The 72,089-nt window shown below is 47.8% G+C and overlaps 2 protein-coding genes across 2 annotated transcripts; one reads left to right on the top strand and one right to left on the bottom strand.

Annotated features, from left to right (window-relative positions):
• Positions 1–54,637: 54,637 nt before the first annotated feature.
• LOC109782380 (uncharacterized) lies at positions 54,638–55,550 on the bottom strand. The gene has a single exon (XM_020341004.4). The coding sequence runs from the start codon at positions 55,268–55,270 to the stop codon at positions 54,803–54,805; it is 468 nt and encodes a 155-aa protein (XP_020196593.1). The 5' UTR covers positions 55,271–55,550; the 3' UTR covers positions 54,638–54,802.
• Positions 55,551–58,098: 2,548 nt separating this feature from the next.
• Positions 58,099–61,716, top strand: LOC141021588 (uncharacterized). The gene is made up of 3 exons (XM_073497431.1): positions 58,099–58,338; positions 59,524–60,826; positions 61,646–61,716. The coding sequence occupies exons 1-3, from the start codon at positions 58,099–58,101 to the stop codon at positions 61,714–61,716; spliced, it is 1,614 nt and encodes a 537-aa protein (XP_073353532.1).
• Positions 61,717–72,089: the final 10,373 nt, after the last annotated feature.

The following is a 72,089-nucleotide window of genomic DNA, read 5'->3' as shown; positions in this document are numbered from 1 at the left end:
GTGGCCGATAATAGTCATACTACTTACCAGCATGTCATACTTTGATTCGTCGGTATTGTTGGATGAAGCGGCCCAGACCGACATTACATGACCGCGTTCATGAGACTGGTTCTACCGCCGTGCTTCGCACACAGGTGGCCAGTGGGTGTCTGTTTCTCCTACTTTAGTTGAATCGAGTGTGACTACGCCCGGTCCTTGTTGAAGGTTAAAACAGCACACTTGACGAAAAATCGTTGTGGTTTTTGATGCGGAGGTAAGAACGGTTATTGCTAAGCCCGTAGCAGCCACGTAAAACTTGCAACAACAAAGTAGAGGACGTCTAACTTGTTTTTGCATGGCATGTTGTGATGTGATATGGTTAAGACATGATGATATATAAATTGTTGTATGAGATGATCATGTTTTGTAAAAGTTATTGACAACTGGCAGGAGCCTTATGGTTTTCGCTTTATTGTATGAAATGCAATCGCCATGTAATTGCTTTACTTTATCATTAAGCGGTAGCGATAGTCGTAGAAGCAATAGTTGGCGAGACGACAACGATGCTACGATGGAGATCAAGGTGTCAAGCCGGTGACGATGGTGATCATGATGGTGCTTTGGAGATGGAGATCAAAGGCACAAGATGATGATGGCCATATCATATCACTTATATATTGATTGCACGTGATGATTATCCTTTATGCATCTTATTCTGCTTAGGACGGAGGTAGCTGAAGGAAATATGCCCTAGAGGCAATAATAAAGTTATTATTTATTTCCTTATTTCATGATAAATGTTTATTATTCATGCTAGAATTGTATTAGCCGTAAACTTAGTACATGTGTGGATACATAGACAAACAGGGTGTCACTAGTATGCCTCTACTTGACTAGCTCGTTGAATCACAGATGGTTAAGTTTCCTAGCCATAGACATGAGTTGTCATTTGATTAACGGGATCACATCATGAGAGAATGATGTGATTGACTTGACCCATTCCGTTAGCTTAGCACTTGATCGTTTAATTTATTGCTATTGCTTTCTTCATGACTTAAACATGTTCCTATGACTATGAGATTATGCAACTCCCGAATATCGGAGGAACACTTTGTGTGCTACCAAACGTCACAACGTAACTGGGTGATTATAAAGGTGCTCTACAGGTGTCTCCGATGGTACTTGTTGAGTTGGCATAGATCAAGATTAGGATTTGTCACTCCGATTGTCGGAGAGGTATCTCTGGCCCTCTCGGTAATGATCATCACTATAAGCCTTGCAAGCAATGTGACTAATGAGTTAGTTGCGGGATGATGCATTACGGAACGAGTAAAGAGACTTGTCGGTAACGAGATTGAACTAGGTATTGAGATACCGACGATCGAATCTCAGGCAAGTAACATACCGATGACAAAGGGAACAACGTATGTTGTTATGCGGTTTGACCGATAAAGATCTTCGTAGAATATGTGGGAGCCAATATGAGCATATAGGTTCCGCTATTGGTTATTGACCGGAGATGAGTCTCGGTCATGTTTACATAGTTCTCGAACCCGTAGGGTCCGCACGCTTAACATTTGGTGACGATCGGTATTATGAGTTTATGTGTTTTAATGTACCGAAGGTAGTTCGGAGTCCCGGATGAGATCGGGGACATGACGAGGAGTCTCGAAATGGTCGAGACGTAAAGATCGATATATTGGACGACTATATTCGGACATCGGAAAGGTTCCGAGTGATTCGGGTATTTATCGGAGTACCGGAGAGTTACGGGAATTCGCCGGGGAGTATATGGGCCTTATTTGGCTTTAGGGGAGAGAGAGAGAGGGGCTGCCTAGGGCAGGCTGCGCGCCCCCCAAGGCCTAGTCCGAATTGGACTAGGGGGAGGGGCGGCGCCCCCTCCTTCCTTCTCTTCTTTCTTCCCCTTCCTTCTCTCCTACTCCTACTATTTGGAAAGGGGCGAATCCTACTCCCGGTGGGAGTAGGAATCCCTAGGGCGCGCCATAGTAGAGGGCCGGCCCTCCCCCTCCTCCACTCCTTTATATACGGGGGAGGGGGGCACCCCATAGAAACACAAGTTGATCATTGATCTTTTAGCCGTGTGCGGTGCCCCCCTCCACCATAATCCACCTCGGTCATATCGTAGCGGTGCTTAGGCGAAGCCCTACGTCGGTAGCATCATCATCACCGTCATCACGCTGTCGTGCTGACGGAACTCTCCCTCGAAGCTCTGCTGGATCGTGAGTTCATGGGACGTCCTCGAGCTGAACGTGTGCTGAACTCGGAGGTGTCGTGTGTTCGCTACTTGGATCGGTCGGATCGTGAAGACGTACGACTACATCAACCACGTTGTCATAACGCTTCCGCTTACGGTCTACGAGGGTACGTGGATGACACTCTCCCCTCTCGTTGCTATGCATCACCATGATCTTGCGTGTGCGTAGAATTTTTTTTTGAAATTACTACGTTCCCCAACAGTGGCATCCGAGCCAGGTTTATGCGTAGATGTTATATGCACGAGTAGAACACAAGTGAGTTGTGGGCGATAATAGTCATACTGCTTACCAACATGTCAATATTTGATTCGGCGGTATTGTTGGATGAAGCGGCCCGGACCGTCATTACGCGTACACTTACGCGAGACTGGTTCTACCGACGTGCTTCACACACAGGTGGCTGGCGGGTGTCAGTTTCTCCAACTTTAGTAGAATCGAGTGTGGCTACGCCCGGTCCTTGTTGAAGGTTAAAACAACACATACTTGACGAAAAATCGTTGTGGTTTTGATGCGTAGGTAAGAACGGTTCTTGCTCAGCCCGTAGTAGCTGACGATGATATGTACCTAGGGTAGGGTCATAGGCGTGTCCTAGAGACCCTCCCCAAGGACACTTACTTAAATTCAGAAGCATTCAAGGGATAACGTCGTCCACTCGACTAGAAGCGTTCCACTCGGAAGACACAAGTTCAGTCGACCAAGGAGTACTCACTCGACTGTAACAAGAATCACTCAACAGCTAGAAGATCTAAAGTCAGTCTGTATAGCAATGGTCAGGCGTTTACTCTGTAGACTTAATGGTCATTAATGTATCTTTATTGCTGGCGTTACCAGTAACACCCTATCTTTATGTACCTTAAACCCTGTGTAACTGAGGGTGGGAGGGGTCTGGCGAACTCTATATAAGCCACCCCCCTCCTCAGGGACAAGGGTTCGACCCCCTGTAACTCCACACACATAATCCAATTGACCGAGCTCCCGAGCACCGAGACGTAGTGCTATTACTTCCTCCGAGAAGGGCCTGAACTCGTAAATCTTGTGTGTACAACTTCACCATAGCTAGGATCTTGCCACCTCATACCTACCCCCCATTCTACTGTCAGTCTTAGAAGCACGATAGTTGGTGCCCACCGTGGGGCAGGTGTCTTAGCAACTTTCTGGCGAGGTTGCGATTTTTCCGATTCCTATCATCATGGTTTCCGGCGGTGGATTGGCTGAGGGCCGCGAGATCCGTCTCGGCGCACTCGTCTTCATCACCAACGACTCCGCTTGGCTCCAGGAGGCTCCACTCGACACCGAGGCGCTCCCCGTCCGCGGGGCGATGCACTTTCGTGCGTGCGTGCGCGGCGTCCTTCTGCAGCAACCGTCGACCAAGTATCAGTCGACTCCCGTGGTGTCCTCGCTCCCCGCTGTTCGTCGCTGCAAGCGATCCGATCGCTCACGGCTCCAGCGGTGGGTGAAACACGTGGTGGCACGCCAGTCGGCCACCCCCAAGTCGTGGCAATCAAGCCCGACGAATCACTCTATGGCATGTTCGATCTGTCGACTGGCTCCGTCGAGACCCTATCCGAGTGCGACAGCAGCGATCCCGCGGCTGAAGTCCTGATGGTCGACTCTCCGCGCAGCCCCCCTGGCATGTGCCGCAATGGCGGTGGCGATGGCGGTGGCGATCCGTCGCGCGTTCACGAAGAGTACCATCCTGAGACCCTTTCTTCGCAGCAGAGGGAAGAACTTCATGGCCGCAACATGGAGGCGCTCCACACTCCCATCGTTGGTGAGACTTCCGAGGCTCGGGCCTTGGAGGAGGCGCGCCTATCCACTTTGGCTGAGCGCACTCAGTTGGAGAATCTTCAGCATGCACTCGACGAGCGGGCTCATCGGCGGATCCCAGAGTCCAGTCAACGCGCCCGGCAGTTGTTCCCACCATAGCCTCAGGTATACCGCACTCCAATTCAGAATCTTACAGCTGTGACCCATATAGCAGAGTCCATTCAGCCTTCCCAGTCGGAGGCTAGAAGGATTTTGATGCAGATCCGGGCTCTACTCCGGGCAGCCGGAGAACAGAACACAGTAGTGTCTCAGTCGCGAGACGGAATCCATAGCAGATCTGTGATGGCGGATACAATAGTGCCCATCGCTGTGAACACAGTAGTGCCCACAGCCCAAGATCGCCTCTGAGGCGTGAGGGACGTGGGCATCGTCAAGAGCAGTACTTGGGTCAGAATCATGAGCAGTATGATAATCGAGTTGACCGCAATAACCGCCGTCGAGTGCCTACTCCCCCTCCGAGGGGCGGGTCATATATGTCCCGTCATCATGATGACAGGCGCCCGTACAGTGGTGAGCGGAGATTACCAGTCGATCCAAGAGAGCCTGGGTTTGATGCAAGATCAATTTTGGTACAAGGTCTGCTCGATAGGAACCGGGCACACAGAGATCACCCGAGTGGGAGCAGAGTACACGTTTCAGGCCCTGAGTGCTTTAGCAGAGCCATCAGAGCTGCTGAGATCCCTCCCAACTTCAGGTTGGTGACTGGGGTTAGCAAGTTTACCAGTGAATCGAAGCCTGACACTTGGCTCGAAGATTACCGAGTGGCTGTACAGATCGGCGGTGGAAATGATGAAGTAGCTATGAAGCATCTCCTCTGATGTTGGAAGGTTCGGCCAGAGCATGGCTGAATCAGTTGGCCCCAGGCAGTATTTTCAGCTGGGAGAACTAGCCCGAGTGTTTGTCAGGACCTTTAAAGGCACTTGCAAACGACCAGCAGGGTTGACAGAATTGCAACATTGTGTGCAGAAGCCGAATGAAACCTTGAGGGATTACATTCAGAGGTGGACCACTTTGCATCATACAGTGGAAAATGTATCTCAACGTCAAGCAGTTTGCGCCTTCAAGGAGGGCGTCAGGTATCGAGAGCTTAACCTGAAATTCGGTCGGACAGGAGACATCTCTCTGACTTGAATGATGGAGATAGCCACTCGGTTTGCCAATGGAGAAGAAGAGGATCGACTCCGCAGTGGGAAGGGCAAGCCAGTCGCCCAAGACACCGGAGGAGGTCGGAAGCAGAAGCGCAAGGCCGAGCCAGCAGCTCCTGGTGAAGCTTTGGTCGTGGGACAAGGAAAGTCCAAGGGGAAGCCCAAAGGGCCCTGGATCCCCAAGAAAGTAAAAGATCAAGCAGGAAATGATGTGATGGATTTGCCATGCCACATTCACACCAAGAAAGATGAAGAGGGTAATCTGATTTATCTGAAACACACCACTCGACAGTGTTGGCTCCTGATCCAACAATTCCGAGAGAAACAACCTAGTGAGAAGGAGAAGGAGTCGGATCAGGATGAGGACAAGGAAGAAGATGATGATGGTTTCCCCAACGTTAATTCCACTCTGGTGATTTTTGCTGGCATTGAAAGCAAGAGTCGACTGAAAGTCATCAATAGAGAAGTCAACATGGTTGCTCCGGCAACGCCAACATATCTAAAGTGGTCCAAGGTTCCCATCACATTCGACCAGTCTGACCATCCCCCGCGTGTTGCCACCCCAGGGAGGCAAGCGTTGGTGGTCGACCCAGTCGTTGGAGGCACCCGACTGACTAAAGTCCTGATGGATGGAGGCGGTGGTCTGATTATTCTGTATGTTGAGACCCTCCGAGGGATGGGCATTCCGATGTCCAAGCTCAGCGAAAGCAACATGCGATTCCATGGAGGCATCCCTGGGAAGAAAGCCGATTCACTCGGCCAGATTACACTCGACGTGGTTTTCGGTGATTCGACCAATTACCGTAAGGAAAAGTTGACATTTGAAGTTGTGGATTTTCATAGCGCCTATCATGCTATTCTGGGCAGGACCGCGTATGCTCGTTTCATAGCTCGACCATGTTACGTGTAGCTCAAGTTGAAGATGCCTGGCCCAAGGGGTGTGATCACAGTCACTGGCAATCGGCAGCGAGCTAAAGAGTGCTTCCAGAAGGGCTCAAAGATCGTCGATGAACAAATGGCAGCAGTTGAAATGGCAGAATACCAGAAGAATGCGGATCCGAGTGATTTGTTGAGAGCAAAGAAGCCTGCTTCAGATTCAGCATTTCAGTCGTCTGGTGAGACAAAGTCAGTTCATATTCACCCGACCGACCCCAATGCTGCTCCGACTCTTATCTCGTCAACACTCGACGGCAAATAGGAAGAAGCGCTCATCTAGTTCCTCCATGAGAACTGGGACATCTTCGCATGGAAACCTTCTGCATGCCGGGTGTGCCCAGGGAACTGGCTGAGCAACGTTTGCGAGTCGACCCAAAGGTAAAACTAGTCAAAGAGCATATTCGACGGTCCGCCGTACAGAAGAGAAAAGCAATTTGCGAGGAAGTGGCTCGACTCTTGGCAGCTGAGTTCATCCGAGAGATTTACCACTCCGAGTGGCTCGCCAATGTCGTCATGGTTCCTAAGAAAGATGATTCACTCCGCATGTTTATTGACTTCAAGCACATCAATCGGGCCTGCCCGAAGGATCACTTCCCTCTCCCTCACATCGATCAGATAGTCGACTCGACTGCGGGATGTGAGCGGTTGTCTTTTCTGGATGCATATTCCGGGTACCATCAGATCCGACTGTATGGACCCGATGAGATAAAAACAACTTTCATCACCCAATTCGGGTGCTTTTGTTATGTTACCATGCCCTTTGGTCTCAAGAATGCTGGCGCCACATTTATGCGTATGATACAGAAGTGCCTGCTCACTCAAATCAATCGGAATGTGGAAGCATACATGGATGACATCATGGTTAAGTCACGCAAAGGTTCCAACCTGCTGACTGACCTTGCTGAAACCTTTGCCCATCTGAGGAGATATGATATCAAGCTTAATCCATCAAAGTGTACATTTGGAGTTCCTGGTGGCAAGTTACTCGGATTCCTCGTTTCCGAACGTGGGATCGATGCAAACCTAGAGAAAGTTGGTGCAATCCTCCGAATGAAACGCTCCGTGCGTGTACACGATGTTCAGAAGCTTACTGGTTGTTTGGCCGCTTTGAGTCGATTCATCTCTCGTCTCGGTGAAAAGGCACTGCCTCTTTACCGACTGATGAAGAAATCTGACAAGTTCGAGTGGACTCCTGAAGCTGACACAACGTTTGCAGAGCTCAAAACCCTGCTTTCCACCTAGCCGGTGCTTGCTGCTCCAATCAGCAAAGAGCCTCTACTGCTTTATATTGCAGCCACTGGACAAGTTGTCAGTACAGTACTCACGGTCGAGCGGGAAGAAGAAGGCAAGGTCTACAAGGTTCAGCGCCCTATTTACTATATTTCTGAAGTTTTAACCCCATCCAAGCAGAGATATCCGCATTATCAGAAGCTTGTCTATGGGATTTACTTCACCACGGAGAAGGTTGCACATTACTTCTCGGATCATTCAATTATAGTCGTCAGCGACGCTCCATTGTCAGAGATATTGAATAACAGAGATGCAACTGGTCGAGTGGCTAAATGGGCGATTGAACTTCTTCCGCTGGATATCAAGTTTGAGGCAAAGAAAGCAATTAAATCCCAGGCAATAGCAGATTTTCTCGGCGAGTGGATTGAACAACAGCTGCCGACTCAGGTTCAGTCGGAACATTGGACAATGTTCTTCGACGGGTCCAAGATGTTGAATGGTTCAGGTGCTGGGGTAGTCCTGGTATCTCCGCGAAGCGATAAGCTCAGTTATGTTCTCCAGATTCACTTTGATTCCTCCAACAACGAAGCTGAATATGAAGCACTTTTATACGGGTTGCGTATGGCCATCTCACTCGGCGTCTGGCGCCTAATGGTCTACGGCGACTCAGATTTGGTGGTCAATCAGGTGATAAAGGAATGGGACGTCAGAAGTTCAGCTATGACCGGTTATTGCAATGCAGTGAGAAAACTGGAAAAGAAGTTTGAGGGGTTAGAGCTCCATCATATACCCCGACTGAAAAATCAAGCAGCCGATGACTTGGCAAAGATAGGTTCCAAGAGGGAGCCCATTCCCAGCAATGTGTTTCTGGAACATATTCACACACCTTCAACTCAAGAAGATCCCTTCACTGAAGAGCCCCCACAACCTAAGAGTGCCACTGATCCGACTAAAGTTGAAATCCCAGCCGTGGTCGACTTGGTCATGGAGGTTTTGGTCGTCATTCCCGACTGGACAGTGCCATACATTGCATATATTCTCAAGAAAGAACTCCCAGAGGATGAAGAAGAGGCTCGTCAGATCGTCCATCGATCCAAAGCCTTTACTGTGATGGGTGCACAGCTTTACAGAGAGAGTGTCACTGGAGTCAGTCAGAAATGCATCACACCAGAAGAAGGCCGAATGATTCTCAATGATATCCACTCAGGGACCTGTGGTCACCATGCGTCCTCTCGGACCATCGTGGCCAAAGCATACCGAGCTGGGTTTTACTGGCCACATGCTAATGAAATGGCAAAAGAAATCGTCGACAAGTGTGAGGGTTGCCAGTTCTACTCCAACATGTCCCATAAAACTTCTTCAGTTTTGAAGACCATTCCACTCATCTAGCCATTTGCTGTTTGGGGATTAGATATGGTCGGGCCCCTGAGGACTGGTAGAAGTGGCTTCACCCATGTGCTCGTAGCAGTCGACAAGTTCACCAAATGGATTGAGGCTAAACCCATCAAGAACCTCGAAGCAAGTACTGTTGTCAGCTTCATCAGAGAGTTAACGTTCAGATATGGAGTCCCACACAGCATTATCACAGATAATGGGTCAAACTTCGATTCAGATGAGTTCAAAGCTTTCTGCGCCTCCCAAGGCACTCGAGTCGACTATGCTTCAGTCGCCCACCCACAGTCGAATGGGCAAGCAGAAAGAGCAAACGGTTTTATCCTCAAAGGGCTGAAACTCCGATTGATGCGTGATCTCAAGCATGCTGCGGGCGCTTGGGTTGATGAACTACCATCAGTACTTTGGGGATTGAGAACAACTCCAAATCGGTCGACTTGTCGAACTCCGTTCTTCCTTGTCTACGGGGTTGAGGCTGTGCTTCCGAGTGACTTGCTTCACAATGCACCCCGAGTGGAACTTTTCTCAGAAGCTGAAGCAGAGCAAGCCCGGCAAGATGCTGTTGATCTTCTGGAAGAGGAAAGAGAGATGGCCTTAATAAGGTCGACCATTTATCAGCAAGACCTCCGTCGATTCCATGCTAGAAACGTGAGAGGTCGAGCATTCCAAGAGGGAGACCTGGTTCTCCGAGTGGATCAGCAACAGCCGCACAAGCTTGCTCCCACATGGGAAGGTCCCTTCATCATCACCAAGGTGCTCCACAACGGAGCATATCACCTCTACAACGTTGAGCACAATAAGGACGAGCCACATGCTTGGAATGCAGAGTTGCTCCGTCGTTTTTATACTTAAGCACTCAGTCTGTTGAGATGTAATAAGAAATGCCTTTTAGTTTGTTTATCAAAGACAGAGTTTCACAGTCCTCTAAATGATTGTCGTTGCTTATACATGTGTTTTAAATCCCCTAGTGGGTGGCTTAGCCGCGAATCCGTTTCGCCTAAGTATGAAAAAATCCTACTGAGTGAAGAGCAAGTCTCTCACTCGGAGGCTTAGCCGCGAATCCGTTTCGCCTAAGTGTGAAAAAATCCTACCGAGTGAAGAGCAAGTCTCTCACTCGGGGGCTTAGCTGCAGTCCTGTACTCGCCTAACTTTAAAGAAATCCCACCGAGTGAAGAGCAACCCTCTCCCTCGGGGGCTTAGCTGCAGTTTCGTACTCGCCTAAGTTCGAAAAAATCCCACCGAGTGAAGAGCAACCCTCTCACTCGGGGGCTTAGATGCAGTCCTGTACTCGCCTCAGTTTGAAAAAATCCTACCGAGTGAAGAGCAACCCTCTCACTCGGGGGCTTAGCTGTAGTTCTGTACTCGCCTAAGTTTGAAAAAATCCCACCGAGTGAAGAGCAACCCTCTCACTCGGGGGCTTAGCCGCAGTTCCGTACTCGCCTAAGTTTGAAAAAATCCCACCGAGTGAAGAGCAACCCTCTCACTCGGGGACTTAGCTGCAGTTCCGTACTCGCCTAAGTTAACACGTGCTCCAAGTGAAAGAACAATTCTCTCACTGGGGGACTTAGCCACACGCTCCATCCTTATCCGCAAGGACGACGAGGTGTAGGTCGACTGCGACCTTCTCCTCAGAGCTGCGCCAGAAATACAACATGCGCTCCATCCTTATCCGCAAGGACGACGAGGTGCAGGTCGACTGCGACCTTCTCCTCAGAGCTGCGCCACAAATACAACGTGCACTCCATCCTTATCCGCAAGGACGACGAGGTGCAGGTCAACTACGACCTTCTCCTCAGAGATGCGTCACAAATACAACGTGCGCTCCATCCTTATCTGCAAGGACGACGAGGTGCAGGTCAACTGCGACCTTCTCCTCAGAGCTGCACCACAAGTATAAAAGATTGTTCCAAGTGAAGAAACAAGTTCCACCCGAAGAATAGAAACAAGCATATTCAAAGATAAACCAAGTTCAGATAAATCCAGCGAAGTTCCGGGCAGCGAATAAAAGTGCTCAGGCGTCAAGCCTGAAGGAGTTTAACAGTTATAGATCACTCGGCATACCGAGGAAAATATAATCGGATCATAAATAGTTTGTTCACTCCGCAGGAGGAGGGCTAGCAGGCTCAACGAACTCGTCCAGGTCGATTCCGTCAGCAATCCGAGTGGCAGCGGCAATGAAAGTCTCCATGAAAGACTGGAAGTCAAGCCTCTTGGTATTGGCAACCTTGATTCCTACCAGCTTCTCTTCTCTAGCCTCTTTGCAGTGGACCCAAACCAAAGATAGAGCAACGTCGGTGCCACACCGAGCAGAAGATTTCTTCCATTCCTGCACTCGACTGGGAATCTCATTAAGTCGAGTCATAAAAGACTCGAGGTCATTCGGAAGCGTCGCCCTTGGCCAGAGTGTCGTGTCGATCCTCGACACCGCAACCTTCAGTCGGGCGAGGTAGTCAACAACGCCAGCAACACGGGATTCCAGTCTGAGTGTGTTCATGGCAGCTTCGTCCTTAACAGGAGGGAGGATGGGGTCCAAGCTTGTTTCAATTCGCCCAGTCTCTTCCTCGAAGTTCTGGCAGAATTCTACATACGCAACAAAACGACGAGTCAACAGCTATGCAACGAATCGACAGCGCCAAGTCAGTTAGATAAAGAAAGGTACCTTCAAGCATGATGAATAGCTTCTTGGCTAGCCCTCCCAGATAATTCTCCAGATCATATCTCTTGCGAGCGATGCCTTCCATTTTTTCGGTCAGATTCTTCTTGTCCTTCTTTAGATGAGTCGCCTCCTTATTGGCTTCATCAAGGGCAGTCTTCAGCTTGGCATTTTCTTCCTCCAGTTTACCGACTGAAGCCAGCTTCTGGTCGGCGAGTGCAGTTTTCTCTTCTGCTGCTTTCTGCGCGGTTGCAAGGTCCAGATCCTTCTTCGCCAGAGCCTGGTTCATTGTTTCTGAAAGAAATGACGCTTGGTTTAGAAGAAGTAAATGACACTCGGTTCAGGGACGAATCAGTCGACAAGTTTTTCATACCAGTGGCTTCATCCTTAGCCTTCTGCAGGTTTGTCTTGGCTAACTTCAGATCAAGATTGAGCTGGATCTGCTTCTTCTCCAAGTCAGCGAAACGGGTCCCGAGTTTACAAGATCTCTGCAAATAATGGATAGTCAGTCGACGAGAACAAAGGTTGATTCTTTCCGAACAATTAATACGACAAATACAGTTCTAAGACTACTGCCGAATCAAAACATTCAACAGTAGTCTCGGGGACTACACCCAATGGGTGCACTCAGCGTGCCCCCACTGGTTCGACTTTTCAATCGACTTGGTCCGTCCAGTCGAGAAAAAAATAGAGAGACAACAGCTGTTCTCAGACCACAGCCAACTACCAGCAGTTGACTACGGTCTCGGGGACTACACCCAGTGGGTGCACTCAGCGTGCCCCCACTGGATCAGATCCCACTCGACATGGTCCGCCCGGAAAGAGTGGAAGGACGATCAAAATAAATTCTGTTCAAAAGACCACTGCCGAGTCACAGCACTGGACAGTGGCCTCGGGGACTACACCCAGTGGGTGCACTCAGTGTGCCCCCACTAGTTCAAAGACACACTCGACGCTACCTAGTCAACTCAAGTGGAAAAACTATTCAGGAAAAAATTGCAACAACACCCACTTGGTGTGCAGATACAAGACAAAGCAGTTCTCAGATAGCATATCCTAACAGAACAATTATCAAGGTGAAGAAACAGTCGAGAAGACATTGACCTGGACGTTGGTATGAAGAGCAGAACTGGCATCATAGGCAGCTTGACTGGCCTCATGCACCACCTTCATTTGCTCCATCATAAGGCCCGCTTGGCAAATGGCTTCTCTAGCTGCAGCAGCTGGGTCCTCCAGGACATGGTGGGTGGCAAATATCGGAGATGGCGAGTCAGTCGCGGCAGCTTGAGGATCCGAGGCATGGAGCTGCAACGCCGAGCCAGAGGCCTGCGCAGCCGACGCTGAAGGACGCCTAGTCGACGTAGGATCAGCGAACGTAACAGAAGCCCGGTGAGGGTCTCCGGATCGCTGGGTCGACTGTTCTGGTACTGATGTCGTTTGCGATTTCTTGCCGGCTGGCGCCTTCCTGCCTGAAGTCCTGCTCCTCCGTTCCAAAGGCTGCTCGTCATCGTCATCAGGGAGATCGATAACGTTCGATGGTGCTGAAAGAAAAACTCGGTCGCAACAGTTCAGTCGACTACAGTTTGATTGACAAAATAAAGACAAGTTAGCATAAATCATACCTGCTTTCAAAGTAGCTGCATCTCCAGTCTCCTCATCCTGGCCCTTGTAAAGGTCCATAGAAGTCGCAGAAGTAGCAGCACTACAAGTTTCAAGATTCACTCGGTCAAACCATGAACTGAGTCGGCAGCAAAGGTCCTTGAGCAAAAGCGAGGACAAGGCACTTACGCAGAAGCGACGGGGACGTCGATCTTGATCTTGGGCAGGGTCTTCCGAGACTTCGATGCTGCAACTTTGGGCTGCTTTGGAGCCTTCTCAGTCGGCATGGCGGAAGAGGTCCGAGTGCGCTTGGAAGTCTGCCCAGTCGGCTTAGCCACCTTGCCACGAATACTCACTGGGTCATGCTGATGCTTGGAACGCCTTTCGTTGCGAGGTGGTGACTCGACTTCTTCGTCACTACTCGAATCCTCACTTTCCTCCTCCTCTTCTCCTCTGTCGGACTGCCAATCCATGCTTTTGCCTCCACTTTCTTCTCCTTCTTGGTACTTCTCTTGCTCTCTGTTCGGCATTGTGTATGTCTCCGTATAGATCTGCGAAGCAAAAGAGGTGAACAAAGGATGGTTGACTCGATAAGCAGCTGCAAATCCGAATGAAGAACGCTGAGAAATAAAGAATAGACCTAGTCTGGTTGGTTGTTGGCGTCGAATGGCAAAACTCTTCGGGACCCCCTGGGGTTATCCTTGTTTCATGTGATTCCTTGCACCCATTGCGCCACCATCTTTTCATCAACGTCCTCTGGATGGATCCGAGTGGAATCTTCAATTCCCGAGTACATCCACATTGAGTGATCACGAGCCTGGAGAGGCTGGATACGCCGACTGAGGAATACCTCGAGCAGATCCATACCAGTCACACCCTCACGGATCCGCTGAACTACTCGCTCCATCAACATGGCCACCTCCACCTTCTCTGCTGGGGTCACCTTCAAGGAAGTGGGTTTTTGGACTCGTTCCAAGGAAAAGGGAGGGAGACTAGTCGGATGACCAGGGGTCGACTTGTCTTTGCAATAAAACCAAGTCGACTGCCACCCTCTAACCGAGTGAGGGAGATTCATCGCGGGAAAACCACTCTTCCCCCTCATCTGGATACCCAAGCCCCCACACATCTGGATCACCTGGGTTCTCTCGTCACTCGGGCTAGCTTTTTTCACAGTCTGCGAGCGGCATGTGAAGATGTGCTTAAACAGACCCCAGTGCGGTCGACAGCCCAGGAAATTCTCACACAGGAAGACAAAGGGAGTGAGGTATGTGATTGTGTTGGGAGAGAAATGGTGGAGTTGAGCCCCGAAGAAGTTCAGAAAAGCACGGAAAAAGGGATGTGGGGGCAAAGAAAAACCGTGGTCGACGTGAGTGGCGAGTAAGACGCACTCACCCTCCTGAGGCTGCGGCTCAGTTTCATCCCCCGGGAGCCTCCAGGAATCATGCTCAATCAGCCCGCTCTCGGCCAGATCTTGCAAGTCATCCAGCTCGATTGTGGACTGGATCAAGTCGCCCTGGACCCAGCCGCGTGGCAAGGCGGATCTCGACGACGACCCGCTCCTGCTGGTCTTCTTCCCCTTCCCCTTCGCCGCCCCCTTCTTTGCACGCTCCAGCGCCGCCATCTTGTCCCTCGCCATCGCAGCAAGAGGTGCACGGGCAGGAGGCGGCGTTGAGAGCAGAAGCGGTAGCAGTGGAGAAGCGGAGGAGGAAGAAGGAGAAATTGGGGCACACTATGCAAAATTCCCCAACCCAACGCCTTATATGGAGTCGTTTCCGAGTGACTGACTGCTGGGCCCGGGCAATCCTGTCAAATCCTACAACTGTCGCTCGCTCGGTACGTGGCGAAAAAAGGTGGCGCGGAGATCGAGGCATCCGCGCTTAGTCCGCTCTGTTTACTGCGGCTCGCTCCGTCCCGCGCGCTTCTCCAAAATTCGAATCCCGCAAGATCCGGAAATGGCAGAGCAGACAATCACGCCGAAGATTTTATACCGTATCAACACTCGAAGTATATCAGCAAAGTGCACTCGACTATTTTAGAATGGATCAAGGCGACTGAAAATGAAGTCAAAGTTGCCACATGGTTCATCAGTCTAAGAAAAACGCTTCCGCAGCGTGTAACTGGATCAGAACCAACTACAACTCCTTTTTCCACTCGAACCCTGAACCATTCGGGGGCTAATGACGATGATATGTACCTAGGGTAGGGTCATAGGCATGTCCTAGACACCCTCCCCAAGGACACTTACTTAAAGTCAGAAGCATTCAAGGGATAACGTCGTCCACTCGACCAGAAGCGTTCCACTCGGAAGACACAAGTTCATTCGACCAAGGAGTACTCACTCGACCGTAACAAGAATCACTCGACAGCTAGAAGATCTAAAGTCACTCTGTATAGCAACGGTCAGGCGTTTACTCTGTAGGCTTAATGGTCATTCATGTATCTTTATTGCTGGCGTTACCAGTAACGCCCTATCTTTATGTACCTTAAACCCTTTGTAACTGAGGGCGGGAGGTGTCTGGCAAACTCTATATAAGCCACCCCCCTCCTCAGGGACAAGGGTTCGACCCCCTGTAACTCCGCGCACATAATCCAATCGACCGAGCTCCCGAGCACCGAGACGTAGGGCTATTACTTCCTCCGAGAAGGGCCTGAACTCGTAAATCTTGTGTGTACAACTTCACCATAGCTAGGATCTTGCCACCTCATACCTACTCCCCATTCTACTATCAGTCTTAGAACCACGACAGCAACCACGTAAAACTTGCAACAACAGAGTAGAGGACGTCTAACTTGTTTTTGCAGGGCATGTTGTGATGTGATATGGTCAAGACGTGATGAGATATAAGTTGTTGTATGAGATGATCATGTTTTGTTGAAGTTATCGTCAACTGGCAGAAGCCTTATGGTTATCTCTTTATTGCATAAGATGCAAGCGCCAAATAATTGCTTTACATTATCGCTATGCGATAGCAATAGTTGCAAGAGCAATAGTTGGCGAGACGATCATGTGACGACATGTTGATAGAGATCAAGATGATGGAGATCATGGTGTCATGCCGGTGACGATAGAGATCATGACGGTACTTTGGAGATGGAGATCAAAGGCGCAAGATGATCATGGCCATATCATGTCACATATTTTGATTGCATGTGATGTTTATCCTTTATGCATCTTATTTTGCTTAGTTCGGTGGTAGCATTATAAGATGATCTCTCACTAAATTTCAAGGTATAAGTGTTCTCCCTGAGTATGCACCGTTGTGACAGTTCGTCGTGCCGAGACACCACGTGATGATCGGGTGTGATAAGCTCTATGTTCACATACAACGGGTGCAAGCCAGTTTTGCACACGCAGGATACTCGGGTTAAACTTGACGAGCCTAGCATATGCAGATATGGTCTCGGAACACTGGAGACCGAAAGGTCGAGCGTGAATCATATAGTAGATATGATCAACATAGTGATGTTCACCATTGAAAACTACTCCATCTCACGTGATGATCGGACATGGTTTAGTTGATTTGGATCACGTGATCACTTAGATGATTAGAGGGATGTCTATCTAAGTGGGAGTTCTTAAGTAACATGATTAATTGAACTTTAATTTATCGTGAACTTAGTCCTGATAGTATTAGCATATCTATGTTGTAGATCAATAGCTCGCGTTTAGCTCCCATGTTTTATTTTTGATATGTTCCTAGAGAAAACTAAGTTGAAAGATGTTAGTAGCAATGACGCGGATTGGATCCGTGATCTGAGGATTATCCTCATTTGCTGCACAGAAAAATTATGTCCTTGATGCACCGCTAGGTGACAGACCGATTGCAGGAGCAGATGCAGACGTTATGAAGGTTTGGCAAGCTCGATATGATGACTACTTGATAGTTTAGTGCACCATGCTTTACGGCTTAGAATCGGGGCTTCAAAGACATTTTGAACGCCACGGAGCATATGAGATGTTCCAAGAGTTGAAATTAGTATTTCAGACTCATGCCCATGTCGAAAGGTATGAGACCTTTGACAAGCACTTTGCCCACAAGATGGAGGAGACAACCAGTGAGCATGTGCTCAGATTGTCTGGGTACAACAATTGCTTGAATCAAGTGGGAGTTAATCTTATTGATAAGATAGTAATTGACAAAGTTCTCTAGTCACTATCACCAAGTTACTAGAACTTCGTGATGAACTATAATATGCAAGGGATGACAAAAGTAATTCCCGAGCTCTTCGCGATGCTGAAATCAGTGAAGGTAGAAATCAAGAAAGAGCATCAAGTGTTGATGGTTAACAAGACCACTAGTTTCAAGAAAAGGGCAAAGGAATAGAAAGGGAACTTCAAGAAGAATGACAAACAAGTTGTCACTCCCGTGAAGAAACCCAAAGCTAGACTCAAGCCTGAAACTGAGTGCTTCTACTGCAAAGGAAATGTTCACTGGAAGTGGAACTTCCCCTAGACACTTGGCGGATAAGAAGGATGGCAAAGTGAACAAAGGTATATTGGATATACATGTTATTGACGTGCACTTTACTAGTGTTTATAGCAACCCCTTGGTATTTGATACTAGTTCAGTTGCTAAGAGTAGTAACTCGAAACGGGAGTTGCAAAATAAATAGAGACTAGTTAAGGGCGAAGTGATGATGTGTGTTGGAAGTGGTTCCAAGATTGATAAAGATCACCATCACACACTCCCTTTACCTTCGGGATTAGTGTTGAACCTAAATGTTATTTGGTGTTTGCGTTGAGCATGAATATGATTGGATCATGTTTATTGCAATGCGGTTATTCATTTAAATCAAAGAATAATTGTTGTTCTATTTACATGAATAAAACCTTCTACGGTCATACACTCAATATAAGCGGTTTATTGAATCTCGATCGTAGTGAACAATGGACCAAGCAACTGACATATTGGAAATAATACATACTGATGTATACAGTCCAATGAGTGTTGAGGCTCGGGGCGGGTATCGTTATTTTCTGACCTTCACAGATGATTTGAGCAGATATGGGTATATCTACTTGATGAAACATAAGTCTAAAACATTTTAAAAGTTCGGAGAATTTCAGAGTGAAGTAGAAAATCATCATAACAAGAAAATAAAGTTTCTACGATCTGATCGCGGAGACGAATATTTGAGTTACGAGTTTGGTCTTCATTTGAAGCAATGTGGAATAGTTTCGCAACTCACGCCACCTGGAACACCACAACATAATGGTGTGTCCGAACATCATAACCGTACTTTATTAGATATGGTGCGATCTATGATGTCTCTTACCGATTTACCACTATCGTTTTGGGGTTATGCATTAGAGACAGCTACATTCACGTTAAATAGGGCACCATCTAAATCCGTTGAGACGACACCGTATGAACTGTGGTTTGGCAAGAAACCTAAGCTGTCGTTTCTTAAAGTTTGGGGTTGCAATGCTTACGTGAAAAAGTTTCAACCTCATAAGCTCGAACCCAAATCGGAGAAGTGCGTCTTCATAGGATACCCAAAAAGAAAATATTGGGTACACCTTCTATCACAGATCCGAAGGCAATACATTTGTTGCTAAGAGTGGATCCTTTCTAGAGAAGGAGTTTCTCTCGAAAGAAGTGAGTGGGAGGAAAGTAGAACTTGATGAGGTAATTGTACCTGCTCCTGAATTGGAAAGTAGTTCATCACAGAAATCTGTTCCTGTGATGTCGGCGTTCTGGGAACGGGGGTTCCCAGACTAGCCTGCCTGCGGCCCACGGCGTGGCTCTGCGAGCGGGCCCGTACGGCCCATCTTCACCAACAAACATTCAAGACCCTCGCGAGGTGCCGAGCATCGCAGGCAGACGACACAAGACCTCCTCAGGAGCGGCCTCGCCAGGCCGGCTCGTGAGGGGCAGAGAGATCAAGGCAAGGAAAACCTTGTGAGGTTCTCGTGACGTGAGCCATGACGACCAAGGCCAGGCGGGCGCCAGCGCGCACAGTGTCCTTGTTTCCTCTTTGGTGCTAAGGGGGCAAGCGCAGGCGAGGATTACCAAGGCATCAAGCAAAGGTTTCCATATCGGTGCAACGAGACCAAGACCAGTAGGACGGCAAGACGGAGGTCACCATGGAGCCCAAGGCGGCGTCACCACCAGAGCCTTTGGCAGGCGAAGACCACCTTTAGTCAGGATAGCTTGTACTAGTTGTCCCCTTTCAAATTGGTCGTTGTGGCATCCCTACCCGCTCAATATTTGGGAAGAGGACCAGGGCCTCTATAAATAGGGCTTGCCACCATAGTAGGGGGCATCTCATCTGATCTCATCTCATCTTGAGCAATCCTCACCCACCCACAAGCTCACCGAGCACGAGAACACCTCTCCTCAGGAGGCTGTTCTTCCCTTGTACTGTTCATCATCAGCCCGTGAGGCAATCCACCACCACCACTTTGGAGTAGGGTATTACACCACAACGGTGGCTCGAACCAGTATAAATCTTGTGTCTCTTGTGTTGCGAATTCATCGAGCTAAGCCTAGAGATCGCGGTGAGGTTCGAGGGCATGATTTGGTAGGGGGAAATCTTTGTGCGCACCCGATTGTTCGAACCTTGAGGGTTTTGCCGGAACCCGAAATCCGACATTTGGCGCGCCAGGTAGGGTTGCGCCGGAGCTTCCCTTCCGTCGATCCGCGTCCCGTCGTCTCCATGGCGGACGCTCGCCGAGCACGCGCTGAGCGCCGGGCCGCCCTCGCCGCCCGCGTTGCTCAGACCGCTCCTATCGGCGGGCCTCCCCATCGTTCACCGTCGCCTGCCGCCAACGCCGCCACCGGCCCGGCGGGGAACGAGCAGCAAGCATCCTCAATGCACCCCTCAGTGTGGCGGGATGGCCGCACCGCCACTCCATCACTGACCCCGGCCGGTTCGTCGTCCCACGCTCGTCGCGCTCCCACGGATGCGCAGGCTGCGCTGCTCATGGCACGCGAGCTCCTGCGCTACCGCCTCGTCGACGACCTCTACGAGGACTGGCTTGACCGCATCGCCGAGCTCGTCAGCATCGCAGGGGGCTCCCCTGTGCCGTCCCCTTCGCTGCCTCGCCCTCCGCCAACTATAGGTGACGTAGCTCATGGGGCGCCTCCACCACCTCTGCCCCAAGACGGTGTCCTGGGGCCAAGACGCGCGGCTCCCCGGCGTGACCCTCCACGTCCGACGCCCGCGCGAGAGGAAAGAAGCTGCCAAGAAGTCCCACGGCCGCGGGAGAATGCTCCTGCACTCCTGGCACCGCTACGACAAGACCGTGCGCCCCTGCGGCGGCAGTGCGCGGGCATCAAGGCCAGGCTCCACATCAGCAAAGGGCCCCGATGGCCACCGCGGGCGGCCGCGCCTTCACTCCTGAGCTGCGTAGCGTCGCATGGCGGGGCAAGTTAAAGCCAGACCTGCCTCCGCGCTACGACGGCACCCCCGACCCCGCGGAGTTCCTGCAGATCTACGAGCTGAGCATCGAGGCGGCCAACGGCGACGAAAAAGTCATGGCGAACTGGTTCCCCATGGCTCTCAAGGATGGCGCCCGCTCGTGCCTCCTGAACCTGCCTCCCGGCTCCATCTCCTCCTAGAACGATATGCGTGACCGCTTCGTCGCCAACTTCCAGGGCACTTGCGACCGTCCCCCGGCCGCGGGTGACCTGCGCCGCGTCAAGCAATAGCCAGGGGAGACCCTCCAGAAGTACATCCAGCGCTTCAACAACGTTCGCCTCAAGATCTCCAAGGTGAGGACGAGGCCATCATCTCGGCGTTTTCTGACGGCGTCCGCGACGTCAAGATGAAGGAGGAGCTCGCCATTCACGAGGAGCTGTGCACGTCTCTGGAGTTATTCAACCTGGCGACCAAGTGCGCAAGAGCTGAGGAAGGACGCCTCTCCCTACTCGTGCTCCCGGCTGCCGACCTGGAGGGGAAGAAAGCGAAGGCCAAGGACGTGAAGTGCAAGGGAGCGGCCGTGCTCGCGGCGGAGCCGGACACCAAGCGCGGCAGGGACCATCCTGAGTCATCCCAAGAGCAGCCGACCGTTCTGCGCATTCCACAACGTGCACAGCCACAACACCAACGATTGTCAAGAGCTCAGGGCCATTCGCGACGGACGCTTCGGTCGGCGCCCCGAGCGCAACGACCGGGGCTGCGGCCAAGGAGGAGGACGTGGCGGAGGACGCTGGGACGACCGTGGCCCCCGCCAGGAGTGGCGCGACCGGCCTCGTGAGGACCGCTGGCAAGATCAGCCTCGCGAGGGCGCCTGAAGGGACCATCCTCATGAGGATCACCCCCAGGGCAACGCTGGCCTTCCTCCGCTGCCGCCACCACCAAGAAGGAACGATGACCACCATCAGGACGAGGGGGCTGGGGGCTTCCAGGAGCCGCGTGCTATCGCCTGCATCTTGGGCGGAGCTCAAGCCCCAGCCTCACAGCGTATCTTCAAGCAGTTTGCTCGCGAGGTGAATGCAGTCCTCCCCAAGCTCGAGGCCACGCGCCCGCTCAGATGGTCCAAGTGCGCTATTACCTTCAGCTCGGTCGACCAGCTCAAGTGCACGGCCACCGCTGGCGTCCTCCCGATGCTCTGTTCACCCGTCATCAGCAACATGCAAGTCACCAAGACTCTCATCGACGGCGGCGCAGGGCTCAACGTCTTGTCCGTCGAGATGTTCGACAACCTTCAAGTGCCCTATGATCAGCTTCAGCCTACCAAGCCTTTCTCAGGAGTGACCGACGGCTCCACCACCCCGATAGGGCAGTTCTGCCTCCCAGTCACCTTCGGGCAGCGCGACAACTACCGTACCTAGCTCATCGACTTCAACGTCGCCCACATCCGTCTGCCATACAACGCCATCCTTGGGTATCCAGCCCTGGCCAGTGACCCACCACGGCTACAACGTCCTCAAGATGCCAGGAAGCGGCGGAATCATCATAGTCCCCTACGAAGAAAGAGATGCGGTGTGCTCCGTCGAGCGCGCCTTCCAAGCCGTAGCAATCGAAGACCCTGACAGCAAGAGCGAGTACCCTCCTGAGGCCACTCCCAAGAAGAAGAAGCAGCTGCCCCGCGCAGGACCTTGGGGGAGCGGCGCCTCAAGCGGAGCCACGTCAGGATCAGCGCCCGCGCCTGGGGCGCCTCCCTCTCTTGCATAGGAAGGCGCGCCCGATGCCCTCCTCGGGCAGGGCTCAGGGGCTCTCTTCTGGAGGGCCTCAGACCTTGCCAACATCACGAGGGAGGCGCGCGGGCACCATTTGGAGGCGTGCTTTGCGGCACGTTTCCGTCAGAAGGACACAGGGCGAGGAGCGCCCAGCGCTCAGGAGTTCATTGCCAAGGCCACTCAGGAACTGCAGGATGCAAGGGCCATGCGCGGCGATCGCCGCCCACCTGGTGCAGCCCCCCATCCAGGCGAGGATGCTGGGATGCGCGTCTCCATCGACGTCCCAGGACTCAACAGGGCCGCGTCTCAGGAGCCCTTCTGGCCTTCGCGTGTGGGACGCTGCAAGGGCCAACCGCACAGCTACGTTCACATGCCATTCGGCCTGCCGAGCGTGGCATCCGCCTACCAGCGCAGCTTGCAGCGCATCCTGGCGGCTCAGGAGGCCACGCACCACACAGTCCTGGCGGAAATGGAGACGGTCCTCAAGGAACCGCCTGGACCCCCAGAGCCTCCTGAGGCTCAGGGCCTCGTCATGCATCTTCAGCTGCCCCAACACCCCTTCTACAACGGAACGGGTGACATTTTCCAAGTTTATTTAGCTGGGAGCGCCCTCAGGGCTGCATCATTCCCAGGCCGCGTGGGTCCGTCCCTGCGGCATGTATCCCATTTTTATGTCCTTAGCCTACCTTGTTGGGGGCGCCCCTCGCGCTGCATCATCCCCAAGCCGCTCGGGCCTAACCTAGTGGCATGTATCTCCCCTGCGTTTACTTAGGCCAATTTGCTTTCCATGCTTAACCCATCTATGACTATCACCTGCTTGATTGTCACCTACCACGGGAGCTGCTCACGCAGGCACGGCGCTTGTGCTCGGGTCCGTCCCTGCAACGTCGACATATCTGAGTGGTCGAGCTCTGGCCGCGGCACGCCCCGCACGCGCCACCTCACCAGGCCCTCAGTGCCTTCATTCTCTTGCGGAGCGACCAGTGGCCGGCCGGCAATTATAATGGCAACCTGCGCCCTACCTCGTGTTGACTTGCAGGAACCTCCCGAGGACCACAGCAAGCGGCGCCGCGAGCTCCCTCTTCTCCCACGTAGTCCGCTTGCGCGTTAAAAGGGGGGTTCCTGAGCATCGTGACTCAGGAGCTCCTACTGGCTCTCCAACCCTCACCTCCTGGCCTTGACCACTACATCGCGACCTGGCATACCAGCGGCGGCTGAGCTTGCTCGAGGGCCGGGACCTGAGGACGTAGAGCACAAAGGAGAACGTGAGGAAGGGGAGGAGACTCGTACGGGCCTGACCTGGCTATGCTACGACCACCGACGCACGAGTCTGGCGCCTCACGAAGGACCAACCATGGACTGTCGAGATAAGTTTCACGCTCGGGACAACTAGTCACTACGGCATAGAGTTCTCATTCAGGTTGCCCTATTATGGCAACGTAGCTTCCCTTTCCTACCTCTCGGTGGTCGCTTGCATGCTAAAGGGGACCTCCTGAGCATCACGTCTCAGGAGCTCTTACTGGACCTCGGGCCGCTCACCTCCTGGCCTTGACCACGACATCGCGACCTGGCATACCAGCGACGGCTGCAGCCCGCCTGGGGACCGGGACCTGTCAGCGTAGAGCACCAAGCCGTCGCGAGGTTGGAAAGGGGAAACCAAGCTGGAACAGGACACGCACTCGCACCACTTCATAATAAGGATAATATCAACAAAAGGTATTGCTAACCCTTCACACGCCCCCGCGGGGTACATCTTGATTCCTCGCAGGGAACAAAAGGAGGGAGCTTCAAGGAGCCCTATCTACACACGCTCCCGCGGCCGACGCCATCATCAACAGTGGGCCACGGGAGGCCGGCGCCAACCCCATCCAGATCAGCGACGGCGGCGACCGGACGCTGCAGCCTTGCTCCAGGCACGGCGAGAGCTCGGGGGCACGTAGTTGTCGTCGCTCGTCTCCGGAGGCTCATAGAGCTCGGGAGAATCGTTGGACTCCCAAGTGTCGCTGCTGCTTCCGGAGGAGCCGCTGGTGACGCGGACAGCAGGCCCAGCCCCTGCTGCGGCGCCGTCCTGACGGGCCCTTCCGGTGCAGCACTCCAGGAGACGGCCTTCCGTGTCGAAGACCTTGAAGGACAGCGTGGAGGCGCCGTCGTACTCGAAGTGGATCGTGAGGGCACCTTCCGCACGGCACACTCGAGCGACCTCGCCCCAGCCTCGGGTCATGAAGATCTTACCCGAGGAGACGGCTTCAACTTCCGCTCCAGTCGCCGGCACGTCGCAGTCGGCGTGCTGCAGCCAAAGCTCGAGGGGCCCCCTCGGTGGCATCTCGGCAGAGAAGAAGGAAGGGAAGCGGATCCAGGTGCGCGGGGGCATCGCCGCCCACAGCACGAGCTCGCGCGAGGAGTCCGCGGCATGGACTCCAGGGGCGACGACGCGCGCCACCGCGGCGCGGCGACCATGGCCACGGCGCACGCGGCGCCACTCGCCGCCTCTTCCCCCTGAGCCCTCGGCTTGGGCATACAGGGGTAACGGATACCCAGGAGGGGGCCGCTTGCATCAAGGCCTTATCACCTCCTGCATCGCCACCACGTTATGGCAGTGGACCGGCCTCTTCTTCAACGGAAGCAGCCCTGGCTCGTCGCGGGGAGTCATTCCCTCCTCCGCGGTGGAAAACCTTTGGATGGGCGCCATTGGTGTCGCTGCTAGTGATAGAGCAAAGGGGGAGAAGCGAGCGGAATGAGAAGAGATGGGCGACGTGGGCTCTGCCCCCTTCCCATTTATAGCAGGAGAAGGCCAACCTGCGCCCCCACGATCATAGGTAATGATGGTTTTTCCTTCCATGCAGCAGAGGCTCGTCAAGTCGGACAGTTGTCGAGGCAGCATGGGGAAGCGGAGACGCCCACGTCCAATCAACCGCCATGCGTCGACCAAGGCCGCAGGCTGTGGGGGGCCCGCGGCGCTCCGCACTTGCCCTTTGGCTTCGCCTCGAAGCCAAGTCCGAGTGCGCCTTGGGCCCGGGGGCTACTATCGACGTTCTGGGAACGGGGGTCCCCAAACTTGCCTACCTGCGGCCCACGGCGTGGCTCTGCGAGCGGGCCGTACGGCCCATCTTCATGAACAAACATTCAAGACCCTCGCGAGGGGCCAAGCCTCGCGAGGCGGACGACACAAGACCTCCTTAGGAGCGGCCTCACCAGGCCGGCTCGCGAGGGGCGGAGAGATCAAGGCAAGGCAAACCTCGTGAGGTTCTCGTGACGTGAGCCATCACGACCAAGGCCAGGCGGGCGCCAGCGCGCATAGTGTCCTTGTTTCCTCTTTGGTGCTAAGGGGGCAAGCGCAGGCGAGGAGTACCGAGGCGTTAAGCAAAGGTTTCCATATCGGTGCAACGAGACCAAGACGAGTAGGACGGCAAGACGGAGGTCACCGTGGAGCCCAAGGCGGCGTCACCACCAGAGCCTTTGGCAGGCGAAGACCACCTTTAGTCAGGATAGCTTGTACTAGTTGTCCCCTTTCAAATTGGCCGTTGTGGCATCCCTTCCCGCTCAATATTTGGGAAGAGGACCAGGGCCTCTATAAATAGGGCTAGCCACCATAGTAGGGGGCATCTCATCTGATCTCGTCTCATCTTGAGCAATCCTCACCCACCCACAAGCTCACCGAGCACAAGAACACCTCTCCTTGGGAGGCTGTTCTTCCCTTGTACTGTTCATCATCAGCCCGTGAGGCAATCCACCACCACCACACTGTAGTAGGGTATTACACCACAACGGTGGCCCGAACCAGTATAAATCTTGTGTCTCTTGTGTTGTGAGTTCATCGAGCTAAGCCTAGAGATCGCGGTGAGGTTCGAGGGTGTGATTTGGTAGGGGGAAATCTTCGTGCGCACCCTAGTGTTCGAACCTTGAGGGTTTTGCCAGAACCCATGATCCGACATGTGACTCCTACATTAATTAGTGAGGAAGCTAATGATGATGATCATGTAACTTCAGATCAAGTTACTACCGAACCTCGTAGGTCAACCAGAGTAAGATCCGCACCAGAGTGGTACGGTAATCCTGTTCTGGAGATCATGTTACTTGACCATGACGAACCTACGAATTATGAGGAAGCGATGATGAGCCCAGATTCCGCGAAATGGCTTGAGGCCACGAAATCTGAGATGGGATCCATGTATGAGAACAAAGTGTGGACTTTGGTTGACTTGCCCGATGATCAGCAAGCCATCGAGATTAAATGGATCTTCAAGAGGAAGACGGACGCTGATAGTAGTGTTACTATCTACAAAGCTCGAATTGTCGAAAAATGTTTTCGACAAGTTCAAAGTGTTGACTACGATGAGATTTTCTCACTTGTATCGACGCTTAAAAGTCTGTCCGAATCATGTTAGCAATTGCCGCATTTTATGAAATTTGGCAAATGGATGTCAAACCTGCATTCCTTAATGGATTTCTTAAAATAGAGTTGTATGTGATGCAACCAGAAGGTTTCGTCAATCCTAAAGGTGCTGACAAAGTTTGCAAAGCTCCAGCGATCCATCTATGGACTGGTGCAAGCATCTCGGAGTTGGGATATACGTTTTGATAGTGTGATCAAAGCATATAGTTTTATACAGACTTGCGGTGAAGCCTGTATTTACGAGGAAGTGAGTGGGAGCACTACAGTCTTTCTAATAAGTATATGTGAATGACATATTGTTGATCGGAAATGATGTAGAATTTTCTGGAAAGCATAAAGGAGTATTTCGAAAGGAGATTTTTTTCCAAAGAAAGACCTCGATGAAGCTGCTTACATATTGAGCATCAAGATCTATAGAGATAGATCAAGACGCTTGATAAGATTTTTCAATGAATACATGCCTTGACAAGATTTTGAAGAAGTTCAAAATGGAACAGTCAAAGAAGGAGTTCTTTCCTGTGTTGCAAAGTGTGAAGTTGAGTAAAGACTCAAAACCCGACCACGGCAAAAAATAGAAAGAGAATGAAAAGTCATTCCCTATGCCTCAGTCATAGGTTCTATGAAGTATGCTATGCTGAGTACCAGACCTATTGTGTACCTCACCATGAGTTTGGCAAGAGGGTACAATAGTGATCCAGGAGTGGATCACTGGACAGCGGTCAAAAGTATCCTTAGTAGAATAAGGATATGTTTCTCGGTTATGGAGGTGACAAAAAGTTCGTCGTAAAGGGTTACGTCGATGCAAGTTTTTGACACCGATCCAGATGACTCTAAGTCTCAATCTGGATACATATTGAAAGTGGGAGCAATTAGCTAGAGTAGCTCCGTGCAGAGCATTGTAGACATAGAAATTTGCAAAATACATACGGATCTGAATGTGGCAGACCCGTTGACTAAACTTCTCTCACAAGCAAAACATGGTCAGACCTTAGTACTCTTTGGGTGTTGATCACATGGCGATGTGAACTAGATTATTGACTCTAGTAAACCCTTTGGGTATTGGTCACATGGCTATGTGAACTATAAAGTGTTAAATCACATGACGATGTGAACTATTGGTGTTAAATCACATGGCGATGTGAACTAGATTATTGACTCTAGTGCAAGTGGGAGACTGAAGGAAATATGCCCTAGAGGCAATAATAAAGTTATTATTTATTTCCTTATTTCATGATAAATGTTTATTATTCATGCTAGAATTGTATTAACCGGAAACTTAGTACATGTGTGGATACATAGACAAACAGAGTGTCACTAGTATGCCTCGACTTGACTAGCTCATTGAATCAAAGATGGTTAAGTTTCCTAGCCATAGACATGAGTTGTCATTTGATTAACGAGATCACATCATTAGAGAATGATGTGATTGACTTGACCCATTCCGTTAGCTTAGCACTTGATCGTTTAGTTTATTGCTATTGCTTTCTTCATGACTTATACATGTTCCTATGACTATGAGATTATGCAACTCCCGAATACCGGAGGAACACTTTGTGTGCTACCAAACGTCACAACGTAACTGGGTGATTATAAAGGTGCTCTACAGGTGTCTCCGATGATACTTGTTGAGTTGGCATAGATCAAGATTATGATTTGTCACTCCGATTGTCGGAGAGGTATCTCTGGGCCCTCTTGTTAATGCACATCACTATAAGCCTTGCAAGCAATGTGACTAATGAGTTAGTTGCGGGATGATGCATTACGGAACGAGTAAAGAGACTTGCCGGTAACGAGATTGAACTAGGTATTGAGATACCGACGATCGAATCTCGGGCAAGTAACATACCGATGACAAAGGGAACAACGTATGTTGTTATGCGGTTTAACCGATAAAGATCTTCGTAGAATATGTGGGAGCCAATATGAGCATCTAGGTTCCGCTATTGGTTATTGACCGGAGATGAGTCTCGGTCATGTCTACATAGTTCTCGAACCCGTAGGGTCCGCACGCTTAACGTTCGGTGACGATCGGTATTATGAGTTTATGTGTTTTGATGTACCGAAGGTAGTTCGGAGTCCCGGATGAGATCGGGGACATGACGAGGAGTCTCGAAATGGTCGAGACGTAAAGATCGATATATTGGACGACTATATTCGGACATCGGAAAGGTTTCGAGTGATTCGGATATTTATCGGAGTACCGGAGAGTTACGGGAATTCGCCGGGGAGTATATGGGCCTTATTGGGATTTAGGGGAGAGAGAGAGAGGGGCTGCCTAGGGCAGGCCGCCCCCCAAGGCCTAGTCTGAATTGGACTAGGGGGAGGGGCGCCGCCCCCTCCTTCCTTCTCTTCTCTCTTCCCCTTCCTTCTCTCGTACTCCTACTACTTGGAAAGGGGGGAATCCTACTCCCGGTGGGAGTAGGACTCCGTTGGGCGCGCCATAGTAAAGGGCCGGCCCTCCCCCTCCTCCACTCCTTTATATACGGGGGAGGGGGGCACCCCATAGACACACAAGTTGATCATTGATCTTTTAGCTGTGTGCGGTGCCCCCCTCCACCATAATCCACCTCGGTCATATCGTAGCGGTGCTTAGGCAAAGCCCTGCGTCGGTAGCATCATCATCACCGTCATCACGCTGTCGTGCTGACGGAACTCTCCCTCGAAGCTCTGCTGGATCGTGAGTTCGTGGGACGTCACCGAGCTGAACGTGTGCTGAACTCGGAGGTGCCGTGTGTTCGGTACTTGGATCGGTCGGATCGTGAAGACGTACGACTACATCAACCGCCTTGTCATAACGCTTCCGCTTATGGTCTACGAGGGTACGTGGGCGACACTCTCCCCTCTCGTTGCTATGCATCACCATGATCTTGTGTGTGCGTAGGATTTTTTTTCTTGAAATTACTACGTTCCCCAACAATAGCATTATAAGATGATCTCTCACTAAATTTCAAGGTATAAGTGTTCTCCCTGAGTATGCACCGTTGCTACAGTTCGTCGTTCCGAGACACCACGTGATGATCGGGTGTGATAAGCTCTACGTTCACATACAACGGGTGCAAGCCAGTTTTGCACACGCTTAATACTCGGGTTAAACTTGACGAGCCTAGCATATGCAGATATGGCCTTGGAACACTGAGACCGAAAGGTCGAGCGTGGATCATGTAGTAGATATGATCAACATAGTGATGTTCACCATTGAAAACTACTCCATCTCACGCGATGATCGGACATGGTTTAGTTGATTTGGATCACGTGATCACTTAGATCATTAGAGGGATGTTTATCTAAGTGGGAGTTCTTAAGTAATATGATTAATTGAACTTTAATTTATCATGAACTTAGTACCTAATAGTATTTTGCATGTCTATGTTGTTGTAGATCAATGGCCCGTGCAACTATTCCTTTGAATTTTAATGCCTTCCTAGAGAAAGCTAAGTTGAAAGATGATGCTAGCAACTACACGGACTGGGTCCGTAACTTGAGGATTATCCTCATTGCTGCACATAAGAATTGCGTCCTGGAAGCACCGCTAGGTGCTAGGCCTGCTGCAGACGCTACTGATGATGTTAAGAACGTCTGGCAGAGCAAAGCTGATGACTACTCGATAGTTCAGTGTGCCATGCTTTACGGCTTACAACCGGGACTTCAACGACCTTTTGAACGTCATGGAGCATATGAGATGTTCCAGGAGTTGAAGTTAATATTTCAAGCAAATGCCCGGATTGAGAGATATGAAGTCTCCAATAAGTTCTACAGCTGCAAAATGCAGGAGAATAGTTCGTTCAGTGAACTTATACTCAGAATGTCTGGGTACCACAACCATTTGACTCAACTGGGAGTTAATCTTCCTGATGATAGTGTCATTGACAGAGTTCTTCAATCACTGCCACCAAGCTACAAAAGCTTCGTGATGAACTATAATATGCAAGGGATGGATAAGACAATTCCCGAGCTCTTCGCGATGCTAAAAGCTGCAGAGGTAGAAATCAAGAAGGAGTATCAAGTGTTGATGGTTAACAAGACCACTGATGATGTTAGCTAGGACTACGTCGATATTTCCCCCAAGAGGAGAGGATGATGTAGCACAACGACGGTAGGTATTTCCCTCAGTTATGAAACGAAGGTATCGAACCAGTAGGAGAACCAAGCAACAAAACGTAAACAACCCCTGCACACAAATAACAGCCACTGGCAACCCGACGTGTTAAAGGGGTTGTCAATCCCTTTCGGGTAACGGCGCCAGAAATGGCTAGTTGACGGGAGAAAATTATAATAGATTGAAATAATAGATCGCAAATAAAATAAAGTGCAGCAAGGTATTTTTGTATTTTTGGTTTAATAGATCTGAATAAAAACGCGAAGGAAAAGTAGATCGCAAGGCAAATATATGAGAAAGAAGACCCGGGGCCGTAGGTTTCACTAGTGGCTTCTCTCGAGAAAAATAGCAAACGGTGGGTAAACAAATTACTGTTGGGCAATTGATAGAAATTCAAAGGGACAATTGCATTTTTACCCCTAGTTGGTTCCTACCCACGGGTTTTGCCCTTACTTTTCGAGCTTGCTCAGTTTTGCCCTTACTTTTTCCGTCATGGTCCCTCGAATGCCCTTTGACCGTTTGACCAAAACTTTGAAAATTCATAACTAATTCATATGAACTCAGAAAAATGCAAATAAGATATCAAAGTGTTCAGATAAACATTACCTTTATGTGCATATCATTTGCACTCAGGACAAAAGCAGCCTTTAAACTACCTGAGGTAATTAATGATATTAACATTATTAAAAATAAAAAGGTATAAACAATATTTTTTTCATGAATAAAAATTACATGCAAATGTAGGTGATGTTTTCTGAACATCCAGATATCTTATTTGCATTTTTCTGAGTTCGTATCATCTTGTTAAGAATGTTCTAACGACTTTGACCATTATTTGGAAACTTTATAACAAGTTGATACGAACTCAGAAAAATGCAAATAAGATATCAGGATATTCAGAAAACATCACCTACATTTGCATGTAATTTTTATTCATGAAAAAATATTGTTTATACCTTTTTATTTTTAATAATGTTAATAACGTTAATTACGTCAGGTAGTTTAAAGGGTGCTTTTGTCCTGAATGCAAATGATGTGCGCATAAAGGTAATGTTTATCTGAACATTTTGATATCTTATTTGCATTTTTCTGAGTTCATATGAATTAGTTATGAATTTTCAAAGTTTTGGTCAAACGGTCAAAGGGCATTCGAGGGACCTCGACGGAAAAAGTAAGGGCAAAACTGAGCAAGCTCGAAAAGTAAGGGCAAAACCCGTGGGTAGGAACCAACTAGGGGTAAAAATGCAATTGTCCCAACTTCAAATAATCATGACGATATCCAGGCAATGATCATTACATAGGCATCACGTCCAAGATTAGTAGACCGACTCCTGCCTGCATCTACTACTATTACTCCACACATTGACCGCTATCCAGCATGCATCTAGTGTATTAAGTTCATGGAAAAACGGAGTAATGCAATAAGAATGATGACATGATGTAGACAAGATCCATTTATCTATTGCGGCAGATACTAGATCTCGTCTTTTTATCCTTAGTAGCAACGATACATACATGTCGGTTCCCTTTCTGTCACTGGGATCAAGCACCGTAAGATCGAACCCACTACCGGGCACCTCTTCCCATTGCAAGATAAATAGATCAAGTTGGCCAAACAAAACCCAAATATCGGAGAAGAAATAAGAGGCTATAAGAGATCATGCATATAAGAGATCAAAGAAACTCAAATAACATTCATGGATATAAAATGATATAACTGATCATATACTCGAAGTTCATCAGATCCCAACAAACACACCGCAAAAAGAGTTACATCATATGGATCTCCAACAGACCATTATATTGAGAATTCAGAGAGAGAGAGAGAGAGCCATCTAGCTACTAACTACTGACCCGAAGGTCTACAAAGAACTACTCACGCATCATCGGAGAGGCACCAATGGAAGTGGTGAACCCCTCCGTGATGGTGTCTAGATTGGATCTGGTGGTTCTGGACTCTGCGGCGGCTGGATGAATATTTCGTCGACGCTTTTAGGGTTTCTGGAATATTGGGGTATTTATAGAGCAAAGAGGCGGTCCGGGGGGTGCCCGAGGTGGGTACAACCCACCAGGGCGCGCCTGGGCCTCCTGGCGCACCCTGGTGGGTTGTCCCCTCCTCGGGACTCGCCCCAGGTGCCACCAGGGCCCATCTTCTTTCTTCTGGCCCATAAAAAATCTCCAAAAAGTTTCGGGGCATTTGGACTCCGTTTGATATTGATTTCCTGCGATGTAAAAAACATGCAGAAAACAGCAACTTGCACTGGGCACTATGTCAATAGGTTGGTACCAAAAAATGATATAAAATGAATATAAAATTATTATAAAACATCCAAGATTGATAATAAAATAGCATGGAACAATAAAAAATTATAGATATGTTGGAGACGTATCAGCATCCCCAAGCTTAACTCCTGCTCGTCCTCGAGTAGGTAAGTGATAAAAACAGGATTTTTGATGTGGAGTGTTGTCTATCAAATCATATCATATTCTTTTCTTTATAGCATGGACATTTGGACTTTTATGTGATTCAAAGCAATAGTCTAGTTTTGACATAATAATTTAGATACTCAAGCATATCAACAAGCAACCATGTCTTTCAAAATATCAATGCTAAAACAAGTTATCCCTAGCCTATCATGCTCAAACATTGATCCATTCATGAAACACACTCGAATATTAGCTACACCCAATACTTGAGTACGGTCATATTGCCTCTTAGTTGGTGCTTTTATAAGAGAAGATGGAGACTCAAATTCAAAAATAAAAATTGCATAAATTAAAGAAAGGCCCTTCGCAGAGGGAAGTAGGGATTTATAGAGGTGCCAGAGCTCAAAGCGAAAAAATTAGAGATAAAAACATTTTTAGAGGTGTATCCATCCCACCATGAAAACAACGTAGAGCTACGAACACTTTCCATGCTAGATATGCCATAGGCGGTTGCCAAACAGAAAATAAAGTTTATTCCTTTTTCGACCATACTTTCACTTTCCATGGCTAACCGTATCCACGGGTGCCTTCCATACCAACACTTTCCAAGGAATTTATTATTTGACAACATAAAGTAAATTCATTTTTGCATTTAGGGACTGGGAATCCCTAAAACCTTTGCCTTACTTTCGAGCAATGACAAGTGAATAAACACTCATCGTGAGAATAACACATCCAGCATGGAAAATATTAGCCACCCGTTACCGTTCCGCGAGCGAAACAAACACACATAAAAGAAGTTTATTTTGAAAATTAGAGATGGCACATGCAAATTTGTTTAGAACGACAAAAGAATACCGCATATAGGTAGATATAGTGGACTTATATGGCAAAACTGGTTTAAAGGATTTTGGATGCACAAGTAGAAATCATACTTAGTGCAAAATGAAGGCTAGCAAAAAGATTGAGAAGCGACCAACCAAGAAACGAATAATTTTGTGAAGAAAGCATTAAGCATAAGTAACACCGAATAATGCACCACAAGTAGGATATAATTCTCATTGCATGATTATTGACTTTCGTGCATGCATAGGGAATCACAAACCTTATCACCAATATTCTTACTAGAGCACAATTACTCATCAACATACCTCACATATCATATCATCATATCTCAAAACTATTACTAAGAATCAAGTTTATTTTGTCCAATGATCTTCATGACATTTTTTTCCTTTATCCTTCTTGGATATCTATCACTTTGGGACTAATTTTCATGTGTTGCTTTTCATAAGCTCAAACAAATATAAGTGAAGATCATGAGCATAACAATTTTCTTTCTCTCAAAATAATTTAAGTGAAGCAAGAGAGAATTTCTTCAAAATGTTACTAACTCTCAAACAAATCTAAGTGAAGCAAGAGAACATTTCTTCAAAAATAACAAGCACACCGTGCTCAAAAAGATATAAGTGAAGCACTAGAGTAAGTCCTAGCTCATAAAAGATTTAAGTGAAGCACAGAGATCAATTCTAACAAGTCATGACATAATTTTGGCTCTCTCAAATAGGTGTGTCCCGCAAGGATTGATGACTTGAAACACAAAATAAAGCAAGCAAAGACACATATCATACAAGACGCTTCAAGCAAAACACATATCATGTGACGAATAAAAATATAGTCTCATGTAAAATACCGATGGTTGTTAGAAGAAAGAGGGGATGCCACTCGGGGGCATCCCCAAGCTTAGTTGGTTGCTCATTCTTGGATAATAGCTTGGGATGCCGGGGCATCCCCAAGCTTAGGCTCTTCTATCCTTCTTTCATCCATCGTAAGATAACTCAAAACTTCAAAACTTCAATCACACAAAACTCAACAAAACCTTTGTGAGATCCGTTAGTAAAAGAAAGCAAACCACTACTATAAGTGTTGTGTAAAACCAACTCGTATTTTATTTTTGTATTATATCTACTGTATTCCAACTTTTCTATGGCAAAAACTCATCAAAGAAAACCATAGTGCCATCATAATAAGCACACAACACAAACAAAACAGAATCTGTCAAAACAGAACAGTCTGTAGTAATCTGATACTTTCGAATACTTCTGTAACTCAAAAAATTCTGAAAAATTAGGACGACCAGGGTAATTTGTATATTGATCTTCTGCAAAAAGAATTGGTATTTTATCACGTTCTGGTGATTTTTAACAACTATTTTTGTGAGCACCAAAGTTTCTGTTTTTTCAGCAAGATCAAACTATCACCCAAGAAGATCCTAAAGGCTTTACTTGGCACAAACACTAATTAAAACACAAAAAACACAATCATACCAGTAGCATAACTGTGTAAACACACAAGAACAGAAAGCAAAAAGCAGAAATAAATTTTATTCATTGGGTTGCCTCCCAACAAGCGTTATAGTTTTACGCCCTTAGCTAGGCATAAGATTTCAATGATGCTCGCATTAAAGATAGTAGTTGAAACACAAAGAGAGCATCATAAATCATGTGACAAACACATTTAAGTCTAACATACTTCCTATGCATAGGCATTTTATAAGCAAACAAATTATTAAGACAAGAAAAACCTAGCATATGCATGCACGGGAGAAGAATAAAACATTGACAGTCTCAACATGAAGAGAGGTAATTTAGTAACATGAAAATTTCTACAACAGTATTTTCCTCTCTCATAATAATTACATGTGGATTCAAATTCAACAATATAGCTATCACATAACATATTCTCTACATGATCCACATGCATGCAAAGTTGACACTCTTCCAAAATAGTGGGATCATCAAATAAAGTCATGACCTCTCCAAGCCCACTTTTATCAAAAATTTCACAAGATTGAACACTCTCCAAATACATGGGATTATTTTTACCTAAAGTTGACACTCTTCCGAACCCACTTTCAATAATATTGCAAACATATTCATCATGAGTCTTAAATAAACAATCAAGATCATAAGGATCATCATCACCCCAATCATGATCATTGCAATAAGTAGCGGACATAACAAAACAAGCATCCCCAAGCTTGGGGTTTTGCATATCACTAACACAATTGACATTAATAGAATTTCTAATAATATCATTGCAATCTTGCTTTTCATTCAAGGATCTATCATGAATCACTTCATAAATTTCTTCATCACAATTTTTAGATTCACAAATCTCAAGCAAAACTTCATAAACATAATCTAGTGCACTCAATTCACTAGCAATTGGTTCATCATAATTGGATCTTTTGAAAATATTAGCAAGTGGATGAGGATCCATAACAATATATTTTTAGCAAGCGAAGATGCAAGAAAATAGAAGGCACATGGCAACACAAGCAAACATGAGATCTGACGAGAAAAAGGCTAGCGAAAAAGAGGGCAAATAAAACGGCGAATTTTTGTGAAGTGGGGGAGAGGAAAACGAGAGGCAAATGGCAAATAATGTAAATTGCAAGGAGATGAGATTTGTGATTAGGAACCTGGTTTATGTTGAAGATCCTCCCCGGCAACGGCGCCAGAAATTCCCTTGATGATGTCAGCTAGGACTACGTCGGTATTTCCCCCAAGAGGAGAGGACGATGTGGCACAGCGACGGTAGGTATTTCCCTCAGTTATGAAACCAAGGTATTGAACCAGTAGGAGAACCAAGCAACAAAACGTAAACAGCCCCTGCACACAAATAACAGCCACTCGCAACCCGACGTGTTAAAGGGGTTGTCAATCCCTTTCGGGTAACGGCGCCAGAAATGGCTAGTTGACGGGAGAAAATTGTAATAAATTGAAATAATAGATCGCAAATAAAATAAAGTGCAGCAAGGTATTTTTGTATTTTTTGGTTTAATAGATCTGAATAAAAACGCAAAGGAAAAGTAGATCGCAAGGCAAATATATGAGAAATAAGACCCGGGGGCCGTAGGTTTCACTAGTGGCTTCTCTCGAGAAAAATAGCAAACGGTGGGTAAACAAATTACTTTTGGGCAATTGATAGAACTTCAAATAATCATGATGATATCCAGGAAATGATCATTACATAGCCATCACATCCAAGATTAGTAGACCGACTCCTGCCTGCATCTACTACTATTACTCCACACATCGACCGCTATCCAGCATGCATCTAGTGTATTAAGTTTATGGAAAAACGGAGTAATGCATTAAGAACGATGACATGATGTAGACAAGATCCATTTATCTATTGCGGCAGATATTAGATCTCGTCTTTTTATCCTTAGTAGCAATGATACATACGTGTCGGTTCCCTTTCTGTCACTAGGATCAAGCACCGTAAGATCGAACCCACTACCGGGCACCTCTTCCCATTGCAAGATAAATAGATCAAGTTGGCCAAACAAAACCCAAATATTGGAGAAGAAATACGAGGCTATAAGATATCATGCATATAAGAGATCAAAGAAACTCAAATAACTTTCATGGATATAAAAAGATATAACTGATCATAAACTAGAAGTTCATTAGATCCCAACAAACACAGCGCAAAAAGAGTTACATCATATGGATCTCCAAGAGACCGTTCTATTGAGAATTCAGCGAGAGAGAGAGAGAGAGCCATCTAGCTACTAACTACGGACCTGAAGGTCTACAAAGAACTACTCACTCATCATCGGAGAGGCACCCCTCTGTGATGGTGTCTAGATTGGATCTCGTGGTTCTAGACTCTGCGGCGGCTGGATGAATATTTCGTCGACACTTTTAGGGTTTCTGGAATATTGGGGTATTTATAGAGCAAAGAGGTGGTCCAGGGGGTGCCCGAGGTGGGCACAACCCACCAGGGTGTGCCTGGGCCTCCTGGCACGCCCTGGTGGGTTGTCCCCTCCTCGGGACTCCCCCCAGGTGCCACCAGGGCCCATCTTCTTCCTTCTGGCCCATAAAAAATCTCTAAAAATTTCGGGGCATTTGGACTCCGTTTGATATTGATTTCTGCGATGTAAAAACATGCAAAAACAGCAACTGGCACTGGGCACTATGTCAATAGGTTAGTACCAAAAAATGATATAAAATTATTATAAAACATCCAAGATTGATAATAAAACAGCATGGAACAATCAAAAAATTATAGATACGTTGGAGACGTATCAACCACTAGTTTCAAGCAAAAGGGCAAACGGAAGAAAGGGAACTTCAAGAAGAACGGCAAGCAAGTTGCTGCTCAGGTGAAGAAGCCAAAGTCTGGACCTAAGCCTGAGACTGAGTGCTTCTACTGCAAAGCGACTGGTCACTGGAAGCGGAACTGCCCCAAGTGTTTGGCGGATAAGAAGAATGGCAAAGTGAAAGGTATATTTGATATACATGTTATTGATGTGTACCTTACTAATCCTCGTAGTAGCGCCTGGGTATTTGATACTGGTTCTGTTGCTCATATTTGCAACTCGAAACAGGGGCTACGGATTAAGCGAAGATTTGCTAAGGACGAGGCGACGATGCCCGTGGGAAATGGTTCCAAAGTCGATGTGATCGCCGTCGGCACACTACCTCTACATCTACCTTCAGGATTAGTTTTAGACCTGAATAATTGTTATTTAGTGCCAGCGTTAAGCATGAACATTATATCTGGATCTTGTTTGATGCGAGACGGTTATTCATTTAAGTCAGAGAATAATGGTTGTTCTCTTTATATGAGTAATATCTTTTATGGTCATGCACCCTTGATGAGTGGTCTATTTTTGTTGAATCTCGATAGTAATGATACACATATTCATAGTATTGAAGCCAAAAGATATAAGTTTAATAATGACAGTGCAACTTATTTGTGGCACTGTCGTTTAGGTCATATTGGTGTAAAGCGCATGAAAAAACTCCATGTTGATGGGCTTTTGGAATCACTTGATTATGAATCACTTGATGCTTGCGAACCATGCCTCATCGGCAAGATGACTAAAACACCATTCTCTGGAACAATGGAGCGAGCAACAGACTTGTTGGAAATAATACATACTGATGTATGCGGTCCAATGAGTGTTGAGGCTCGCGGCGGGTATCGTTATTTTCTGACCTTCACAGATGATTTGAGCAGATATGGGTATATGTACTTGATGAAACATAAGTCTGAAACATTTGAAAAGTTCAAAGAATTTCAGAGTGAAGTAGAAAATCATCGTAACAAGAAAATAAAGTTTCTAAGATCTGATTGTGGAGGAGAATATTTGAGTTACGAGTTTGGTCTTCATTTGAAACAATGCGGAATAGTTCGCAACTCACGCACCCGGAACACCACAGCGTAATGGTGTGTTCGAACGTCATAACCGCACTTTATTAGATATGGTGCGATCTATGATGTCTCTTACTGATTTACCGCTATCGTTTTGGGGTTATGCTTTAGAGACGGCTGCATTCACATTAAACAGGGCACCATCTAAATCCGTTGAGACGACACCATATGAACTGTGGTTTGGCAAGAAACCCAAGTTGTCGTTTCTTAAAGTTTGGGGCTGCGATGCTTATGTGAAAAAGCTTCAACCTGATAAGCTCGAACCCAAATCGGAGAAATGTGTCTTCATAGGATACCCAAAGGAGACTATTGGGTACACCTTCTATCACAGATCCGAAGGCAAGATATTCGTTGCTATGAATGGATCCTTTCAAGAGAAGGAGTTTCTCTCGAAAGAAGTGAGTGGGAGGAAAGTAGAACTTGATGAGGTAATTGTACCTGCTCCCTTATTTGAAAGTACTTCATCACAGAAATCAGTTCCTGTGATTCCTACACCAATCAGTGAGGAAACTAATGATGATGATCATGAAACTTCAGATCAAGTTACTACCGAACCTCATAGGTCAACCGGAGTAAGATCCGCACCGGAGTGGTACGGTAATCCTGTTCTGGAGGTCATGTTACTTGACCATGACGAACCTACGAACTATGAGGAAGCGATGATGAGCCCAGATTCCGCGAAATGGCTTGAGGCCATGAAATCTGAGATGGGATCCATGTATGAGAACAAAGTGTGGACTTTGATTGACTTGCCCGATGATCGGCAATCCATAGAGAATAAATGGATCTTCAAGAAGAAGACTGACGCTGACGGTAATGTTACTCTCTACAAAGCTCGACTTGTTGCGAAAGTTTTTCGACAAGTTCAAGGAGTTGACTACGATGAGACCTTCTCACCCGTAGTGATGCTTAAGTCTGTCCGAATCATCGAGATTAGGATTTGTCACTCCGTGTATCGGAGAGGTATCTCTGGGCCGTCTCGGTAATGATCATCACTATAAGCCTTGCAAGCAATGGTGACTAATGAGTTAGTTGCGGGATGATGCATTACGGAACGAGTAAAGAGACTTGCCGGTAACGAGATTGAACTAGGTATGAGGATACGACGATCGAATCTCGGGCAAGTAACATACCGATGACAACGGGAACAACGTATGTTGTTATGCGGTTTGACCGATAAAGAACTTCGTAGAATATGTAGGAGCCAATATGAGCATCCAGGTTCCGCTATTGGTTATTGACCGGAGATGTGTCTCGGTCATGTCTACATAGTTATCGAACCCGTAGGGTCCGCACGCTTAACGTTCGATGACGATTTGTATTATGACTTATGTGATTTGATGGCCGAAGGTTGTTCGGAGTCCCGGATGAGATCACGGACACGACGAGGGGTCTCAAAATGGTCGAGACATAAAGATTGATATATTGCACCATGTTATTCGGACACCGGAAGCCAAAGGCTTCTCACTTTCTAAAGTAGTAAAAAGTGGATCCCCGCTTCGAGGCAGAAGTGTTCCGAATAGTTTCGGGTAAAAACGGAGTGCCTGAGGGGTTTCCGGAACCCCCCGGGGGAACTAATGGGCCTCTATGGGCCTTAGTGGGAAGAGAGAAAGGGCCAGGAGGGGCTGGCCGCGCGCCCCCCCTTTGGGTCTGAATTGGACTAGGGGAAGGGGGCGGCGCCGCCCTTTCCTTCCCTTCCCCCTCTTCCTTCCTTCTTCCCCCTCTTCCTTAGGTGGAAACCTACTAGGACTTGGAGTCCTAGTAGAGTTCCCCTCTCCTTGGGCGCGCCCCTAGGGCCAGCCGGCCTCCCCCTCCCTCCTTTATATACGTGGGAAGGGGGGCACCCTAGGACACACAAGTTGATCTTTTAGCTGTGTGCGGTGCCCCCCTCCAAAGTTACACACCTCGGTCATATCACTGTAGTGCTTAGGCGAAGCCCTGCGCCGGTAACTTCATCATCACCGTCGCCACGCCGTCGTGCTGACGGAACTCTCGCTCGGCCTCAACTGGATCAAGAGTACGAGGGACGTCATTGAGTTGAACGTGTGCTGAACACGGAGGTGCCGTACGTTCGGTGCTAGGATCAGTCGGATCGTGAAGACGTACGACTACATCAACCGCGTTGATAAACGTTTTCGCTTTCGGTCTACGAGGGTAGGTGGACACACTCTCCCCGCTTGTTCTATGCTTCTCCTAGATAGATCTTGCGTGATCGTAGGAATTTTTTTGAAATACTACGTTCCCTAACAGCGGCGTGGGGCACTAGTTCACGCCCCCACGGCGTCGGCCATCTCCGGAGCCATGCATGACCAGCTCCACTGCTGGCCCACCAGGCCTGGGTGGAACGCGGCCACGGGCTCCTCCTCCATCACCTCCTCCGCCCTCACCATCTCCAGCTCGGGGATGGCAACGTCACCGGCCGCAGAGAGGGCCATCATCTCCTCGAGGCCCTCCCATTGGCGCCCATCGTGCGTGTTCATGGAATCCTCCATGACACGTTGCATGAGCCAGGCCTCCTCCTCTGCTGTCATGCGAGGAAGTGGTAGTGGCGACGGAGATGGTCATGGCGACGGCGTGGGCGTGAGGCCGCGCACCCGCGTACGCCCGCGCACCTGGGGAGCAGGCGCGGCGCGCTCTCGACGTGGCCGCCGCGGCCCCGACGAGGTACCGGCGAAGAAAGAGGCGCGCCACACGTCATGCTCATCCCTTAGCCACGTGTCCTAGAGCCCGGAGTCGGGGGCGTACCTGGGGTCGTAGAAGAGATCGTCCGACAGGAGGCAGCGGCGGCGCTCGATCTCCGCGCGGCGCACACGGCCGCTCGTCGGGGCCGGCGGGATCGGGACACGGTCGGCGGAGAGATGCCAGTTATTGGGGGGTGCTCGTCGCTCCACGGGAGCGGCGTCCTCGTCTCCCAATAACGCTGGCATACATCCGCGCTGATGTACTGCCGGTCGCGCTCACCGCCGGCCGTAGGGCCGATGGTGAATGGGGCAGGCGCGGGGGCCCGACGCAGTGGTGATGCCGGCTCCTCTTTCACGGAGCCGCGGCGGCGGCGGCCCGAGGACGAGCCAGCCTCGCGGTCGTGCTTCCCCTTGCGGTTCCAGAACCGCATGGTTGCGAGGCAGCCGGCCGGCGAGATCGAGGACAGGGAGAGGGAGAGCTAGGGTTTGGGCCGTGTCGGGTTTTGAGGAGGCAGCACGGGCTGGAGTGGGGAGTGTGGACGACGACCGGTCCATGGCTTCGCATTTAAGAAGGACGGCGGCCGTTCGCTGGGCGGATGACAGGTAGGGCCGACTGCGTGTGCGGATTAATGTCGGGCGGTGGGAGGTAGGTGGCCGCCTGCCACGCGGCCCCAAAGCGGACGAGCGGCGCGTCCGTTTGCTGTCCACCGCGACCCATACCAGGCGCATGTTTGCGCTCGAAATGGGTCGGCCCGGACACAAAACGGATTAGATGGGTCCAGGCCGTCGCGCGCTGGGTCGTGTGGTCTGTCTGTTTTGCCCCAAACGGATGCGGGCGGACGGGATGGGGTCGCGCGCTGGAGTTGGCCTTAATCTGGCCTAGTTGCCTCACGCTGTTCATGGCGTGCACAAGTACTGTATTTCGCAGTGCAAAGCCAAGTCCTTTGCTTGCGATTTGTTCTTTTTTAAGTTTATTAAGAGAAACTTCAACGGGCCGATTCAAATGGATGCACACTTTGTTCATTTCATTTTTTATTCATTTGGGTCGGCTGCCTGCTCGTCGTTCGTCTGTGTTGGACCAGTGCACTCAATGGGCTGACTCAATTCTCGTCCGCGCAGGAAAGAATTTTATTTTAAAAAAGGCTCGCGGCCATGCCATCAACCGGTGTTAATGCCAGCGGCGGGCATACATGATAGCCTAAAAAAACACCACACAGTTCATGCTGGCGCACTTACTAGCGGCTGGCACATATGCCGGCACACAAAAAAGGACGGGAGTTCAACCACGTCATCTCGGCCGTGGTCATGCCGGCACACTTGCTAGCATACAAAAAAGATGACGCTCTCCGCCATAGATCAATCATCAAGTTTGAGCATGTTTGCCTGCATCTTCTCGAACCAAGGCCTCTTCCTCGGGGACACCGTGCTCAAGTCCACCTTCATGATCTCCACCCCCTTCAACATGCAAGAGAGCGCCACTTCTTTTGCGGGTCTCATGATGCATGCCGGCGGGGATCTCTTGCGGGCATTTCCTCTGGCCCTAGTGGATGATCCACCGGCCACATGTGTGGTGTTGAGGTCGATGGCCATGGGTGCGGGCGTGGCCGGCGCAACCACGCTCACCTCCGGCGAATAGTCCCCGGGAGAGGTGGAGAAACAGGAGGCTTGCGGGTGGGGATGGAAGTCGGGCGTCTGCGGCATGGCGGACGTGCGCGGCGACTCTGGTCGTGGCGAACGAACGGCCGACGAGCCCGTGCTGGTCTGGGTTGTCAAACCCTAGGTAGCTCGTGGCCGCAACGACGAGAGTGTTGTTCTCCTGCAATGGAGGCCTCCTGTTGTGCGGCGACGGCAAGGGCAGCGGTCGTCGCGGCTTCTAACTTGACGGCCTGCACCTGCCTCCGGCGAGCCCTCTTGGCCGGCTGCACGGCTCGCTGCGCGTCCGTCAGCTCGTTCTTCTTGGTTGGCGCTGCCGTTTGGCGGGCGGCGCGGGGCTTGGCGACGGTGGAGGCGAGGCCGGCGGCGACGTCGAGGATCAGCGCGTCGTTCATGGCAAGCGGACAGGAGTTCTTTTTCGGAAATAGAGGGAAATGGGGTGGTTGTGCCATCGACTGGCCGGCCAGGGGGGGAGGGGGAGGGAGAAGGGCGGGCGTTGCGCGCGTCTGCGACGGCGCAAACTTCACCCAAATTTGGGCCTGAAATTGATCGTGTATTTTTTTTGAACCGGGCTAACCCCCTTTCGATTACTTAGAACGGAAATACAAAGTTTGAAACATAGTCCAAGAACAGGGAGAAGGGAAGAGCGAGTTCAACGCACTGCCAGGAAACCCACCGCACTCGCCCGCCATCGAAACGAGTGCTATGGGGCGAAAACCTGAGCAGCACCGAAATAACGCTAGTCCTATTACAATAACAGGATGGGAAGCCATCTAAGAAATAGGCCTAAACAACACTCAGTTTTTAAAGATACACCCACTACGAAGCCACCCAGCGAACAAGTGCCAAAGGAGACCGACGACAGAGCACCCGCTCCAAATTCTTCACATTCCACCCTTGGATGCATCGCAGGTCCTCATCAACAGCAGGGTCCCGTTGCGTATCATCTCAGCACCCGCTCGAAGTTGCGTGACGTCGTCCCCCGCCTGTAGACCTGCCCAATACAAGAGAAAAGAAACTGCCGTGAAGACAATCTCAAAAGGAGATTTGATCATTTTTTTCTCAAAGGTAGCTTTGTTACGAGCTAGCCAGATGGACCAAGTAACTGCCCCAAGAGCCACGGTGTAAAACGAGTCGAAACCCGGCAGGAAGGAGTGACACCAAACAAAGAACTGCCAGTAGTTACGGGGGCATAAATCTGTCCCAAGAGTTACCCCAATCGATCGCCATACAACCCTAGCCACAGAACAATCAAAAAACAAATGTTGGGAAGTTTCAATTTGGTGGCAAAAGGAACACACAGGATTCCTTGGCCATTTTCGCGGTCGCTCCTGCGGATGCGTCGTCACGTTAGGCCAATTTTTATGCCTGTTTTATATTACAATGTAAATGAATATGCGCGAACTGTTTGGGTCCGCGTTGGAGTTGCTCTAAGTGCTCCCCGATGGTACGTGCTGCTGGAAACCGAAACCGCTCCAAAGAGTAGATTAAAACCACAACCACTAGCTGTCGTCTGCGGCGAGATATCCAACGATCGATCGTCCACGGATGCGAACGAATGCACAGCTGGACCGCAGGCAATGTAGACTGTAGAGTAGTAGTGGAGTCCTTTCCCTTCCGGCAGCAGCAGTTCGTTTTGCTCGCTCGCGCTCAGCCTCGGATGCCCTGTCGCAGCCCCCTCTTTGTCGTGGCCGTGCCGTGCGCTCCGGCCGGCCGGCCAAACCCTAAATCCACTACCCTTCTTTCTACACGTGCATGCAGACGGACACCGGAGCGACAAAGCACCGAGCGCTGCGTGCGCTATAATAAACAAAACAAAAACAAAGCCGCGGTTGATTAATGCTCCCTACGTGTTGCAGCTGCCGCGTACTAGACTACTGTCTACTAGTAGTACCATAACTTCTTAAGCATGTCCGACGACCATCGCGTGTCTCATGCTTATTTTGCCCCTTTCTCCTCGTCCTCACATGGCTAGATCGATCCTGTCTTCTTTGTCGCATCTGTTAACCCCTGGAATTACTCCTCTCGTGTCTTGTTGAGAGTAGAAGAAGGAAGGAAGCTTCAGAGAGCAGGAATGGGTGGTATAATTAATCTGGACTAACGATCGAACTTCCCTTGACATAACCAGATAGTACTAACAACATGCTCTAGCCTCTAGGTTGTCATGTGTGTGTGGTGCTGATCTTGCGGCAAGTAAATCACGATGGCGGTTATTTTACCTTTTGAACGTGCTGGTTGCCAATTTTGGGTCTGACACTGGTTGCATTCATTTTAACCGGCCCAACTTTGCGCTGGCCCCTCACATGCGTCCTATCCATTGGAAAAAGTCCAAAACAAACCTTCAATTTACAGGCGAAAGCTAAATCAAACCCCAAACTCTCAATCCCTGAAATCAGCACACCAAACTTTCTAATCCCGGTCTATTTTAAACCTTGACAGGACATAGCCGGGATTTGCTGAATTGGGCCGACCTAGTAGCGCAGTTGCTCGCGCGCGCGCGCACTAATCTGGTTTTTCTTAGTTTCTTCTTTTTTTCGTTCTCTTTTCTTTTTTCATTTTTACACATGTCTAATTTTTCTCAGTACCCAATGTACATTTTTAACGCACACATTAAATATTTTTGGATAAAATTTTGATATTATCAAATACATTATGTACATTTATAAATTAAATGTTTTCAAAAAAATTGAATACATGGTAATATTTTTCCAAATACATGTTTTACATTTTCTTAATGACAATATTTTTTTTCTAAAACTACACAAACACTCTTTTACATGGTTCAACATTTTTATATTTGCATACGCTTTTTGCAAGGACATGCCACATATAGGGGCTGTTTGGTTCCTAGCCACACCTTGCCACACTTTGCCACAACTAACCTTAGGCAAGTTTGACCAAGTTAGGTAGGTGTTTGGTTCTAGCCACACCTAAGGCAAGAATTTTTTTTTATGAGCAGTGAACCCCACATGTTATAGACACAAGAAATGTGGCAAGATTCTCTTAGGCAAGCCAAAGTGTGGCTAACAATTTGAGCAACTCAACTAAGGCAAGTGTGGCAAGTGTGGTAAAAACCATGTGGCAATATATGGCAATGATAGTCACAATGCAAACAGCCCCATATTCTGTTCAGGCTATGACACATTTTTTTACATCACGCAAACATTTTTTTACATTGTAGACACATTCTTTTGAACATGTCAAAAACACATTTTTTGAAACTCGTGAACATTCTTGAAATGTTACATTTTATTGAATGTATAAAACATTTTTTTGAATCACACAAATATTATTACACATTGTATAAACATTTGGATTGGCCCGTACATTTTTTAAAACTTGTGATATTTTTTAGATGTCACAAAATATTTTCAGGTTTCAGAAAATGTTTATGTATCAAAAAGTGTCCGCACTTTAAAATTTTGTTCAGGTTGCAGAAAAAAATTTATGTTTCAAAAAGTGTTTGCACTTTAAAATTTGTTCAGGTTTCAAAAAATGTTTATAAAGGTGTTCTCTTTTTCAAGAATTATTACGTCGCCCGTTAAGAAAAAGAAAGAAATAATTTTTACGTCGAGAGTTAAGGGAAAAAACTCGCTTCATGTATGGTGGGCTGGCACAGTCGAGTCCACTGCCAACAATCCCAAATATTTTTTAAATACATTATTTATGAAATTCCAAAAACAATATTTAAAAAATGTGATACAGTTTTGAAAATACGAAACATTTTTTTTAAATGCTAATAGAGTTTCAAAATTTCAAACAGTTTTTAAAAACAGCAAACGAATTGAATTTGTGCGAAAAATACAAAACAGAAACATTTTAACTTCTGAATAATTTTAGAAATTTGCGAACATTTTTTAAACCTCACAAATTCTTGTTGTGTTATAGTGGGCCGGCCCAAATTCTTGTCCATGACAGTAGCTGGAATTCCGGCTGGGATTGTAGTATTCCCAGTGTGCCAAACAGGTTTAGGGTCCAAAATAGACCGGGATTCTAAGTTCAGAGTGCCAATTTCCGGGATTCGAAGTTCAGGGTTTGATTTAGCTTTCGTCTACAACTTCAAGGTTTATTTTGGACTTTTTCCCCTATCCATTCCTCCCCGCGTGCTCGGCGGGCCAAAAACAGTATAACCCAGTTAGACCGTAATGACGGGACTACGTACACTGATCCGGTCGAACTGGCGGACATGGCCACGACCTTTTTACTCAAATCTGTACACGTCAGAAGAAACAATAGGTATGGAAGAGGTTTTATCGCACATACCCGTGAGGGTGGATGGCAATATGAATGCCCGCCTGAATGCAACATATAGTAAGGATGAGGTTAAGGAAGCTCGGTTTCAAATGTTCCCAACTAAAGCACCAGGGCCGGACGGTTTCCCGGCACACTTTTTTCAGAAAAATTGGGGCTTATGTGGTTATGAAGTAACAAGGATGATCATCAGAGTGCTTGATGGTGTGGACTCACCGGAGGAGATTAACAATGCGTTCATCGTTTTAATTCCTAAGATAGCAAGTCCAAAAGTTTTAGGACAATTTCGGCCGATAAGTCTTTGCAATGTGATCTATAAGATCGCTTCGAAGGTCTTAGCAAACAGGCTGAAAGTAATCCTCCCCGAGATCATTTCCGAAGAGCAGTCGGCTTTTGTCCCTGGTCGTCTCATCACAGGTAACTTCATTACAGCCTATGAATGTTTACATTATATGAAAACTAGGAGGGTGAAGGGAAACAGATACTATGCTTTAAAGTTGGATATGATGAAAGCGTATGATCGCTTGGAGTGGTCTTACTTGCGAGCTGTGATGATAAAGATGGGCTTTAGCCCCCGTTTTACTGATACGGTTATGAGATGTGTGACATCGGTCTCCTTTTCAGTTCTCTTTAATGGAAGGAGTCTGGATGGGTTTAAGCCCTCTCGAGGCTTGCGTCAGGGTGATCCTAGCTCGCCATATTTGTTCCTGCTAGCAGCAGAAGGGCTTTCATGTTTGTTGAAAGCCGGCGCAGGAGTACGTGGGATCACAGTCGCGCCGAATGCACCTGAAGTTAATCATCTGCTATTTGTGGACGACAGTTTGCTTTTCTTTGAAGCAACTGATGCGAGCGCCACTCGGATTGAGGAGTTACTAAGGATCTATTGCAATGCCTCGGGTTAGAGGGTAAACATGGAGAAGTCATCCATTTTCTTTAGTCAAGGAGTACCAAATGATGCTCGTAATTCCATCAAGAACATACTTTCTGTTCACAATGAATCATTGACAGAGAAATATCTAGGCTTGCCATCGGATGCGGGGAGAGCAAAAGAAGGGTCGTTTAAATACTTGAAAGATAGAATTTGGAAGAAGGTGCAAGGGTGGATGGAGAAGTGCTTATCGTCTGGTGGGAAAGAGGTACTTATTAAGTCCGTGGCCCAATCCATTCCAACGTATTCTATGTCATGCTTCAAATTGCCAAGGGGCTTGTGTGAGCATATCAATGGTATCATCAGGAAGTTCTGGTGGGGCAGCAAGAATGGCCAACGAAAAACTGCTTGGGTGTCATGGAAAACTATGTCCAAACCCAAGTTCATGGGAGGGTTGGGCTTCAGGGATTTGGAGTTGTTTAACCTAGCATTACTTGCACGCTAAGCTTGGAGGCTTCTACAGGACCCGGGTTCGCTCAGTGCTCGCGTTCTAAAAGCCAGGTACTTTCCAGACTGTCATCTTTTGGATGTCGTTTTGGGTGCAGGTCCATCCCAGGTCTGGCGCTCCATATTAGAGGGGAGGGATGTGCTAGCACAAGGGCTCATCAAGCGTATTGGATCGGGAAAACACACAAATATATGGCAAGATAACTGGCTTCCGAGAGACTACAAACTTCGACCGATATGTGCACAGTCGGCCAACCCGCCAAACCTAGTCTCGGATCTGATTAACCCCACCACCAGGTCATGGAACAAGCATGTGATCATGGAACACTTTATTGCTCCCGATGTTGAAGTTATTATGAACATACCATTGAGCACTCGGATTCAGGAAGATTTTTGGGCCTGGCACTATGATAAGAGGGGAGTCTTCTCGGTTCGATCGGCTTACCGAATGATATCTGCAGTCAAGACTCAGAGGGAGGACTGGCTCGATCATCGACCGGGGCACTCAAATATTGCAGCAGATAAGAGTTCTTGGTCGCAGCTCTGGAAAGTGCGGGTTCCTTCCAAGATCAGGGTGTTCGTATGGAGGTTAGCCCACAAGTCGATCCCTACGGGGCTTGTTCGACATGAGAGGAACATGGCGGATACACCGGCGTGCTCGATTTGTGGAGCCGAGGAGGATACCTGGCGTCACTCCCTGCTGAGCTGCCGCATGGCTAGATGCGTATGGGCCTTGGGTGATGATGAGCTTCTGGAACATGTGATATCAAACCAGAACGCCGACGCACGGCTGTGGTTGTTCTGGTTGTTTGAAACAACAAGCCAGCAGGATTTAATGCGTGTTCTAGTGACAATGTGGGCGATTTGGTGGGCTCGACGAAAAGCAATCCATGAGAATGAGTTTCAAAGCCCACTGTCGACCATGAGCTTTATCAGGCGGTTCTTGGAGGAGCTGGATATCGTGGAAGCTCAAAAGCCGCGATCATTTTCAGCGCATGCGGCACCGAGAACACGTGCATGGCTACCGCCAGATGGAGAAGCTGTGAAGCTTAACTGTGATGGCGCCATATCAACGCTGGGCGAGAAGGGAGCGGCTGCCGTGGTATGCCGAGATAAAACAGGGAAGTTTCTTGGAGCATCAGCACTAATTTTTGAGGACTTGATCGACCCGGCGAGCTTGGAGGCACACGCGTGCAGCGAGCCCTTGCCCTTGCCCGCGATTTGAATTTGCAGGAGCTGGTAATTGCATCAGATTGTTTAGAAGTGGTCTCCAACATAAAGCAACAAGCATCACCAGTGTATGCGCTGATTCTGCAGGACATACACATTAGCATGAACCTTTTTACTTCAGTTTTCTTTCGCTTTGAACATAGAGAAAATAATTTCGAGGCCCACTCGGTTGCAAAAGGAGCTGCGTCTCTGCCGGTGGGCCGCCACGTGTGGCTAGGGATCCTTCCTGAAATTGCGTGTATTCCGGATGTGATGAACTTTGAATAAATCCCTAGTTACCTTTAAAAAAAATCCATTCCTCCCCGCGTCTCTCTCTCCCTCGTCTATCAAGTATACAAAAAACGTATATAAAAGTCGTACAATGCCTATAAAAATGTTGATCATGTATTTTAAAAATGTTAATCAAGCATTTAAAGAATGTTAATTAGGTATTTGGAAAACTATTAATCAAACATTTAAAAATGTAAAATGTGTATAGAAAAATGTTTATTATGTATACGGAAAATATAAAAAAATATACAATGTGTATGAAAAATGTAGATCCTGTATAAAAAAGTTCCTAGTGTATATGAAAAATATATACCGTACATTAAATAAATATATAAGGAATATAACATGTATTGAAAAATGTTCACTGTGTATTCAAAACATGTTAAACTTGTATTTACATTTTTTTAAACATGTACTAAACAAATGTATAAGATATATAAAAAAATGTACAATGTGTATGGAAAAATATACAAAAAGGTAGACATCAAAATATATTAGTTTTAAAAAGCACCATGTATTTAAAAAAGCTAAAAATTTCTATAAGATTTACTTCTATTGCATACAAAAAATATTAAATGTGTACTGAAAAACTTAACGCGTGTTGAACAAAATAGGATAAAAATCAACAAAAAAAGAAAAAGGGAAAATCCAATAAAAACCAAAAAAAGAAGACAAAGAAAACCAAGGAATGAATGAAAACTGAAGAAAATCAATGCAAAATAATGGAAGGAGAGAAAGGAAAAACGAAGAAAAACCCAATGACAACCAAGAAAGAAACAAAGAAAAATGAAGAAAGTGATAAACAAAAACACCCAGAAAAACCCGAGAAAGAAACAAAGAAAAACCAATAAAAAAACCCATGAAACTGTGAAGGAAACAAAGAAAATCAGTGAAAAAAATAAAACAAATAAAATGGAGAAAACAAGTGAAGAAATAGGAAAAACAAAGAAATATAAAAAGGAAACGAAAAACATACAAAGATTAAAACTGGAAGAAAGGGACACAACTAAGGCAACGAACCACGGGAGCTATATCTCGCTTAGTGCCATAGATCCTTCCATCCCACCTGAAGCTTCATCCCTCACTATAGCTACTAGGCCGGCTTAATTCATCTGTTTTTTTATTCGCTGTGTTTCGTTCGGGTTCGCTGAGTTTCGTTCACAGGGTTTAGTTTGTCCCCCTAAAAAAAGGGTTTAGTTTGTGTTTTTCTTCCAATTATTTTTCTATGTAGGTTTCTGCTCCAGTTCTGGCCTTTTTTTTGCGTTGTTTTGTATTTTCATTGGATTTTTTAACTCTGTTCTGGTTTTCTTATTTTATTGAGGCTTCTTATGTTCTACCTATCTTTTATTTTTTGCATTGTTTTTCTGCAGTTGTCTTGTTTTATTTTTCTCTTTGTTTATATTTTATATTCTTTTTTATTTTTCCTTTCTTAGTTTCCATTAGTTTTCTCTATTTGTCTTTGGTTTTGTTTGTTTTTGAATTTTTTTTCTTTCATTCTTAGTTTTCATGGTTTTCTTCGGGTTTTCCACTTTTCTTCGTTTCGGAGGTGTTTCTTTTGATTCTTTCTTCCGTTTCTTTAGTTTTATTCAACAGATCACTACATTTTTCATACATATTTGCACATTTTACATTTACATCAGGAACAATTTTTTTGTATAATTTAATATTTTGTAAATACAGTATTACATTTGAACAAATTAATATTGATGACTACTTCTGTCATACACATTGTACATTTTGCCAGTATAGAACATTTTTAGTACATATTTAACATTTTTTAAATATATGATTAACATGTTTTATACACAATCAACATTTTTTAAAATTAAATTTTCATCTTCAAAAAATTCAATATATGTTCTAGACTTTTTGTATACATCGGGAAAATAATTGTACACATTTAGCATTTTTTAAATAGATTATTAATTTTTTTTCAAATATTTGTGTTTAAGGGCTATTTTTCGTAGACATTTTAAATTGTCGGTACACATTAGGTAAATTTTTATGGACGTTTAACATTTAAAAAAAAGATGATTAACATGTTTTTGTTACACAATCAACATTTTTAGAAATTTATATTTTTATGTTAACTTTTTTAATGCACATTCTACATTTTTGGTATATATCAGGAACATTTTTTGTACTTTATTGTTTTTGTGTAACAGATTATTGAAATTTTAAGAAAACATATATTGTTGGATATCTATTGTTTTCCATACACATTATACATTGTTTTTAACCATGAGGAACATTTTTGCTTTACACATTTAACATTTTTCAAATGCATGATTCACATTTCTAAAAAGTGCAGGTAAAGTTTGTTTTTGTAATATAGTACATGCTTAGAATATTTGGAAGTATAAACAAATGGAAGAAAGGTAATCAAAAACGAAAAAAGGTTAGAAAATGAAAATCGAGGAACTGGACTTCTGCACGCCTGAGCTAACCCAGTATGGCACTCGCTTCAGGCGAGCCTACCATCGAAATCACTTGAAGCGTGCGGAGCAAAAAAACACTCGTAGAAAACGTTCATATGAGTTAGATAAGGCATTCATTCAAGTACATCAAATGAAATGTTCATGGAAAAAACACTAAATGGATGATCATCTAAAAAAGTGCCCTGTCGTATATAGAAAACGTTCGGACGTCCAGTTCAGTGCAGGTAAAGTGATTTCGACTGAGGTAGTGCACGGTATAGGCGCCTCCGCAATGAACTCCGATTGAGCTAGTGCGGAGCAAAAAGACACTAATCATGTGCGGCCCCAATCGGAAGTGCTTCAGGCGAGACGAGAGCTATTCTTGCATTAAGCGAGATTAGCTGTCGCGGGTATTTAGCTCTTGCATCAACTTTTATGTACGACTGAACGAAGGACCACGCACCTCTTGGTGTATTAGGTTCGGCCCTTAAATCTTTTACTTTGTGTAGTTTAGTGTGTTTTCTAATCTTTTCATGCTTCAACGTCTACAAGTTAACGATCCAATTGCTGCATTATACTCCCTCCACTCATAAATATAAGATGTTTTAATTATTTTAATATAAACTACATACAGGAAGAAATGAGTGACCAAACACACAACCGAACCAGAAAAAAGATTGAACATCTTATATCTGTGAAAGGAGGGAGTAATTCCTTTTGTAGATGCGGTAAGGTATGGATGCCGGTGAGCCAAATAAGAAAGAAAAATATTAGAATTTGCCTTTCAAAATCATGAATGGAAAAATATTTTCATCTATGGTTAAAAATACTTACGTAACTTCTAACTTCATAAACATATTTCCGTTCTAGTTATTTTTGTAGCTTTAATATGATATTCTAGGACGCCGGTCTCAAATTCTAGTGCATTTTTCTTGAAGCTGATGAAAAATAGTCGTTTTATTTAGTAAAACCATAAATGGATAAAGACTTCTGTATGTTTTGAAAAATGTTAATGTAAATTCTACTTTAAAAAAAGTGCCCTGTCGTATATAGAAAACGTTCATATGAGTTAGATAAGGCATTCATTCAAGTACATCAAATGAAATGTTCATGTAATTTCCAAAAATTGAAATTGTTCCTACAAATAATACATCCATTGCTCATACAACCAAACTTCATTTTCTTCAAAATTTAACGTATGGTGTACCGTCAAAAAGCCACCTCTTGGCTGGGTGTTAAGATTGATAGTACTAGTACATAACTCTATCCAACAAGACTGAAATCTGATGTCCATATTTACACAACTATGTGTGTGTGTATCTCGGTATAATCTGTGGCATTCGTACACAAGTTTTGTCACCAAAGTTCAGAAGTTGGTCACATGTTCATGGGTCCTCGCCTTTTAGCTAAAAATTAAGGCCCTAATACCACTCTAAAAAACATGTGAGTGAATTTAAAACTCCAGAGTCCAGGATTCTGATTTGTTTGGCACTACTTCTCAGCCAGTAACGAATATGATCTGCACCACGGGACATCAGCAGTAGTACAAAATGGCAAAGAAAATCGTATAATACAAAAAACACCGGAAATGGTCAATCTGATGATCATCCATTTCAGGGGTTTTTGGTCAGCCTGACGACGCTCTCCTCTGCAACACCACAAGAGGTCTTGCAAGAGAGGCCGAGCCCAAGAGCGAACCTAAGCCCGGCCCACCCGAGCATCTTCTGGGCCTCGGTGTGCCCCCTGCCGGTCTTCCTGCCGCTGGCCGTGCAGGCGACGTAGGCCGCGAGGAACGGGTCCTCCTCCGGCCGGACGCCCCGTCGGCTGGACCTGCTCCTCGCCGCCTTCACCGGCGGCGACAGGGACGGCGCTCCGGGACCTCCCGGCGGAGGCGGCACGCGCAGCTGGTGCGTCCGTGCCTCCGCCTTCTTGGTGCTCTCCGGCGTAGTACTCCTTCCGCCGGAGGGCAGCTTCGTCGTCTCGGCCGCCGGGCTCTCCTTGGACACCCCCGGCTCCTGCTCCCAGGAGAACGCCACCGCCCCGCACGCCGCGACAGCTCCGGGCTCCTTGCCTATACCCATCTCCAGCTAGAGATCAGTGAATCACGCTAGCTAGCTCGTAGAATCCGAGATGAAGAAGACGAAGAGACGGCGTGGTCCGAGAGGAGGAAGAAGAAGAGCGGAGGTGGTAGCAGAGTGGTGCCGCCGTGCACGCGAAGCGCATGCTCGCGGTGGGGTCGAGAGGTCTGGTTCTTGGTTCGGTGGTATGCGGGTACGACGCGGTGCTAGCTGTAGCTGTACTACACAGGCCGGCGAGGAACGTGGCGGGTTTCCTGGAGGTTTTATAGCGGCGCAAACAGGGTTAGTTCGGCAAGGTTTGATCGGCCGACGGATGTGACGGCCGGGGGTCTCGGTCAGGAGCTCAGGACGGGTGGTGGCCGGCGCGTCCTTTTCCGCGTTCGGTTTCGCCTTTGTGGCATGTGGGAGATAGGATCGTGGAGCCCAAAACAGAACTGCATGCGCACGCACGCAAATCCGCCGGCGGCTAACCGTGTACCGGCAATACGGTTGCAGATGCCGCTGCATGCAGATTTGATCGACCTCGCACTCTGCCTGCAGCGAGGTTGGCTATCTGATCTTGATCTCGTCGCAGTTTGCGTGACAATGCTACCGGTTATCACGACCTCGGCGCTAGGTTACAGCGCAGGGGTCAGGACGCAGACCACGACTTCCATGCGTGCTACCTGTAGTCCGTAGAAAATGTAGGCTTGGGAGCCGCCAGAGGGCCGAGACAAATCAAGGGTTGTGATGCGTGTCATGGGCTCACGGGCGGGCCGACCTTTAGCTCGGAGAGCGCCAGCAATGGCTATTTTACTCGCGGCTCGCGGCGCATGTGACCCGGCGTTTTGTAGGGTCCAAGCCGGTTTTGGGATAGATGGAAGAACGAAAGATAATGACATTTCTTTTGTAATGTAGTGGCATTTCAATAATAACATACATAACATACTGTTGGGAAGTCTCGGAGGCAGGCCAACTGGCTTTTTGTAAAAGTGACGAGCCGTGCTACACGTCAATGTTGTATTGTTGTTAAGTTCTTGACGCTAATGTCAATATCTTTTTGGTTCTAGTCCTTCTCAACATCAACCACTCTAACCAAATACTACATGGTGCAACTTTGGCTCGTGTTTGGGTTGAATACTAGTACTACATAATTTGTGAAGTGTGTTGGATCAGTGTAGATTACCTCATACTCCCTCCGTTCCTATATATAAGGTGTATTTGTTTTTAGATAAAATTCCAGAATGTAAGGTGCATTTCTTCTAATTCCTCATAATTCCCTTGTTAGCCCTCTAGAAATAAAGAAAGTATCTCTCTCCTGATTATCCGTATCTCTCCTTGTAGTAAAAGAAGGAAACTATCTCTCTGTCGATTGCATGTATCTCTTACTTTCCTATAGTAACTGATTTACTTGCCACTAACCAATAAATTGGCCAAGGGTAACTTCGTCCTAACATGTCTATAATTATGTATCTTGGTCACCGTGTCGAAAATAATACACCTTACATAAAAGAACGGAGGGAGTAATTGCATATTTGAGAGAAACCTAATAGAAGATTTTTAATACTCACTTAGGAGGTCTCTTTGAATTGTATACAACTTTCATCTGAATGATTACAACTCTAGGAAATCCTTTCTATGAAAACCCTTTGGATCATGGGTTTGGATTATCAAATTGCTATGAAATTCATTCCTATGCCCCTTATTCTATAGGAATCTTAACATGAGTTTATATCTCGTCTTATTTCTTTAGTGCACCATCCAAAGGAGGTTGCTGCAGAACTCTTGCGGGGTTCCACGATACGTGACATTTAAATCATGCGTCTTCCCCATTTATGTGTTTTCATATTCCTAAAATCCAAATAGCATCTTAATCCTTTGTTTGGGTTTGCAAATGTTTGTGGGCTGCTCCACTAGCATTCGAGTCCATTTTGACGTAGCGGCCGCCGTTTTATGCTTCATTCCATGTTTTACTCCAGGGCACCATCTCCGGCATGGTGTCGATCCACATCTTCCTACCATTAGTGATAAAGTCGGACAACAACTCGTTTGAATGCTTCCACCTGATTAACTAAAAGTAAACTATGTGTGATTGTTATCACTTGCTCTATAGCTTCGTGATCGAGCATGGCGTGTGTCTGCTCCCATTGTTGGACCATCGCTATTCCCAAAGCAAAAGCTCCCCTTTTTCCTCGGTGGAGCTAACAACATTAAGCTCAACCATGCCATGGTAGCGGACTTCTCCTACACTAGGGGCTTGACCTACTCGATGATCCACATTCTTTACTTGTTTCTTTAGCGGCGGACACTTGCAACACTTCATCTACACACGTGGTTCTTAGTCTATTAGGATGTGTGTGTGTGTGTGTGTGTGTGTGTGTGTGTCCTTTTGTTCACCGTGTATTGCTCTACATGTTCTCCTCGTGTATGAGAGCTTTGGCATGTGTTCTTGCAAACATATCGGAGTACTCCCACACATGGGGTATTTCCAAATTTAAAAAAATCACCACATAAGTTATGAAAAAGGGCGCGTCCGGTGCTAAAAGATCATATCCGAGGTATTGGGAACATGAAAAAGGTTCAAAGTCTTGAGTCTCCTAGAACATTGCATAGGTCTTGCCCCGAACCATTCTCCTAGGGTTTCGAGTGGCTCTCGGCAGCGCGCGGGCGATTCCGATCTACTGCGGTGCAAGAGTTTCTTCTCTCTCAACCGCAATCTCCCAAGGAGGCCCTGATCGTTGACTACTCTCTCTGCTGCTCTCGGGGTGATTAAGGTGGGGCCTTGCGTCCCTGCCCATCCTTGGAGCGCGAGGACAGCGACGTGTTAGGGTTTTTGGGTTGGGTTGGCGGTCATGGCGAGCTCGGGATCAAGGACGAAGGACAGGGAGTCGATGGAGGAACAGATGGAACAGATGAGGCTGTCGGACAAGGAGAGCGCAAAGCTAGTGGTCGATGACCAGGATGAAGATACAGGAGCGCCATCTTGGGCGCTTCTGGGGAGAGTTTTGCATCCCAGGGTGCTGCATGTTAACACCATTCCGGATGCTCTGCGGCCTGCATGGGGAACCCCCCGGGGGCTGAATTTCGACTCGGTGGGTGAGAACACTTTAGTTGCCATCACAGAAGGGAAGCGGGATCGGGATCGAAAATGGGAAGGAGGCCCCTGGATGGTCGGAAAACATGCAGTGGTACTGGAGCTGTTTGATTGTAAGCCTAGGCCATCGGACTGGAAATTTGAGAGGATGTAGATTTGGGCTAGGGTCATTAACTTGCCCTTCAATTTGAGATACCCACCCTGGCATGGAAGAATTGCAGCAATGCTTTGAGTTGTCATAAAGATCGATGTTGATACAAAGGGTTTTGTGGGGAATCGCTAAGGGCGAGGATCTGGATCAAGGTGGACGAACCTTTGATGCGCTGGGTTCACCTAGAGTCGGCACGAACTAAGGAGAGTGTGCTCTATGATATACAATATGAAAATCTGCCGTACTTTTGTTTTTCCTGTGGGTTGCTAGGGCATGCTGATACGTTCTGTGCTAATCCGGTAGAGAGAGATGGTTTGGGTAGGCTGCCTTTCGGTGAAAAGATGAGGTGGCCAGGGACCAAGAAAATTTGGGGGAACACCTTTCAAAGGAATCAGGGCACAACATTTGGAGCAGATAGTTACTTTGAAGCAGAAACTAAGGAGGTTGAGAAGGGGGAAGAAGTAACGTCGCCAGCCAAATCTAGGCAAGGGAGAGTAAAGCAAACGGTCTATCAGTTCAATGCGCGCGCGGGGGGGGGGGGGGGGGGGGGTATGGCAGGACGAGGCAATCGATCTTATCGTGGCAGGGCCACGAGTAATAACCAAGTGAACAGAAAGATAAGCATGGATGGTAATGGGGCACCTAGCCCCCAGAACCAACTTATGTTAGTTGATCAGGAGACCCTGAATAAGAAACGTCTCATGGAGGGGGAGACATCCCAAACATCAGATGATAGTAGAGACTCAAAGAAGAAGAAGGCGGAGGAGAACTTAAGTCTGCTGGCGGCTGCGGAACAGCCCCGCCGGGACAAATGAATTGCCTAATTTGGAACTGTCGCGGGCTTGGGAACCCAAAGACAGTTCGAGAGCTTCGCAACATTGTGAGGCTGGAAGCTCCCTCCCTAGTCTTTTTATGTGAAAAAAGATCGAGGGAAATAGAGTGGCTGATTTGAAATCAAGGTTGGGTTTTCAAGGTTGTGTGCCAGTGAGCAGTAATGGTTTGAGTGGTGGTTTGGCGCTGTTTTGGTCTCAGGAAGTTGATGTGGAGTTGAACAACATGTCAGACCAACACATTGATGTCAAGGTAAAAAATGTTGGAGGTGATATGAAGGAGTGGAGATTTACATGCTTTTATGCCAAGGCTCGCAGGAGTGAGTGTTCCCAAAGTTGGGATCTTCTAAAAATGTTGAGAGCTCAGAGTGATCTTCCATGGCTTTGTGGAGGTGATTTTAATGAAGTATTAGATGGTGCTGAGTACTTTGGAGCAAATGAGAGAACAGAATGGCAAATGGCAGGGTTCCGAGAGACTGTTGATCAGTGTAATTTCCAGGATCTTGGATACAATGGAATTCCCTTCACATGGGACAATAGGCAAGAGGGCACTGCAAATGTTAAAGTTCGTCTTGACAGATTTCTTGCAGATCCGGCCTTTATCCAAATGTATTTGGATAATAGTGTCAAACACATTCCGTCACCGCGTTTAGACCATTGCTTTGTTTCTATCCGGTCTCGGCGGGCGGGAGAAGAGCAGCACAGAGGGTTGCGTCGCTTCATGTATGACGAGGCGTGGCAGAGAGAAGAGTCGCATGAAGCGGCCGTAGTGGATGGATGGAAAAAAGGGTCAGGAACTATGGGTCTGATGTCCCTGAATGAAGCACTTAAGGACATGCAAGTCCATCTCACGACATGGAAGGGGAAGAAGTTTGGAGATGTCGAACGAAAAATAAAAAAGGTGCGGAAGGAAATTAAAAAAGAAAAAGCACGATCTCTTTTTAGAGGATCGTCGCCGAGGGAGAGAGATTTGGCCAGCCAGCTTAAAGAGCTCCTGCATCGAGAGGAGATTATGGCAAGGCAAAGATCCCGATCTGACTGGCTCAGGGCAGGGGACCGGAATACTGGGTTTTTTCAGGCCCAAGTGAAGGCTCGCAGGAGCAGAAATAGGATCAACACGCTAGAAAAAGCGGATGGTACTTTGTGTCAAACCAAGGAAGAGATCTGGGAGGAGATACAAGGTTTTTATACGTCCCTATACAAGACTCGGGAGGAGGTAGATACACAAGCAATTCTGCACCATGTACCTTCGATGGTTTTGGCACAGATGAATGAAAGGCTGACCAGGCCGTTTCAGGCAAAGGAAGTGCATGTTGCACTGTTCGCAATGGCTCCATCAAAAGCACCAGGAGAGGATGGTTTCAACGCTGGTTTTTATCAGTGGCATTGGCCCTTAATAAAGGAAGATGTTACTGAGGCGGTGTTGAACTTCCTTAATGGAGGTCATCTTCCAGAGGTGATGAACAGAACGGTCATTGTTCTCATCCCCAAGTTAAAGAACGCTCGTAATATTACTCAATACAGACCGATTTCACTTTGTAATGTGATTTATAAGCTATATTCCAAAGTCTTGGCTAATCGCTTATGTGAGATACTTGATGAGATCATTGCGGAGGAACATAGTGCTTTTGTACCGGGGAGGTTAATAACAGATAATGTAATCACGGCATATGAATGTATTCATTTGATGAGGAGGAAGAAGGGGAAGCAAGAGTGGTGTGCAGTAAAGATAGATATGATGAAATCATATGATAGGGTGGAATGGACTTATCTCCAAGATGTTATGTTACAATTAGGTTTTGCGGAGGAGTGGGTTTCTTTAGTCATGAGATGTGTTACCTCGGTAAGTTTCCAAGTGAAAGTCAATGGAGAACTATTACCTTCTTTTAGCCCTTCAAGGGGATTCAGGCAGGGAGACCCGATCTCGCCATATCTGTTTCTTTTGCGTGTAGAAGGGCTCTCTTGCATGTTGAAGAATTATGATGGAGGATGGATTGATAGGGGGATCCGGGTGGGTTCTACAGCACCGTGGATCTCCCACTATTGTTTGCAGATGACTGTTTGGTTTCTATGAAAGCTGATGGCCGAAGTGCTACAAGACTCAATGAGATCTTACATACATATAGTGTGGGCTCAGGTCAGTGTGCAAACAAATTGAAAAGTTTAGTGTTTTTTAGCCCAAATACAGGGGCATCAACGAGGAGAGGAGTGAAGAATATCCTGCAAATTCAGAGAGAAGAAATGTCTGAAAAGTACTTGGGTCTTCCTACAGCAGCAGGTAGGATTACAGAGCAATCTTTTGAACATATTGTAGAACGCTCTAGATCCAATGTACAGGGATGGTGTGAAAAACAGCTATCAAGTGCAGCAAGAGAAGTCCTTCTTAAGTCAGTGATCCAAGCCTTATCGGCCTACTCTATGAGTGTTGGGGATCGTTGCAGAAATTAAAAAAAATTCTACGCATCACCAAGATCAATCTATGGAGAAACTAGCAACGAGCGAGAGGGGAGTGCATCTTCATACCCTTGAAGATCGCGATGCGGAAGCGTTACAAGAACGCGGATGAAGGAGTCGTACTCGCAGCGATTCAGATCGCGGTTGATTCCGATCTAAGCGCCGAACAACGGCGCCTCCGCGTTCAACACACGTGCAGCCCGGTGACGTCTCCCGCGCCTTGATCCAGCAAGGAGGAGGGAGAGGTTGGGGAAGACAACTCCAGCAGCAGCACGACGGTGTGGTGGTGGTGGAGCTGCGTGGTTTCCAGCAGGGCTTCGCCAAGCACTATAGAGAACGAGGATGTGGAGAGGTAGGGCTGTGCCGAGAGAGAGAGAGAGACTCGTGTCATTGGCAGCCCCAAAACCCCCACTATTTGTAGGAGGAGGGGAGGAGGGTGCGCCCCCTCTAGGGTTCCCACCCCTAGGGGGGCGGCAGCCCTAGATGGGATGGAGGGGGCGGCCAAGAGGGGGAGAGAGGGGGGGCGCGCCCTAGCGTGGGCCTTAGGCCCATCTGCGCCTAGGGTTTCCCCTAGCTGCGCCTTGGGCCCTGGTGGGAGGCGCACCAGCCCACTCAGGAGCTGGTCCCTTCCCACTCTTGGCCCATGCAAGCCTCCGGGGCTGGTGGCACCTCCCAGTGGACCCCCGGAACCCTCCGGTGGTCCCGGTACATTACCTGTGACGCCCGAAACACATCCGGTGGCCAAAACTCACTTCCTATATATTATTATTTACCTCCGGACCATTCCGGAACTCCTCGTGACGTCCGGGATCTCATCCGGGACTCCGAACAACATTCGGTAACCATGTACAAACTTTTCCTATAACCCTAGAGTCATCGAACCTTAAGTGTGTAGACCCTACGGGTTCGGGAGGCATGCAGACATGACCGAGACATCTCTCCGGCCAATAACCAACAACGGGATCTGGATACCCATGTTGGCTCCCACATGCTCCACGATGATATCATCGGATGAACCACGATGTCGGGGATTCAATCAATCCCTTACACAATTCCCTTTGTCTACCGGTATGATACTTGCCTGAGATTCGATCGTCGGTATCCCTATACCTTGTTCAATCTCGTTACCGGCAAGTCTCTTTACTCGTTCGTAACACATCATCCTGTGATCAACTCCTTGGTCACATTGAGCTCATTATGATGATGTCCTACCGAGTGGGCCCAGAGATACCCCTCCATCACACGGAGTGACAAATCCCAGTCTCGATTCGTGCCAACCCAAAAGACACTTTCGAAGATACCCGTAGTGCACCTTTATAGCCACCCAGTTACGTTGTGACGTTTGGCACACCCAAAGCATTCCTACGGTATCCGGGAGTTGCACAATCTCATGGTCTAAGGAAATGATACTTGACATTAGAAAAGCTTTAGCAGACGAACTACACGATCTTGTGCTATGCTTAGGATTGGGTCTTGTCCATCACATCATTCTCCTAATGATGTGATCCCGTTATCAATGACATCCAATGTCCATGGTCAGGAAACCGTAACCATCTATTGATCAACGAGCTAGTCAACTAGAGGCTCACTAGGGACATGTTGTGGTCTATGTATTCACACATGTATTACGATTTCCGGATAGCACAATTATAGCATGAACAATAGACAATTATCATGAACAAGGTGTTGGGGAACGTAGCAGAAATTCAAAATTTTCTACGCATCACCAAGATCAATCTATGGAATAACTAGCAACGAGAGAGAGGGGAGTGCATCTTCATACCCTTGAAGATCGCGATGCGGAAGCGTTGCAAGAACGCGGTTGGTGGAGTCGTACACGAAGCGATTCAGATCGCGGCCGAATCCGATCTAAGCACCGAACAACGGTGCCTCCGCGTTCAACAGACATGCAGCCCGGTGACGTCTCTCGTGCCTTGATCCAGCAAGGAGAGAGGGAGAGGTTGGGGAAGACTCAGTCCAGCAGTAGCACAACGGCATGGTGGTGATGGAGGAGCGTGGCACTCCAGCAGGGCTTCGCCAAGCACAGCGAGAGACAAGGAGGGAGAGGGGTAGGGCTGCGCCAAGAGAGAGGGAGACTCGTGTCTATGGCAGCCCCAAAACCCCCACTATATATAGGGGAAGGGGAGGGGCTGCGCCCCCATCTAGGGTTTTCCCCAGGGGTGGCGGCCAGCCCTAGATGCATCTGAGGGGCGGCCAGAGGGGGAGAGAGGGGGGCGCACCCTAGGTGGGCCTTAGGCCCATCTGAGCCTAGGGTTTTCCCCCTTCCCCCTTTCCATGCGCCTTGGGCCTCTTGTGGGAGGCGCACCAGCCCACCTAGGGGCTGGTCCCTTCCCACACTTGGCCCACGCAGGCCTCCGGGGTTGGTGGCCCCTCCCGGTGGACCCCCGGAACCCTCCGGTGGTCCCGGTACATTACCGGTGACGCCTGAAACTCTTCCGGTGGCCAAAACCTCACTTCCTATATATTATTCTTTACCTCCGGACCATTCCGGAACTCCTCGTGACGTCTGGGATCTCATCCGGGACTCCGAACTGTTGGGGATCGTAGCAGAATTTTAAAATTTTCTACGCATCACCAAGATCCATCTATGGAGTCTACTAGCAACGAGAGGGAAGGAGTGCATCTACATACCCTTGTAGATCGCGAGCGGAAGCGTTCAAGTGAACGGGGTTGATGGATTCGTACTCGTCGTGATCCAAATCACCGATGACCGAGTGCCGAACGGACGGCACCTCCGCATTCAACACACGTACGGAGCAACGACGTCTCCTCCTTGTTGATCCAGCAACGGGGAAGTGTTGGAAATATGCCCTAGAGGCAATAATAAATGGCTATTATTATATTTCTTTGTTCATGTTAATTGTCTATTGTTCATGCTATAATTGTATTATCTGGAAATCGTAATACATATGTGAATACATAGACCATAACGTGTCCCTAGTAAGCCTCTAGTTGACTAGCTCGTTGATCAACAGATAGTCATGGTTTCCTCACTATGGACATTGGATGTCATTGATAACGGGATCACATCATTAGGAGAATGATGTGATGGACAAGACCCAATCCTAAGCATAGCGCAAAGATCGTGTAGTTCGTTTGCTAGAGCTTTTCCAATGTCAAGTATCTTTTCCTTAGACCATGAGATCGTGTAACTCCCGGATGCCGTAGGAGTGCTTTGGGTGTACCAAACGTCACAACGTAACTGGGTGACTATAAAGGTACAGTACGGGTATCTCTGAAAGTGTCTGTTGGGTTGACACGGATCGAGACTGGGATTTGTCACTCCGTATGACGAAGAGGTATCTTTGGGCCCACTCGGTAATGCATCATCATAATGAGCTCAATGTGACTAAGGAGTTAGCCACGGGATCATGCATTACGGTACGAGTAAAGGGACTTGCCGGTAACGAGATTGAACAAGGTATTGGGATACCGACGATCGAATCTCGGGCAAGTAACATACCGATTGACAAAGGGAATTGAATACGGGATTGATTGAATCCTCGACATCGTGGTTCATCCGATGAGATCATCGTGGAACATGTGGGAGCCAACATGGGTATCCAGATCCCGCTGTTGGTTATTGACCGGAGAGGCGTCTCGGTCATGTCTGCATGTCTCCCGAACCCGTAGGGTCTACACACTTAAGGTTCGGTGACGCTAGGGTTGTAGAGATATTAGTATGCGGTAACCCGAAAGTTGTTCGGAGTCCCAGATGAGATCCCGGACGTCACGAGGAGTTCCGGAATGGTCCGGAGGTGAAGAATTATATATAGAACTCCAGTTTCGGCCACCGGGAAAGTTTCGGGGGTTATCGGTATTGTACCGGGACCACCGGAAGGGTCCCGGGGGTCCACCGGGTGGGGCCACCTATCCCGGAGGGCCCCGTGGGCTGAAGTGGGAAGGGAACCAGCCCCTAGTGGGCTGGGGCGCCCCCCCTGGGCCTCCCCCTGCGCCTAGGGTTGGAAACCCTAGGGGTGGGGGGCGCCCCACTTGCCTTGGGGGGCAAGCCACCCCCTTGGCCGCCGCCCCCCCTCAGATGGGATCTCCAGGGTGGCCGGCGCCCCCCCCCAGGACCCCTATAAATAGTGGGGGGGAGGAGGGCAGCAACACAACAGCCCCTGGCGCCTCCCTCACCCCCTGCAACACCTCTCCCTCCCGCTAGTGCTTGGCGAAGCCCTGCCGGGATCCCGCTACTTCCACCACCACGCCGTCGTGCTGCTGGATCTCCATCAACCTCTCCTTCCCCCTTGCTGGATCAAGAAGGAGGAGACGTCGCTGCTCCGTACGTGTGTTGAACGCGGAGGTGCCGTCCGTTCGGCACTCGGTCATCGGTGATTTGGATCACGACGAGTACGACTCCATCAACCCCGTTCACTTGAACACTTCCGCTCGCGATCTACAAGGGTATGTAGATGCACTCCTTTCCCCTCGTTGCTAGTAAACTCCATAGATGGATCTTGGTGATGCGTAGAAAATTTTAAAATTCTGCAACGATCCCCAACAGGAAGGAGAGGTTGATGGAGATCCAGCAGCACGACGGCGTGGTGGTGGAAGTAGCGGGGATCCCGGCAGGGCTTCGCCAAGGGCAAGCGGGAGAGAGAGGTGTCACGGGAGGGAGAGGGAGGCGCCAGGGGCTAAGGTACTGCTGCCCTCCCTCCCCCCCACTATTTATAGGGTCCCTGGGGGGCGCCGGCCCTGGGAGATCAGATCTCCAAGGGGGGCGGCGGCCAAGGGGGTGGCTTCCCCCCCAAGCCAAGTGGGGGGCGCCCCCACCCCTAGGGTTTCCAACCCTAGGCGCAGGGGAGGCCCAAGGGGGGGCGCACCAGCCCACCAGGGGCTGGTTCCCCTCCCACTTCATCCCATGGCCCCCCCCCGGAATAGGTGGCCCCACCCGGTGGACCCCCGGGACCCTTCCGGTGGTCCCGGTACAATACCAGTGACCCCCGAAACTTTCCCGGTGGCCGAAACTGGACTTCCTATATATAATTCTTCACCTCCAGACCATTCCGGAACTCCTCGTGACGTCTGGATCTCATCCGGGACTCCGAACAACTTTCGGGTTACCGCATACTAATATCTCTACAACCCTAGCGTCACCGAACCTTAAGTGTGTAGACCCTACGGGTTCGGGAGACATGCAGACATGACCGAGACGCCTCTCCGGTCAATAACCAACAGCGGGATCTGGATACCCATGTTGGCTCCCACATGTTCCACGATGATCTCATCGGATGAACCACGATGTCGAGGATTCAATCAATCCCGTATTCAATTCCCTTTGTCAATCGGTATGTTACTTGCCCGAGATTCGATCGTCGGTATCCCAATACCTTGTTCAATCTCGTTACCGGCAAGTCTCTTTACTCATACCGTAATGCATGATCCCGTGGCTAACTCCTTAGTCACATTGAGCTCATTATGATGATGCATTACCGAGTGGGCCCAGAGATACCTCTCCGTCACACGGAGTGACAAATCCCAGTCTCGATCCGTGTCAATCCAACAGACACTTTCAGAGATACCTGTAGTGTACCTTTATAGTCACCCAGTTACGTTGTGATGTTTGGTACACCCAAAGCACTCCTACGGCATCCGGGAGTTACACGATCTCATGGTCTAAGGAAATGATACTTGACATTGGAAAAGCTCTAGCAAACGAACTACACGATCTTTTGTGCTATGCTTATTATTGGGTCTTGTCCATCACATCATTCTCCTAATGATGTGATCCCGTTATCAATGACATCCAATGTCCATAGTCAGGAAACCATGACTATCTGTTGATCAACGAGCTAGTCAACTAGAGGCTTACTAGGGACACGTTATGGTCTATGTATTCACACATGTATTACGATTTTCGGATAATACAATTATAGCATGAACAATAGACAATTATCATGAACAAAGAAATATAATAATAACCATTTATTATTGCCTCTAGGGCATATTTCCAACAGTCTCCCACTTGCACTAGAGTCAATAATCTAGTTACATTGTGATGAATCGAACACCCATAGAGTTCTGGTGTTGATCATGTTTTGCTCTAGGGAGAGGTTTAGTCAACGGATCTGCTACATTCAGGTCCGTATGTACTTTACAAATATCTATGTCTCCATTTTGAACACTTTCACGAATGGAGTTGAAGCGACGCTTGATATGCCTGGTCTTCCTGTGAAACCTGGGATCCTTGGCAAGGGCAATAGCTCCAGTGTTGTCACAGAAGAGAGTCATCGGGCCCGATGCATTGGGAATCACCCCTAGGTCGGTAATGAACTCCTTTATCCAGATTGCTTCCTGTGCTACCTCTGAGGCCGCCATGTATTCCGCTTCACATGTAGATCCCGCCACAACGCTTTGCTTGCAACTGCACCAGCTGACCGCCCCACCATTCAAAATATACACGTATCCGGTTTGTGACTTAGAGTCATCCAGATCTGTGTCGAAGCTAGCATCGACGTAACCCTTTACGACGAGCTCTTCGTCACCTCCATAAACAAGAGACATATCCTTAGTCCTTTTCAGGTACTTCAGGATGTTCTTGACCGCTGTCCAGTGTTCCATGCCGGGATTGCTTTGGTACCTTCCTACCAAACTTACGGCAAGGTTTACATCAGGTCTGGTACACAGCATGGCATACATAATAGACCCTATGGCCGAGGCATAGGGGATGACACTCATCTTTTCTCTATCTTCTGCCGTGGTCGGGCATTGAGTCGTGCTCAATTGCACACCTTGCAATACAGGCAAGAACCCCTTCTTGGACTGATCCATATTGAACTTCTTCAATATCTTGTCAAGGTACGTACTCTGTGAAAGACCAATGAGGCGTCTTGATCTATCTCTATAGATCTTGATGCCTAATATATAAGCAGCTTCTCCAAGGTCCTTCATTGAAAAACACTTATTCAAGTAGGCCTTTATACTTTCCAAGAATTCTATATCATTTCCCATCAATAGTATGTCATCCACATATAATAAGAGAAATGCTACAGAGCTCCCACTCACTTTCTTGTAAACACAGGCTTCTCCATAAGTCTGTGTAAACCCAAATGCTTTGATCATCTCATCAAAACGAATGTTCCAACTCCGAGATGCTTGCACCAGCCCATAGATGGAGCGCTAGAGCTTGCATACCTTGTTAGCATTCTTAGGATCGACAAAACCTTCCGGCTGCATCATATACAATTCTTCCTTAAGAAAGCCGTTAAGGAATGCCGTTTTGACGTCCATTTGCCATATCTCATAATCATAGAATGTGGCAATTGCTAACATGATTCGGACGGACTTCAGCTTCGCTACGGGTGAGAAAGTCTCATCGTAGTCAACCCCTTGAACTTGTCGATAACCCTTAGCGACAAGTCGAGCCTTATAGATGGTCACATTACCATCCGCGTATGTCTTCTTCTTAAAGATCCATTTATTTTCTATGGCTCGCCGATCATCGGGCAAGTCAGTCAAAGTCCATACTTCGTTTTCATACATGGATCCTATCTCGGATTTCATGGCTTCTAGCCATTTGTCGGAATCCGGGCCCGCCATCGCTTCTTCATAGTTCGAAGGTTCACCGTTGTCTAACAACATGATTTCCAGGACAGGGTTGCCGTACCACTCTGGTGCGGAACGTGTCCTTGTGGACCTACGAAGTTCAGCAGTAACTTGATCCGAAGCTTCATGATCATCATCATTAACTTCCTCCCCAGTCGGTGTAGGCACCACAGGAACATCTTCCCGCGTTGCTCTACTTTCCGGTTCGGAATGGGTGACTATCACCTCATCAAGTTCCACTTTCCTCCCACTTACTTCCTTCGAGAGAAACTCTTTCTCCAGAAAGGACCCGTTCTTGGCAACAAAGATCTTGCCTTCGGATCTGAGGTAGAAGGTATACCCAATGGTTTCCTTAGGGTATCCTATGAAGACGCATTTCTCCGACTTGGGTTCGAGCTTTTCAGGTTGAAGTTTCTTGACATAAGCATCGCATCCCCAAACTTTTAGAAACGACAGCTTAGGTTTCTTCCCAAACCATAATTCATACGGTGTCGTCTCAACGGATTTCGACGGAGCCCTATTTAAAGTGAATGCGGCAGTCTCTAAAGCATAGCCCCAAAATGAGAGCGGTAGATCGGTAAGAGACATCATAGATCGCACCATATCCAATAGAGTGCGATTACGACGTTCGGACACACCGTTACGCTGAGGTGTTCCTGGCGGCGTGAGTTGTGAAACGATTCCACATTTCCTTAAGTGTGTACCAAATTTGTGACTTAAATATTCTCCTCCACGATCTGATCGTAAGAACTTTATTTTCCTGTCACGTTGATTCTCAACCTCACTCTGAAATTCCTTGAACTTTTCAAAGGTCTCAGACTTGTGTTTCATTAGGTAGACATACCCATATCTACTCAAGTCATCAGTGAGAGTGAGAACATAACGATAGCCACCGCGAGCCTCAACACTCATTGGACCGCACACATCAGTATGTATGATTTCCAATAAGTTGGTTGCTCGTTCCATTGTTCCGGAGAACGGAGTCTTGGTCATCTTGCCCATGAGTCATGGTTCGCATGTGTCAAATGATTCATAATCGAGAGACTCTAAAAGTCCATCTGCATGGAGCTTCTTCATGCGCTTGACACCAATGTGACCAAGGCGGCAGTGCCACAAGTATGTGGGACTATCGTTATCAACTTTACATCTTTTGGTATTCACACTATGAATATGTGTAACATCACGTTCGAGATTCATTAAGAATAAACCATTAACCAGCGGGGCATGACCATAAAACATATCTCTCATATAAATAGAACAACCATTATTCTCGGATTTAAATGAGTAGCCATCTCGCGTTAAACGAGATCCAGATACAATGTTCATGCTCAAAGCTGGCACTAAATAACAATTATTGAGGTTTAAAACAAATCCCGTGGGTAAATGTAGAGGTAGCGTGCCGACGGCGATCACATCGACCTTGGAACCATTCCCGACGCGCATCGTCACCTCGTCCTTCGCCAGTCTCCGCTTATTCCACAGCTCCTGTTTTGAGTTACAAATATGAGCAACCGCACCGGTATCAAATACCCAGGAGCTACTACGAGTACTGGTAAGGTACACATCAATTACATGTATATCACATATACCTTTGGTGTTGCCGGCCTTCTTGTCCGCTAAGTATTTGGGGCAGTTCCGCTTCCAGTGACCACTTCCCTTGCAATAAAAGCACTCAGTCTCAGGCTTGGGTCCATTCTTTGGCTTCTTCCCGGCAACTGGCTTACCGGGCGCGGCAACTCCCTTGCCGTCCTTTTTGAAGTTCTTCTTACCCTTGCCTTTCTTGAACTTAGTGGTTTTATTCACCATCAACACTTGATGTTCCTTTTTGATCTCCACCTTCGCTGATTTCAGCATTGAATATACCTCAGGAATGGTCTTTTCCATCCCCTGCATATTCAAGTTCATCACAAAGCTCTTGTAGCTTGGTGGAAGCGACTGAAGGATTCTGTCAATGACCGCGTCATCCGGGAGATTAACTCCCAGCTGAGTTAAGCGGTTGTGTAGCCCAGACATTCTGAGTATGTGCTCACTGACAGAACTGTTTTCCTCCATCTTACAACTGAAGAACTTGTCGGAGACTTCATATCTCTCGACCCGGGCATGAGCCTGGAAAACCATTTTCAGCTCTTCGAACATCTCATATGCTCCGTGTTGCTCAAAACGCTTTTGGAGCCCTGGTTCTAAGTTGTAAAGCATGCCGCACTGAACGAGGGAGTAATCATCAGCACGCTGCTGCCAAGCGTTCATAACGTCTTGGTTCTCTGGGATGGGTGCGTCACCTAGCGGTGCTTCTAGGACATAATCTTTCTTGGCAGCTATGAGGATGATCCTCAGGTTCCGGACCCAGTCCGTATAGTTGCTGCCATCATCTTTCAGCTTGGTTTTCTCTAGGAACGCGTTGAAGTTGAGGGCAACGTGGGCCATTTGATCTACAAGACATATTGTAAAGATTTTAGACTAAGTTCATGATAATTAAGTTCATCTAATCAAATTATTCAATGAACTCCCACTCAGATAGACATCCCTCTAGTCATCTAAGTGAAACATGATCCGAGTTAACTAGGCCGTGTCCGATCATCACGTGAGACGGACTAGTCAAGATCGGTGAACATCTCCATGTTGATCGTATCTTCTATACGACTCATGCTCGACCTTTCGGTCTTCCGTGTTCCGAGGCCACGTCTGTACATGCTAGGCTCGTCAAGTCAACCTAAGTGTATTGCGTGTGTTCCGAGGCCATGTCTG

This window comes from Aegilops tauschii, chromosome 4 (assembly GCF_002575655.3).
Source record: "Aegilops tauschii subsp. strangulata cultivar AL8/78 chromosome 4, Aet v6.0, whole genome shotgun sequence".
In the NCBI taxonomy this organism is placed as follows: domain Eukaryota; kingdom Viridiplantae; phylum Streptophyta; class Magnoliopsida; order Poales; family Poaceae; genus Aegilops; species Aegilops tauschii.
This window is presented reverse-complemented; position numbering and strand designations above follow the sequence as displayed.

Excerpts from the sequence above, each read along its gene's own strand:
- LOC109782380 (XM_020341004.4), bottom strand. The coding sequence starts at position 55,270 with ATGGGTATAGGCAAGGAGCCCGGAGCTGTCGCGGCGTGCGGGGCGGTG.
- LOC141021588 (XM_073497431.1), top strand. The coding sequence starts at position 58,099 with ATGGCGAGCTCGGGATCAAGGACGAAGGACAGGGAGTCGATGGAGGAA. Across the intron at positions 58,339-59,523 it reads GGGGGCTGAATTTCGACTCG|GAAGTTGATGTGGAGTTGAA; the intron begins GTGGGTGAGAAC and ends TTTTGGTCTCAG. Across the intron at positions 60,827-61,645 it reads CCCCAAGTTAAAGAACGCTC|ATCCAATGTACAGGGATGGT; the intron begins GTAATATTACTC and ends AGAACGCTCTAG.